The sequence below is a fragment of the Schistocerca gregaria genome, chromosome X, assembly GCF_023897955.1.
Source record: "Schistocerca gregaria isolate iqSchGreg1 chromosome X, iqSchGreg1.2, whole genome shotgun sequence".
Classification (NCBI taxonomy): Eukaryota; Metazoa; Arthropoda; class Insecta; order Orthoptera; family Acrididae; genus Schistocerca; species Schistocerca gregaria.
In genome coordinates this window covers 550,736,459-550,808,547 of record NC_064931.1, presented here as the reverse complement: position 1 = coordinate 550,808,547, position 72,089 = coordinate 550,736,459, and positions in this window count along the sequence as shown.

Genomic DNA, 72,089 nt, shown 5'->3' with positions numbered 1-72,089 from the left:
CATTCTCATTTACATACTGTGTTGCATTCGCCACTTCTTCTTTCAATGATATCCGTTCGTATTGTAATGGATTCTTTCCTCTGTATCAGTCAGTCTTTGCCTTATGGTACCATTAAGTTTATCGAAAAACCATGCGCCTTAGCTTATTCAGGTGCCCAGTCCTTTATCTGCTATCATTTACTGTTACTTTAGTTGTAAACTACAGTTCGTAACCAATAAATTATCGTCGGTCTGCGTCTGCACCGGGAAATTTCTCACAGTTTAAAATCTGGTTCCGAAAACTCTGTTCCAAATATGTATAATTCTTTCATGATTCTTGAGCAATGTGTAGGTGATGATTACATTATGGTCTGTGCAGAATTCTATCAGGTGGCTTCTGCTATCATTCATTCCGAAAAGCCTATATTTTCTTACTATTTTCTCTTCCTATGCCTGCTACCGTATTCTTGTCTCTCATCACATTTTAATTTTTTGTCTCGTTTAACTATATGAGTGATCTCTTTTATCGTAGATTGTTTGAATTTGTTCATCACCGGCGGTGTAGTAGATAGGCATATAAACTTGTATCACTGTGGTGTGAGTGTTAGCGTTATGTCTATCTTGGCAATGATAATGATAATGTTAATGGCAGTTTAGATATGGAGCTGAGTGTTGTCATACTACTTCGTCGGTAGTTTCAATAGCTAACACGCACATAGTGGTTAGAATACATGATCTTAACATAGCAAATATTCAGGATCGAGTGTCAGACATTTTTAATTATAAATAAATGCCTACCATATAATATCATTATAATAAACTGCGTTTAGGTACTGCAATTTGCAATACTAAAAGCTGTTATGAAAGTAACAATAAGCTTCTGTTCTGAGGCGATCGGTTTTCTAAATGAGATAGTGAACAATCATGGGCAGTAGTCATGAAATCTGTTTATGGTGAAATAAGAAAACATGAGTTACGAAATATGAGAAAGAGTACACCGTAAAGAAAATAGAGATTGGTATGTCTTCACCCCACTTCGTCTTTCCTTCATGTAGGTTGACGGTACAGCTAATCAAACGCAGAGACGTTTCGGCGGGTACCAACCCATACCTCAGTAGCGGTCCCTCCTTGGCTACCGCTAGCGTCTGCCGCTTCCATATGGGAACGCCAATTCTGCGAGCCGCCGCGTCACCGCGGAAAACTCTTGACGCTGCCGTTGCAGCGCGCCGGTGAGAAAGCGGCTTAAATTGTCGATATCTAAGATGAGCGACGGCTCTCTACTTGCTATCGTTACAGGTCGTGTTGACGTCTTATGTTTACAACTGCTGCAACCTTCAAAGAACGAACAGCTGTAGCACTATAATAACGCGGTGAACTCATGTGTGACTGAAATATAAATAGCGTAATGTGTGTGTTTCAACATATACAACTCTTTGCTCTATGCTTTCACATAACCTTGTCACCTCTGTGAGTAATTTACCGTATCTGCTGATTATCTGCTAGCAAACATGCCCAAAGTTGCATCAACGTGGTGACAAAGTTCTCCTTTTTGCTTTCTCTGCACCTCACTCTCCACTGAGGTCTAAGCTTTACGGCGTTAAGGGCGATGTTAAACATCTTTTGCTGTCACTGAGGGTATGAAGAAACTACTAAACTAGTACTGTACACGATGACCTCTGGAAATGAAAGCAAAGAGGTTCTCTATGAAAAGAAATGGCACTCCTCACTATCGATCCTGGTGATCGGGCCGTATGGCTGGCCACAGTCAAGTTGGTATCCCACCGGTATCCAGTGCGCCTCCTGAAACGTCTTCGCTTGCCACCGCGGCTGAACACGAAGCGGGACGCATTACTCAAAACAATTCTACTTCAGTCATTGAATTTCCAGGCTCTCAGGAGGGCATTCAACAACTCTAACAATTAATGCCAAGCAGAATACTAATTTGCAGAAGGGTCGGATGTGGACAAGCGCGTTATTAACTTGCTCAGTTTGGGACGTTCTTACTCCGAATAAATCATGCAATTTTTCTGAAATTGTAGCGTTTTTTTGTCTGTCATGTACATCACATCCACAGATTTACGCCCCATTTGGACCATTTGGATAATCCCTTCGTGGTGCGTCGCTTTGGTTTTTTTGTTGTTTTTTTTTTGTTTGTTTTAGTGTGTATGTTAATTTGCTTGGATCATTGACTTAAGTTCTGTTTAAATGGGTGTAACAGATAATTACTTTGTGGTTCTGAGACTGGCTGTGTGTGTTATGCCCAAAAGCCATTAAAAAAAACACCTTAACACCGAAAATTTATATCGACTTCTAAAGATATCTAGAGCTGAGCAATTGCGTCTGGGATGACTAAAACTGGAAACATGGAAACATACGAAACTCGGCTTAAGCAACGTATAGGTTACCAAGAAATTAGCAGGCTTATAGCCGGCCTCGGTAGCCAAGCGGTTCTAGGCGCTTCAGTCCGAAACCGCGCGACTGATACGGTTGCAGGTTCAAATCATGCCTCGGGCATGGATGTGTGTCATGACCTTAGGTTAGTTAGGTTTACGTAGTTCTAGGTCTAGGGGACTGATGACCTCAGATGTTAAGTCCCATAGTGCTTAGAGCCATTTGAACCATTGAAGGCTTATAATGCTTTAGACTTAAGATTGTCTCAGAGTTCCATTCGTAGTGATGTAACAGTGATATCCCTAGTACCTGTGTTGGAGCTATTTCCAATGGCATAGCAACTTCTGGTGGCTGTGTCGTTCGGTCACTGACAAATGACTGTGAGTGTGGGTTTGTTTACATAAGGGTTAAGGACGAATAAGTCTCTGTAAGTTTTAAAACGTTTCGTTACACTGATAGCATCTGGTGGCTGTGTCGTTCGGTCACTGACAAATGACTGTGAGTGTGGGTTTGTTTACATAAGGGTTAAGGACGAATAAGTCTCTGTAAGTTTTAAAACGTTTCGTTACACTGATAGGAAGAAAGGATTTGCAACATTTAGCGTGACTGAGTTTCAGTTCACGTGAACTGATATTTCACGGAATGGTTTCTTATTTACGTTTTGGAAGAGTGAAGTGTTATTACAACAATTGTGTTAATTTAATAATGCAAACCATACATGATAATAAATGTAAATTTTGTGTTATTCATTTAATATCAAGGTTAGGAGATTAGCATTTAAATATAGCCTAAATAATTTGGTTTTAGTGGTCTTTTAAATGCGTTAAAAGTAAGGATAATCCTCCAGAAGACAGATCCTTTGTAGAAGAAAGCACATTAAGAGCGGAAATGTGATTTCATAAACGAATACTGCGTATGAGAGAAGCCATGGAAGTAGCTGAAGACACTAGGGGTCTGACGCTACAAAATTTTAAGGACTGTTTCTGAGAGAACAAATGAAATTTATTAACAGCTGGATGTCTCAATCTTGGTTCCCAGGGTGATTAAGATATGAAAGAACAGAACAAACTACGGGATGGGTGATCCTGAAGAGTAATACCGAGGGACGGTCTTCATCCAATTTTTAGATCGTATAGACCGATGGCTGTGGCCGAGCGATTCTAGGCGCTTCGCCCGCATCTCGTGGTCGTGCGGTAGCGTTCTGGCTTCCCACGCCCGGGTTCCCGGGTTCGATTCCCGGCGGGGTCAGGGATTTTCTCTGCCTCGTGATGGCTGGGTGTTGTGTGATGTCCTTAGGTTACTTAGGTTTAAGTAGTTCTAAGTTCTAAGGGACTGATGACCATAGATGTTAAGTCCTATAGTGCTTAGAGCCATTTGCACCATTTTTTTAGATCGTATAACAGAGTTAAAGTTTGCAGAACGTAAGGAAGTGCTATTTCGATTTTCTTCACTTTCCCTGATTTCAACCAGTGAAGTACTTTTAAACAGCGAATAATGATAAGAGCTGACGGCCTTAATTGAATTTTGCACCGAAGATATTGGATGTGGAGTTGAAGATGTTCTTGCTAAAATACATTTACGGAGAAGGAAATTTATGAAAGAGGGTGCCAGAACTTCATTTGCCGTGGAAGCACTACAATCATGCAACGAAGGCATGTATCCAAATAGACCAACCGTATGAAGACATTGATCGCACTTCCCAAACTACAGCCACAACAGAGGGCATTTTCTACTCTGAACAGAATTGGGACCTAGCTGTGATATACAACAGGTCTGCGAAGTTCTTAAGTTTATTAGATCACATCACGTCATATAACAATTATTAAATTATCATTTGTTAATATTTACAAGTTCTAAAAATAAATAGAGTATTCTACTGTATCAGTTGAATTAAGTTGGTAGTTGTGCTTCACCCTTTCTAGGAAGACTAAATCAACTACCCTCTTGTCCATTCATCGTTCATTATCTATTACGCCATTGGAGGTTATAGACAACCTCGCCAAGAGAAAGAAGAATCTGGATATGTCATTATAAGGAAGATACTTATTATTTGCTGTCCCTTTCTTTTACTTTTAATGATTTGAAGCTTCGATTTATTTATTTATTCATTTGTAGAATAATGTACTTGGCGTGGATGTCGTCAATACTTCGCCCAGTGCCTCTTATATTTAGTTCTAAGACTTCCAGAAACACTAATTTTCAGGCTGACTAACGATTTGTCTCTTTACGCTAATGCGTGTCAAGTGTTGTGGAGATTTTCGTTACAGATAAACTATGCTGAGAAATACAGCATTTGAAATGGCCCGTCGAATAACATGCAGTTTATAGAGAACAAATACATTCGATTTATGGTACAGATGTCTCTGAGAACTATGGAACTTAACATCTGAGGTCATCTGTCCCCTAGACTTAGAACTACTTAAACCTAACTAACCTAAGGACATCACACACATCCATGCCCAAGACAGGATTCGAGCCTGCGTCCGTAGCAGCAGCGCGGTTCCGTACTGAAGCGCCTAGAACCACTCGGCCACAGAGGCCGGCACTCGCGATTTATGTCAGCACCAGAAGCGTCGGAATTTTTATAGTGCAGTGTTTTATTTCCATTCATTTGTATCGGTAACGGCTAAATTCGGCTACGTAACCGAGCCGTTCTGAACAATCGCCGAACGGCTGCGGCGTTCCCTGCTCGCGCCGCCGAAGTGCACACGCCCGCTGCAGCTGCCGCGGCAACGCGACTTTCCGAACGTGGTCTTCCTTGCCGAGCGATTAGCAAGAAAATATCGTTTGTCATCTCGCCGGCTGTTCCAGGGTTGTGTTTGCCACGTGCCAACAAGATCTGCCGCCGGCATATTACCTTCATCTACATCTACATGGATACTCTGCAAATCACATTTGAGTGCCTGGCAGAGGGTTCATCGAATCACCTTCACAATTCTCTATTATTCCAGTCACGTAGAGCGTGGAAAGAACGAACACCTTTATCTTTCCGTACGAGCTCTGATTTCCCTTATTTTATCGTGGTGATCGTTTCTCCGTATGTAGGTCTGTGTCAACGAAATATTTTCGCATTCGGAGGAGAATGTTGGTGATTGGAATTTTCGTGACAAGATTCCGTCGCAACGAGAAACGACTTTCTTTTAAAGATGTCCAGCCCAAATCCAGTATCATTTGTATGACACGCTCTACCATATTTCCCGATAATACAAAACGTGCTACCTTTCTTTGAACTTTTTCGATGTACACCATCAGTCGTATCTGGTAAGGATCCCACACCTCGTAGTGTAGGCAGCCTCCTTAGTCGATCTGTTACTTTTTCTAAGTGTCCTGCCAGTAAAACGCAGTCTTTGGTTAGCCTTTCCCACAACATTTTCTATGTGTTCCTTCCAATTTAAGTTGTTCGTAATTGTAATACCTATGTATTTAGTTGAATTTACGGCTTTTAGATTAGACTGATTTATCGTGTAACCGAAGTTTAACGAATTCCTTTTAGCAATCATGTGGATGACCTTACACTTTTCGTTATTTAGGATCAATCGCCAATTTTCGCACCATTCAGATATCTTTTCTAAATCGTTTTGCAATTTGTTCTGATATTCTGATAACTGTATTAGTAGATAAACGACAGCGTCATCTGCGAACAACCTAACTCGGCTGTTCAGATAGGGTCACAAATTGTTTGTACAGATAAGGAACAGCAAAGGGCCTATAACACTACCTTGGGGAATGCCAGACATCACTTCTGTTTTACTCGATGACTTTCCGTCAGTTAATAGGAACTCTGACCTCTCTGACAATAAATCATAAATCCAGATACATAACTGAGACGATATTCCATAAGCACGCAATTACGCTACAAGCCGCTTGTGTGGTACAGTGTACAAAGCCCTCCGGAAATCCAGAAATACGGAATAGATCTGAAATTCCTTGTCAGTAGCACTCAACACTTCATGTGAGTAAAGAGCTAGTTGTATTGGGTTGATGTCTGGTAAGTTTGACTTGCATGGTATGGAACTCAAATGTATTGAACGTTTGGCTCGCTAGGAACTTGTTAGATGTAAGAACCACGTGGTTACGGACATCCTATAAGCTTCGCTATCGACATGTTTAAAGGAGACTTTCTCCATTATTTGTACAACTGTTTTCAACTGGTAGTAAAGCATCCATGTTGCCATTTCAGTGGCAGTAGTTATCTTTTTTTTCTTTTTTTCTTATAAGTGCGTCTGTGATCTTTGGTAGCCATCCATATTGCTAATGTGTTGAGTGCTCAGTATTTTGGGTAGTCCTATTTTCACTTTACTGTGTTTCATAAAATCTCTAACCTAAGGACAGCACACACATCCATGCCCGAGGCAGGATTCGAACCTGCGACCGTAACGGTCGCGCGGTTCCAGACTGTAGCGCCTAGAACCGCTCGGCCACTCCGGCCGGCTCATTTTGTTGGTCCATGTGTTATGTGGGAAGGCATAATGTTGCACGGACCAAAGATGTTACGACAGTGTACTTCTTCACCATGCGCGTCTTTTCAGAGATTCATTTGGTCCTGACTTCCTTTTACATGGGTGACCATTCGCAACCGCTCCGAACAGCGCATATGGAGGAGTTCTTGGAACAAGAGGATATTCGGCTAATAGACTTAACTCCGATTGAACACGTATGGGATGCGTTAGGGAGACGTACTGTAGCACACCCACAAGCTCCAACGGCCATCCAGCTCTTGTCAACCTCGATAGTAGGGGAATGAAACGCCTTTCTACAAAAATTCATTACCAACCTTGTGGATTGCATGGGGGAACTTAGCAGAGCAACCATTGCAGTCCGTAGTGATGACACAGCCAATTAAGAACCGTGTCTCGCCTTTTGTAATGTCCAAGTAATCAGCATAAGTCACGGCGACTTCATTATTACAGTGTGTCGTAGCAACTTTTGATTTACTTTTGAAGGAGTTCGAGCGGATTCTGCAACACACTATATATTTAACCCCTTTATTAAAATTCAAAGAATCCAAAAGTTTAACTTGGAAGCAATGCGTTTCTACAGGAATGTCACTATGTATTTGTTACTGTTGCTGAACAGTATAAGTGTTACGACTTGACACAATACAGAATGATAGTCACATCTCAATGTACAAAATACTCAGTTCTGTTAGGTCGCAGCCGGATCTGAGCTAAGAGGACGCTGTCATCGTAGGCGGGGATTACAGAGTGGGCTGAACGGCCCTGCGCTCTGACGTAAGCAAGCTCAGGCAGATGCAGCCTAAGGAAACTCTTGGTGGCGTGTCTACATCGACGTCTCACTTTTTATTGTTGCGTTTGGCAGCGACTGTCTCTAGCTTCTGGTGCCGTTGTGAGATACCAGCTGTAGCCTGAGACCTCAGTCTTCGAACGTCACCACATTCCTGCTCCCAAGCCTCCACCACACCGTCGTCGTGGATTGGTGGGTCACGTGAAGATTGTGTGTGTGTGTGGGGGGGGGGGGGGGTACGCTTGAATGCGGATACAAATGAGGAAATTGGGAACGTGGCGACGGCCAATGGGTTCTCCCTGTCCAGACCGTGGAATCCACCCCGCGAGTGATCGGGATCGCCAGCTGAAAAACCGACCAAAGGTTGCACGCTTGCACCCAAGGATGCAGACACAATGGGCGTACATACAGCAGGTAGAACTCCAGGGCGGCGGCGGCGTCTATCCATCGGCACAGGTCTGGACGGCGCCAAACGTGACGTGCGGAGAGGCGGACACCAGCAGCGTGCTGGAACTGTGAGCAAACATTTGGAAGCGAAATACTTGACATAAAAGCCCAGCATCTATCCCGGTGACGCCGATGCAGTCAAGAGGAACCTTGAACGACAAAAAACGAACGAAGCAAAACTTATTTGATGATACCGTGCTCCCAGAGCTGTTTCTTGCCAAAAACTTTAAAGAAATCTTTTTCCTGCAGCTAAAAGAGTGTCTGACCTGGCGGAACGAACTGTTTCCTTGGCGGCCGTAAAAGATACAACAGGATACGGTGACGACGATCGTCTAATAATTCTACCGGTAACTTCCTGTCATGTGGCAAGGAGCAGTAGGAGGAAAGAAAAATCTTTAAGGCTCCCACGTTTGGGAGGAACGGAGTTTCTCCATGAGGCTTTTCAAAACTCGAACGAACCATCAGCTTCACCGTTAGACTGATTGTGAACAGGAGCCGTACTTACATAGTGTATGCTGGTGTCAGCACAAAACTGCTGAAAATGGGTTGACGTGAATTGTGGTCCACTGTACAAGACAAGGACCTCAGGAAGACCTTGGAGACAAACAAATAGAGAACATAGCCGATATAGTAGTACAGTAGTTATAGACGACTTCGGGATTACGAAATAAAATTTACTGTATGCCTCTAACACTAACAACCATCGTATATTATAGAATGGAACTGTGAACTGTAGTATATGCAATGCCAGGGTCCAGAGAGACGTGGCCACTGAGAGAAGCGTTGCGGATTGACTCTCTGCTCAAATATTACAACGAGACGCCACTAGCTGAATCTGAGTCGGGTGTATTGCTTTGTGCGGACTATGTCCTAATGCCTTTAATGCCACAAAGACTTTCCATATCAGGGCATGAGGAATCATAATGAGTGCGCCATATTTCTCTGCACGCAGCAGCAGAACACCTGACCGCGCAGATACCGCGTGATCGAGGGGAAAATAGCGCCGCGCCGCTGGGTGTGGAATAACTTTCTAACTACGTAGCCATCCATGGTGCACATATTGCAAAACTACCTTAAGAACTGGGTCGGGAGCAGCTGAGCCAGGAATACACCGAAAATGTAAAGGAAAATTTAGAAGAATTCGATAACATTATGAAAGGTGGCTATACTGAGTTGGCAGACATACTAAGGTTTACACCAATTATCGAGCTCTGGAATTTCTTATGTCAACAAAATTAACACATGGAAGATTGTCACGATGGGCGCTGTATCTACAGGAATTTGGTTTTAGTATTATTTACATACAGGGTTCTTCAAATATTATTGCTGATGCTTTATCACGTGCGCCTATGGGTTTAACACAAAGTGCTGAGGAGGACTGCAAAGAAAACAATTATTGTTTGATGTATATTCAAGGTGTTGCGTATGAAAATTTTATTTCGTCTTCGCTCCAGGACATCGCTAAGGAGGAAAACAAGGATCCAATCTGGAAGGACATTAAGGAGAAGTGGAGGAGAAAGGAAAGCGTAGTGATTAGACAGTATTATTTAGTTCGCAATAATATTCTTTTTAAACGTAAATCGCTTGACAACTCTGTTTGGTTAGTTTGCATTCCTGATGAGTGGGTTAATAAATTTATTTGGTATACACATTACAGTTATGCACACTTTGGTCCCAGAAAATGCTTTCATAAATTACGAGAAAATTGCTACTTCAATAATATGGGAAAACGTATCCGATCTGTTCTTGCCAAATGCAAATTATGTCAAAACGCTAAGCAGCCAACTATTTCTCACAGAGCACCGTTGTTTCCTATCATTCCAGCGAAATTAAAGGAGATGGCTGCAGTCGATTTGTTCGGTCCAGTGGTTCGTTCTACTAATGGTTTTGTGTACATTTTGCTAGTAGTGGAATTGACATCAAAATATGTGTGTTTTTACACCTTTACACAAAGCAACAGCTCGTTCAGTATCTAATGCTTTCATCAAACATTTTCTTTAAGAAGTGGGTCATGTTGTTAAGGTTATATCAGATAATGGATCACAGTTTCGCTCTAAAATTTGGCTTCGTAATCTACGTCGTCGTAAGATTAAACCAATTTTCATTTCACTTTTTCACCCTCAATCTAACGCTTCAGAGAGGTGGATGAAGGAAAACAATAAATTGTGTCGTCTTTATTGTCATCAGAATCACAGAACGTGGGATCAGTATCTTCAAATTTTTCTAAACATTCTGAATGAACTCTGACACTAACAAATCGCATTTCTGAAATCTTTCCTTTTCCGCCTACACGGGAACTGCGGCATTCTGAAGTTGTCAACCAGGTTCTACAAAATATTGCATCTGCGGCTGCTAGAAGAGAGAAATCAGCTAAACGTCCTGGTCGTTTAAAAACCTTGACAGTTGGTCAAAAGATGTGATTAAGTCTCATCGTTTGTCTCACAAAGGAAAATGTTTGTGTCGCAAATTTTTTTTGCTTTATAACGGTCCATATAGAGTTCGCAAAGTTATTCTTGATAACTCTGTCGAAGTAGGAACTCTTAAATCTCGGCGCTCCAAGGGAATACATCATATATCGAACGTTAAAATTGTTGTGGAATGACACACTTTTGAGAGGCTAACAGTTACATGTAAACACGCAGAGAATAGAAGGATACCGCGCCGTGTTCTGGCGGCGGCACATACTCAAAGCAACAGTCAAGTCTGCGCACAAGGCAGTCGTTGACCGCAATCAATTACTTCCTACGTCACGCGTACCTACAGCTGATCGAGCGCTCAGTGCAAATGCACTGACAGCCGTAAACAAATGCACAGTCTAATTTCTCCGATTAAATTCAGTATAAGGCTATAGTGACTTCATAAATTATGTTATTAACGTTCAGTTTTTTTCCGGATACAGTTGTATGAAATATTTAAGAACTCAGGTAAATTTTGTGTGTGTCCGAGTTAAGAGGACTTGCTATCGAGAAAATTTCAGGAAGAATGTAATTTCGAAGAAGAAACTAATAAACTAAAAAGGTAACTATTAATTGAGTTTATTTTTCAGGTAACATATTTCCACTTAGGTACGTACTTTAGACATAATTTGCTGCTCGCGATTACGTGATTTATACTTTGTGTTAACTGATTTTGACAATGATTGGTTAATGAACAGGGTTGTTACTTATGTATATTATGCATCGCTTTGCTGCTGTGCTTCTTCACTGATGACAAATTTTTTTATTATGTGCCTGCTGTGATTATTTATTTAAATTATAATTCTCACCTGATTAGTTGTGCTGATATGGTTATGTATGTAAGTTATACTTTGTGATTTATCTGCTTGCGCCTTCATGTTTACTTATTAAGATTACATATGAACATTTATTTGCTTATGCTGATATGATGCTAATGACCTGTTTATTATGTAAGATATATATTTGCTGCTCTGCGTATGTATTGCATATTTACACATTTTTGTTTTGTTGTCGTAACTACTCTGTAATTTGGTATATAGAAATGCTGATATACGGTGTACGAACATGGAGTTTAGGTCACACTATGGTATTAATTATAGATTGTTCGCTTGGCAGAGCCTCGTTATAGGGATTGTGCTACATCCACTTGTTAACATTCTGTTCTCTACTGGTATATTTACTCGCTATTGCATATTTTACTTACGCTCAGTGCTTTATATTTTAAGACAAGAAAATGAACTGCTATACTTCTAGGAACGGCATTGGTACACGAAACTTCATTGAAGTCACATGAGCTGGAGGTTTTATGGAAGCTGTATATATTTATGCTAATAGGAAGGAAGCTAACGACATGACATACGAACACTAGGCTTAGACCATTGACAGTTATTACACTGCATTCTTCGTGAGCAATTGAAATAGCAAGTGACACTTAGACAAGAAATAATTCATATGTTTGCTTCTGTTTGCCATGATTCTTGAAGTGGTGTACACACTGTCAAATATTACGATCATTCACACTCCGTGCTCGTACTTACTTACTGAAAGTTATTCAAACTAAAGGCTGTTAAAGGTCATGTATGCATTTCTTTTATTTAATGATGGACAAGGTAACCAAAATGTATTTTATAATTGATAATGAGTAGAAGATTTGGGTCAGGTGGATTACACAGAGGTTGTGTGTGGACACTGTGTCTTCGGATTGTATGGGATGATCAATTGAAGTTTGCACTAGGATTTTATCTGTACATGTTCGAGAGACTGACTAGCGGAAAAAGTTATTATGGAAGTGAAATGATATTGATGATAAGGTTTATATGTATCGACGTATTGAAGAGGTATTATTGAGGTATTGAGATTGTGTGAAGTGGATGATTGTTGGAGGTTTGGTGGACAAGAGAAAAGGTAAATGATATTAATGATAAGGTTTATATGTATCAACATAAGAGGTATTATTGAAGTATTAAGATTATGTGATGCTGATGATTATTGGAGTTTTGGTGGATAAGAGGTAAAGTAAGTGAGGAGCATATTTTTTTGTTGGTTTATATGGAACAAGGAGGATGAAGATGGCAGAGTAGAACACTCAAATGGAAGGAAGATTGTCTACACACACACTTTGTTAAATCAATAAGCAGTATATACTTTTCTTTTTTTTTTTTGGAGAGAGGAAGTAATTGCATATCTTGGCAGACTGACAGTTGTTCAGCAACCGTACATTTTGATTTGGCTTGGCAAACATTGGTCTTGATATGATGACTATGACGTTGACTAACTATTATTGACTGTTATACGCTGTTACCACTATTACTTGATACACATGTTGAACATCAAATTTTGACAGAATTGCATTTAAACAGTTAACAGTATTCAATTACACAGTAGTACTTAATGTGGATGAAAGATGAGTGACTGTGTTTTGTGTGTTTTCCTTTCCTAATCCCTAATAATTGGTACCGACCTATTTCCTAAATATTATTTTACTTGTTTGTTGTGGCTTGCACTGACACCCATAAATATTATAGGTTTACTGATATTTGTGTATTTGTAATAGTTAATATGACAATTATCTGATATCATTTGTGTGTTTATTATAATTTGTATGTTTAGTGTAAGAGCACTGATAATAATTTTGTAAAAGCAATTGTGTGTGCATGCAAACTGTTGTTCGTGCTTACACGTATCAACATTGGTGGGTGCCACTTGGAAATGTTTAATTTCTGCTGATGAACTCTGATGAACTGTTTAATTAGTGATTGTGAATATTATGGTCTGTTACCTGCTCTCGTTCAACATTGATGGGTGCCACTTGAAAATGTTTAATTACTGCTGATGAACTCTGATGTACTGCTTAATTAGTGATAGTGAATATTATGGTCTGTTACCTACACCTGTTCAACATTGCTGGGTGCCACTGATGGAACTGCTTCTACTGAAATGATGTCACTTGTTTCTGTCTGCACCTGTTCAACATTGCTGGGTGCCACTGATGGACCTGCTGCTACTGAGATAATGTCACTTGTTGGCGTCTGCGCCTGATCGCCATTGCTGGGTACCTCTGTTGGAGCTGTTTAAATACTGCCGATGTAATGTTATGAGACTGCTATTTGCAGCTGTTGACCATTGCTGGGTGCTACTGTTGGAACTGTGAACTACTCTGAGGAGTACTACCTGTTTATTAAACTATTGAAAAGATTTTATGTGAATATTTGTATAAACTGATTTTTTGTGTATTTACTGTTTATGAAATGTTACGAGACTCTTACCTGCACCTTTTCGTCGTTGCTGACGCTATTGATTGTTTTGTTTAACCACATTGTTTAACAAATGATACTTGGGTAAACTATTATGTAAAACCACATGTATGCAAGCATTTGTATTCCTTACTTTATTTTATATATTAGGTTTTTGAAGGGTCAGTGCAAAGCCAAAATTGCTTTAGTTGTGTGATATTTACTTATTAATATTATCTTTTATTTTTGTCTATATTTTTTTGGACGAATTTGGTGGTATTTTCACCAACAATGCTGGAAAAAATACCATCAAATTCTAGCCCGTGGAAGAGTGGCATATGAAAAGTGGCTACATTGAGTCACAGCGCCAGAGATTGTGTCAAAAAGTATTATTCCGCCGCCTCCACTGGAGCAGTAGTTGTTCAGAGAATGTCGAGGGCAGTAGTAGTTCAGAGGTTGCCGTGGGAAGTGCTTGTTGAGAGGATGTTGAGAGCAGTACTAGTTGAGAGCATGTCGTGTGCAGCTGTTCTCTTGGGCGAGACAGCAGATGCTGTTCGGTTGGTGTAACGTATAGATCGAAGATGTTGCAATGATCACAGTGTATTTTTCGTCAATATATATGGAGGTAACAAAAAGTTTTTTATTTCAGATTTCCTAAATAACGATGTCTCTTGGTCACAGGTTCAGTCAACAAAGTATCTGGCTCGTGTTCATGTATTATACTTGTAATACTGGTTTCTATGTGCAACTATAGTATTTCTGGTTTTTCAATTAGCTCATTGTAAATTGTGTTTAAAATTTCTTGTCGTATTGAGGAAGAACCGTGCCAGATACATGTACGTTGAGTCACACTACTACACACAGAACTGTTACACTTGTGCTTTGTTGTTTCGTAGCTTTTATAGTTGCTGGGGACATAATTAATCAATTGTGTTAACGGAAATTTCCTTTTATTCTTTATTGTTATTTTATGCAGTCAGATTGCGTACTAATACTACTCAGGGCCAACCGGTTACCAGACTTCGTATCCGGACACACAGTTACTAAAATTATATTTTCATTTTATAATTAAGCCCCCATGCAATAATTCCTCAGGCAAATGAAATTCCTTGTGTGTACCCACCGGTACTGGAGGCAACAAATCAGCGTTTAATGTTGTGTAGTGAGCCTGTAGAAAAACTTGTGTTTGTAATTACACAACAGAGCCCAACGTTGCAATTATTGTTTGAGTTGCCACAAGCTTGAAAGGATTAAACAAAGCCATTAAAAGTGCATAACCTGTGATCATACAGAACTTCTGACTGTACAGATGTTTGTGGAATTTGATACAGCACTCATAATGGTAACCACGTGTTTTTGAAGTTCATTGTAATTTCACTGTTCTCTGTTGAGAGTTTTTGAGGCAATTGCGATAGGCCTATCAGATGAAGCAGTTCTACAGGACAGCACAGCTCCAGTCCTGCAAGAAGATGCATCCACAACTAAGACATCAACCTTAGCTGGATCAAAATGAATTAGTTTACGACGACTTAACAATTACTCCTTTAAACTCTGAAATACGTCCTGACATTCTTGGAAGCAGACAAAGGGAACATCTCACTGGCGCAGCCTGTTCAGCGGAGCAGCAGTTTGTGCACTATTTACAGTGAACTTAATATAATAGGTTAATTTGCCCGTGAGAGCCTGTAGCTCCTTGATCTGCTGGGCAACGACAAATCTTTAATCGTTGACAAGTGGGAATGAGCAGGATGACTACTGTGCATTTATAACATATCTTAAATATTCAAGTTCTTCATGGAAGAAGGAGCACTTTTTCTTGTTCAACTTTAAGCCAGCTGCAGGAAACACGTTAAACAACACACAAAAAATGGTTCAAATGGCTGTGAGCACTATGGCACTTAATATCTGAGGTCATCAGTCCCCTAGAACTTAGAACTACTTAAACCTAACTAACCTAAGGACATCACACACATCTATGCCCGAGGCTGGATTCGAACCTGCGACCGTAGCAGTCACGCGGTTCCGGACTGCAGCGACTAGAACTGCGCGGCCACCGCAGTCGGCTTTGTTTGTGGGAAGAGACCAAACTGCGAGGTCATCGGTCTCGTCGGATCAGGGAAGGACAAGGAAGAAAGTCGGCCGTGCCCTTTCAGAGGATTTTGGTAGATTTTGGAAGTAGGAAACTCACCAGAAAAAAAATTGACACTTCTAGAGAAATCATTACGCTCACCGTTTAATACCGTGTAATTGCACCACTAGACTTGATAGCTGCCTGGATTCGGCTAGGAAGTGAGTCCACAACGTTCTGCAGGTATGTCACATGCAGATTAAACCCACTCGCTGAGTATTTGATCGCGCAAGTCCAAATTCGGATGTTGATGCCCGCACTTTGCCAGCTGCTCCACCATACCCCACAGATTTTCTATTGTGTTCAAGTCAGGTGATTTTGCAAATCCAGTTGAGAGGTAATAGGTTTGGGGACTGTTCAGAAAACCAGTCACATATTGTTTCAGCCTAAGGAACTTTGCCGTTATCGTCTAAAAAAAATAGGGGTGGGCAGTGGTCTCTTGCGCGGTGACCGACTCAAAATGTTCATTGCATGCAGTTCCTGTCGTAATTATCTGTCGCTATGAGGTTAGGATCGACATTCATTCACTGCCTGCAGCAATTTCAGTAGGGCTTGGAATCGAGTTTGATTCACAAGCTGTGAAACGTGTCCCTGGTCCCTCTCGGTGAGTATCTTTTCCCGACCGCAGTTCTGACGTCGTGGTTGGTGGCTACCTGCGTTACACCACTGCTCATAAACACGTTGAAAAGTCCATCGAGGAACATCAAGAAATGCAGCAACTTCACACAGCACAGCCAAACACGATTGTCCCTTCTTGCACTCTGTGACGTCCTTAGTTTTGCCCATGTTTGTATACAATGTCTCGCTGATAGCTACTGTCTAATGCTCATGTAGAGGCAGTGACTCGATCGCAGCACCATCTGTAAAGGCTTAACCATTCATCTGTGAGTTCGCACTGAGATGATTAATTTTTTGTCTGGTGAGCTTATGACTTAATCAGCAGAAGCTTGCTTTCGTACGTATTTGTGAATGATTCTTGTTGTTGTTCGTTCAGACCGTTTTTCCAGTATGAACCAAACGAAGCATTTATGAAAAGCGAAGATCATGTGTAGTAACTCCGCAGATCCATTACCTGAAAATAACAATAATCTGCAGACACATATTGAAGCAGATTTACTGCTGGTAATTGAAATAGCAACAATAACAGGCTAGAAAATAACAATGTTTTATGTATTGGGCATTTACAGTATAGTCATAGGAATATTACATTATTAAAAATGTAAGTTATTTGAAGGGGCGTACAACGGAGCTAAATCTAGTACACGGAACTGCCAGCGCTGGCAACAATAGGGACTATGACCCATCTAGTGATAGATTCTGCCTGAACCTGGATGACGTTAACTGGCACGACATACTATATTGTTTCCACTCTACGCCATAGTTCATCAGTCGTAGTGGATGACGAGTGGTGGCGTACGGGTCTCTCGGCAATCTATAACCCGACGTTATCAGTGTGTGAGAGATACGGAGAGCGTGCTGACCAAGGCAACAGTCGAACAGCAACTGTATCGAGCTACGGCAGAACGGAACAGTACAGGCAGTATGGTGGTCTTGTCGTGTATCCCATACAATATCCGACGACGAATACAATCTGGAAACAGTCTTTCTCCCTGGAACCGCCACACAACGACATTTACCATCGCGATCCTGCAGATCAAACCAGAACTCGTCTGAAAATGCAATATGGTGCTATTACTGTATTCAAAGTCGTTATTGTGTGGGCTACAGGATCACAGTCTGCGCGCCTGCCTCTGGTGTCTTGTACAGGGAAGCTGTAACAACGATAACGGTATTGACAGTCTCTGGTGCTCCAGACGTGGCATTGGCTGTGTGGGTACATGTTTTACTGCAAATAAGCCTATTTCCTGACTGAAGGTACATAATGTGCCGGCGTGAATCTGTCCTGCAGCCAGATGTCTGTCCTATAAGGTGCTAGTCTCATGGAGCTTTTGACATCCTGCACAGCTTTGAGTATGGCTTTCCTAAGCCCACGAAATCCACATTCGCAAGATTGACCTAGACCCCAAGCGATACGAACAGCAGTATCGTTGAACTGCACATTAAGACAAGGCACAAAACTTCCAATGGCACATTAGATCGTCAAAATCCAGAGATGGTTGAGGGCCCTGCCCATGTCATTCCAAATTTTTTCAATTGCGGAGAGGTCCTGCGATCTTGATGGCTGTGACAAGCGTTAAGACAAGGAGCAGAAGTTCTCGCTGTGTGTGGGCGGGCATTATCTTACTCAAATGTAAGCCCAGGATAGGTTGCCATGGAGGGCAACAAAACAAGGCGCAGAAGATCGTCGATGTAACGCTGTGATGTAAGGGTGCCCCGATGACAGCCCAAGGGCTCCCGCTATGAAAAGAAATATCATCCCGGACCATCGTTCCTGTCTGTTGGGCCGTATGGCGAGCGACAACCAGGTTGATATCTCTTCGGTGTCTGGGGCGTCTCCAGGCACGACTCCCGGACTGCGCTACCAACCTGACTGATGCCTACCACACGGGCCGACAACCAGGAGTAATGATGTGAGATGCCATTTCATTTTATAACAGAACACCTTTGGTTGTCATCTACGGCATACTTGCATCACAACGGTATGTCGACGATATTCTACGCCCCGGTTGTTGTCGTTAGTGACAAGCCATCCTATCCTTACATTTCAGCAACATAATGCCCTCACGCAAAAGGCAAGAGTTTCTATTGTTTGTCTTCGTGCTTGCAGAATCATACCTTGGCCAGCAAGGTTACCGCATATCTCCCAGTTGAAAATGACTGAAGCATTATACGCAGTGTTCTCCAACTGACTTGTGATTTTGAAGATCGAACGTGTCAGTCGGACAGACTTTGGGACGATACCCCCCAAGAGGACCTCCAGCAACTCTCAGTCAGTACCAGGGCCAACACGTTATTATTTCCTCTATTAGTGACGCTCTTTCTCTTGAATAAATTATCCAATTGTAATCATTTGTTTGTCTTTACACGTACATTACATCTACGGATTTCCATCTCATTCGGATTATTCCTTCGTGGTGCAAGTTCTTTTTTTCCCTAGAGTATACATTGCAATTTCGACAGATGACGATCCTGCTGCTGTCTTATATTCTCACAAGTGACAGACATTCAAATCTGATCTCTGAATGAGAGACACTCTTCGTAATCTTTCCTTATATACAAAATGTAGATGATGTTATTTCTACACACTTGGCGCGGTTGTGCTGAAATGCTAATCGTTTACATATCCAGTCATGTAGTACACCAGTCATGTAGTACATACTGTTGCATGTCATCAACATGCTGTTTCAATTTTAATGGCCAGCAATTAACTATACGAAAGAATTGTGCGCTGCAGAGACAACAGTTCACGACCTTAATGAATCACTTTGTCTAAATGTTGACAAACTACCAGCATAGCGTGATATGGTTTTATTACATAGCCATCTGTATCAAAAGTATGAATCGTAAGTCGCCAGTACTCCTGAAATTATTAAAAACAGCAGAACTGCTCTGCAGTACAACAGACACGGTGATTAATGAAGATGACGCAACGCAGTTTAGTACATTCTAGAATTCACTGGGGTTTCCACAACTCAGGCTTATACGTCAGAAATATTGCTGGGATTCTGCAGTGGCACTAGGAAGCAGCTGAAAACTCTACGTCGCAATACGGCCGAGGCTACTAGTTTAACTGGATCTGCTCATTGACTGTATTGTTCCCTGGTAACGACGCTTTTGAAGTCAGTAGACTACATTTCTCCTTCATACGGTGGTTGGACCTGACGATAAAAAAGGTGCACAGACAAATATTCCGATTCGCTGAAATTGACTTGAACATGAAGTATCTGTCTCAAGGTTCATTTTATGTGTCGTGTTCGCGTGCAGACTCATGCGGAGCCTGGCTGTTCTGATGGCATTCTCTAAACCTGTAAAGAACATTGTTTACAAACAAGGATTGTAAGAGCGTAAAATATAGTGTTATACATACCTTACCTATAACAATAAAGTACTAATATGCGTCAGCCTGCATGTCTGTTTTAATCCGATCCGTATATCTTACTACTGTTGGTCAGTAGACTAAAATGCATATGAAGACGGGGAGGTGGAGACGTAGAACGTTTAATAGCGAGGTGTTTAACAAATGTGTATCTGAAATTCCGTAATTTTTACACTCGCGATTCGTATATGTTTCTGCACAAACACATGATCCTTTCTCCGCTGCTCATTTGTAATAACCAGCCAGTATTAAACCAACAGTCAGTACCCACAAAGAAGAGGTGGTATGCACAGGGTCTCAACTAACTTTCATGGGAATCACGAGCTAGAATGAAATAAAATATTTCATTCTTATTACTGCACAATGTCAGGAAGTATAATGAACTCAGATAATTTATGCAGCGTAACTGTACAGAGCGATATCCACACATGTCAAAGACGCAATGGACATATGCATGGCCTCTGAATCAGCGGATACCGCATGCGGTTGGAGTGGCGTGCTTATATCACAAAATCCGTGATGTGTTTGTTTGCTTACTGAGACGAATTAAAGGCTTGTGGACCTTTCGACGCAACAACAAACATGCAAATATGTAGTCAACTCCACAGCGAGATCTGTTAATTCAATACCCACACCGAGCTTCATTTTCCTTTTTTATCTGGTTCAACGACATTTGTGTTTGTGGTTTTCAGTTATTTCCTCTCTCCCGAAATATGTAAATCGCATCAAATGGTACACGTTCCGAATGTTAAACATTTATAACGAAGATCTGCAATGCATAAATATGAGGTTTCAATTTTCGTGTTTGAAATGTCACACTGTGACCGCCTCTGTTAAATTAGCGTCACGAGCTCGACAGGAGAAGATATCGATAATCGAACTTTTCTATAATTAGCCTCGCACTTGTTCTCTGTGGAAACTTTGTAAGTTCAGAAAGGGTTCCGACAATGTATCACATTACCGCGGCAATAAAAATTGTCTGTAATCACAACAACACAACAATGTCGAATTGAATTTTTGATGTAGAGGGCGATATAGATCTAGAATTATTGGCTACTTTCTCTGCCAGCAGCAGACATGGTAATTAATAACCATCCATATTTTATATATCATTTTCTTAACCCGTATAGTTCTTGTGATCTAACGATGCTGATTCTGGAAGCGTTAGTTCAGACGGTAAATAATCGACAATAATAGACCTTCTCGTTGAATACTGTACCACAGGACGTAATTTCTCATCTTGTTCAAAATTAGAGGAATTGCGTTCGTATTACTAAACAACTGTCATTACCCTCAATAGTTGAATATTTGCATAATATATTGTAGTACAACTCTCGAATATATTTCATCGCACTAAAAACTGGAATTTGCCGTTTTTATGTCCCAGTACAGCCATCACATTTCATATTTTTTAAAAACAATGTTAGCTCTGTATTGTACCAGCAGTAGTGAGATATAATTAAAGTCTGCACTCTAACTGATTTTGCTGCTCGAAAAATCATTGTAGGCCATACTACAGATATTAAGAACTGGCATTCGCTAGGTCCATAACATTACAACCTTGCCATATGTCAATGTGACACAACGACTTGTTTGCACTTGAGACTCAAAGAAAAAATTTCTAGTTATGTCACTGACAGATATATTATGAAGCGTTTATGAGGTTTGTATCCTCGGCTGAGAGCCTCCCTTGGTATTTATCAGGATTACGGCAGGCATTGGGTCAATGAGGTACAGAAATACGCGAACTACGAGTTATTAGCCACCACCACTTTATTTCTATAAAGACATATATAATAACATGCTCACCTCGCCTCGCCGACCCGTCGTAACTGTGTCTGACGTCCTACCACGAACAAATTTGGATTTGTCAGTACTCCATTGTGACTGGAAAAGACATGATTCCGCGTCGGAACAACGCTAGTTGGAAACTGTTCTGCCCGTGCAGGCGGCCAGAAACTACATTGTGTGTGAGGCGCTCTGCGACCGGCGTGTACTGACACCGTAGTTCGTCAGCACTCCACCATAGCGCAGCTCTCACTCGTACCCGCACGTGGCGGCTGCGTGCAAGCCTGTGACCCTTACACCACACCCACAAAGAAGATGCACTACCGAATGTGGCTCAAGACGACCATCTGGGCGTCACGAATCTGTTTCGCCAGTTGTTGCATCAGAAGGTATTGCCAAATTTATCACATTTGCAGACACGGTAACGAATGGTACTGCCGAGCGGACTCCCAGAGTCAACTTCGTACATGATATACGCTGTAAACACAAGACACATTAATAAAAATGAGAAGAACACAATAGTGAATATGAAGTGTGGACTAACATTACATGAAGATTCAGAAGACTTAATCCTATTTGCTGCTTGAATGAAATTCAGCTCATTGTTAGTAGTCATTATACACTATGTGATCAAAAGTATCCGGACACCACCATAAAATTTGTTTTTCATATTAGGCGCATTGTGCTGCCACCTACTGCCAGGTACTCCATCAGTAGTCATTAGACATCGTGAGAGAGCAGATTGGGGCGCTCCTCGGAATTCACGGACTTGGAACGTGGTCAGGTGATTGGGTGTCACTTGTGTCATACGACTGTACGCTAGATTTTCACACTGCTAAACATCCCTATGTCCACTATTTCCGATGTAGTAGTTAAGTGGAAACTTGAAGGGACACGTCCAGCATAAAAGCGTACAGGCCGACCTCGTCTGTAGACTGACAGAGACCGCCGACATTTCAAGAGGGTCGTAATGTGTAATAGGCAGACATCTATCCAGACCATCAGACAGGGATTCCAAACTGCATCAGGATCCACTGCAAGAACTATGACAGTTGGCCGGGAGATAAGAAAACTTGGAGTTCATGGTCGAGCGGCTGCTCATAAGACTCACATCCCGCCGGTAAATGCCAAACGAAGTCTCGCTTGGTCTAAGGAGCTTAAACATTGGCCAATTTAACAGTGGTAAAACGTTGTATGCAGTGACGCATCACCGTACACAATGTGTCGATCCGACGGCAGGAAGTGGGTATGGCGAATGCCAGGTGAATTTCATCTGCCAGAGTGTGTACTGCCAACAGTAAAATTCGAAGGCGTTGGTGTTATGGTGTGGCCATGTTCTTTTTAGGAGGCTTGCACCCCTTGTTGTTTAGCGTGGCACTATCACAGCACAAGCCTACATTGATGTTTTAAGCACCTTCGTGCTTCCCACTGTTGAAGAGCAATTCGGGGATGGCGATTGCATCTTTGACACGATCGAGCACCTGTTCATAATGCACGGCCTGTGGCGGAGTGGCTACACGACAATAATATCTCTGTAATGGACTGGCCTGCACAGAACATTGACCTAAATCCTTTAGAACATATCGGGTATGTTTTGGAACGTCGGCTTCGTGCTAGGCCTCACCAACCGACATCGATACCTCAAGGCTAATGGTGAGCCAACACCGTATTGAATTCCATCATTACCGAAGGAGGGCGCCTCGCACTTGTAAGTCATTTTCAGTCAGATGTCCGGATACTTTTGATCACATAGTGTAATTTCTTGTTTATCCATAACTAAATCATTATCCTTGGATAACTGGACAGAGAATTATTTGCATAAGACAGTATGTATGATACGTTATAATAAACTGGTAACGTTTTTGTTAATCGGAGATTTCTAGCTGCATGAAAAGTAGTTGGAAATACAGAAGGCGTATCAAACAGATGACATGATAAATCAGAATGGGTGGCTTTTAAAATTAATCCAGTACCGTTTAATTTGAATGTGGAAGGTTGATCCGGCGTACCAGAAGTTGTACACCTAAATGTGACATCGAGAGTCGAATTCAAAGAGTAAATTATACCTTCAGAATAGTGTTTGAGAAATGGCTGATACAAATGAATTAACTTCCTTTGGCAGTCATCTATCGAACGATTATTCATAAACAGTTCTTTCTCACAGCTATACACTTTACCTCTAAAACTACTGCCAATTCTGGGCAAATTAATTTATGACTACGTTTACATATATGCAGATGAAGCCCATAGCTTCGATCCTTGTTGTTCTTGTGGTCTTCAGTCCTGAGACTGGTTTGATGCAGCTCTCCATGCTACTCTATCTTGTGCAAGCTTCTTCATCTCCCAGTACCTACTGCAACCTACATCCTTCTGAATCTGCTTAGTGTAGTCATCTCTTGGTCTCCCTCTACGATTTTTACCCTCCACGCTGCCCTCTAATACTAAATTGATGATCCCTTGATGCCTCAGAACATGTCCTACCAACCGATCCCTTCTTCTGGTCAAGTTGTGCCACAAACTTCTCCTCTCCCCAATCCTATTCAATACTTCCTCATTAGTTATGTGATCTACCCATCTAATCTTCAGCATTCTTCTGTAGCACCACATTTCGAAAGCTTCTATTCTCTTCTTGTCCAAACTAGTTATCGTCCATGTTTCACTTCCATACATGGCTACACTCCATACAAATACTGTCAGAAATGACTTCCTGACACTTAAATCTATACTCGATGTTAACAAATTTCTCTCCTTCAGAAACGATTTCCTTGCCATTTCCAGTCTACATTTTATATCCTCTCTACTTCGCCCATCATCAGTTATTTTGCTTCCCAAATAGCAAAACTCCTTTACTACTTTAAGTGTCTCATTTCCTAATCTAATTCCCTCAGCATCACCGGACTTAATTCGACTACATTCAATTATCCTCGTTTTGCTTTTGTTGATGTTCATCTTATATCCTCCTTTCAAGACACTATCCATTCCGTTCAACTGCTCTTCCAAGTCCGTTGCTGTCTCTGACAGAATTACAATGTCATCGGCGAACCTCAACATTTTTATTTCTTCTCCATGGATTTTAATACCTACTCCGAATTTTTCTTTTGTTTCCTTCACTGCTTGCTCAATATACAGGTTGAATAACATCGGGGAGAGACTACAACCCCGTCTCACTCCCTTCCCAATCACTGCTTTCCTTTCATGTCCGTCGACTCTTATGACTGACATCTGGTTTCTGTACAAAATGTAGATAGCCTTTCGCTCCCTGTATTTTACCCTGCTACCTCCAGAATTTGAAAGAGAGTATTCCAATCAACATTGTCAAAAGCTTTCTCTAAGTCTACAAATGCTAGAAACGTAGGTTTGCCCTTCCTTAATCTAGCTTCTAAGATACGTCGTAGGGACAGTATTGCCTAACGTGTTCCAACATTTCTACGGAATCCAAACTGATCTTCCCCGAGGTCGGCTTCTACTAGTTTTTCCATTCGTCTGTAAAGAATTCGCGTTAGTATTTTGCAGCTGTGACTTATTAAACTGATAGTTCGGTAATTTTCACATCTGTCAACACCTGCTTTCTTTGGAACTGGAATTATTATATTCTTCTTGAAGTCTGAGGGTATTTCGCCTGTCTCATACCTTCGATCCTTATTGATCAGTAAACAGTCCTTTAGCTGATACATAACATAGACGCCCGCTGGTTGCCCCATGACAGGGTAAGTATAAATTTTATACATTTCAAAGTTATGTCTTGATGTAGCAATGGGTATTGAAACAATAACAGCTAACTCATCTTCAATCATTAAAGAGTGTGTTGTATTTAACTTGTAATTCCTAAAAGCGGAGTGTTTAAATCTAGATGAGCACTCACAGCATTTAATCCTTCGAATAACTCGTGGATGGTTGCATTCATCTCACCACGAATCATGTTGAAATGTGTATGAAATAGATTTACAATTTGTTCAGTAAAAACTGGGTGTTTAGTAACGGTTATCTGCATATTCCTTAATACAATTATTTGATTAGGCAGGTTAATTGAATTCGTACTAGACTGTTGTCCAAGGGCTACAATTTTGTCTTTATCGTCCAACAGATCTCGGCTTGTTAAAGTGCTAAACACAGTACGAAGGACACTTCCTCCAAAATCAAACCAGGCATGTTTGCGACTAACTAAAGTTTTGTGTGGCAAAATATTTAAGAAACAGTTAATCCCTTTTTCATAATTAGCAAATGTAGCCTCTACCTGCATTTTGGTGGTAATCCAATTCTTGTACCAAGGCGTTCCCATTTTCAAAACTGTGACATTATCTTTGACTGAACGAATCAGATAAATTTGCTTCTTAACAGAAGTTAATAGTTGTTGAACCTCACTCAAATTGTATTTAAGTACAAGCTTAGCATTATTTGTTGTCACTACCACGTCTGAACGTGGCTCAAATAAACACCTGTTTTCCGTGGTACTGCTACCATAGCAATAATGGAATTCATTGTCATAGTACAAATTAGAATTACGGTAGACGTGGTTAATTATTACTAAACACATGAGTTAAACAATGAATATAATACAAATGTCTCTCTTGTGGTAAAATGTGGAATAAGATTTAATTACACTTCCGCACTTTATGTATTTGCACAACACGTTCGTATATACACATGCCTGAGAAATAAACACACGTTTTACAGTCACTGACACTACCAACATCTTCGAAGATTGTAGTGGTGTCTCTTACTGGACTGCTCGGTGTACAGCGACGCCTCGGTCTCGAAGTCTGGACTGCGACCTCGCGCTGCTCGTGTCCTGAATTTGGGAACAGCTGGTCGGCCCCTAGGTGGGTCGTTCCGCGATGCTACAGGAAGGCTACTCAAATGGCTCTGAGCACTATTGGACTTAACACCTGAGCCCATCAGTCCCATAGCACTTAGAACTACTTAAACCTAACTAACCTAAGGACATCACACACATCCAAGCCCGAGGCTGGATTACAACCTGCGACCGTATTGGTCGCGCGGTTCCAGACTGAAGCGCCTAGAACCGCTAGGCCACTGTGGCCGGCAAGGCTACTCAGAAATAGCTTTACTCGATTGACAAGAACGACAATCGAACGAAAAGGTAGTTGGAGCTTAAGACTGACTGGCGACAATGCCTCCAAGATCGGATACAGTCCTTTTCAAAACTTATTAAACTTTTTCACCCGATTCTTCTTTAACACTATGTTGCTCAGGCAGTCAAGGTCTCCGACTTGGTACTGTGATGGAACTGCTAGGCGATCGTGTTATTTCTCTTGCTGCAGAGAAGACTGATGATTCCACCATTTCACTCCCTTCCATGCCTCCTTTAGTTTATGCGACAATTCGTTTACGTGTTCATTGCTGATTTCAGCTGTCGATCGATCAAAGTCCAATGGTGAATGCATCCTACTTCCATATACAGTTTCGTACGGCCTTACGACAGTTGACGTGTGCATTTTTGCAAGCACTCACGATGTACGGAAGACACACATTCCAACTGTCGTGATTGCTGCTTACGTAGTGACTAACCATCTTAATGATTGTTCTGTGAACTCGCTCAACGCCACCATTTCTTTCTGGGTGTGCTGGTGTAGTTCTTAGTTCAGTTATTTGCGTTAGCTTACAAGCCTATTTAAGCAATTCGCTCATGAAATTTGATCCTTGATCACTGATTTTACTTAATGGTGATCCAAACTTAAGAATCCACATTTCACAAAAACCTTAGCCATAGTCTTGGTACTCTGATAAGGTACAGGTATCATGAGAAGATATCTGGAGAAATGATCTAACATGGCCAGTATGTATTTACTCCCACCTTTAATCTTAGCCAACAGTTCAATGACATCAAGTCCAACTCTATCGAATGGTTCACTAGTCTCTCGCAGTTCTTGTAATGGTATCTTAGTTTTTCCCGAATTATTCCGTCTGTCGCCGGAATCACATTGTGAAACAAACTCAGAAACGTCAGCTTTAAGTCTTGACCACCAATATATCTCAGCTATTTTCATGTTTGTTGCTTTCTTACTGCAGTATCTAGAAAACAAAGACTCATGTTGTTTGTCGTGATTCGCTCTCTCATGCTTTCCGGAATAACTAGACGGTTTCCTTTACTAGTTCAAATGGCTCTGAGCACTATGGGACTTAACATCTGAGGTCATCAGTCCCCTAGAACTTAGCAGTACTTACACCTAACTAACCTAAGGACATCACACACATACATGCCAGAGGCAGGATTCGAACCTGCGACCGTAGCGGTCGCGCGGTTCCAGACTAGCGCCTAGAACCTCTCGGCCACTCCGGCCGGCCCTATACTAGTGATCTTGTACAACAATCCATCTATTTCGACAAAGCGTTGGTCATTTTTTCATATTTTTCTTTGTGTATCCTCCTCCTGAACTACTTTTAACTCTTCCTTGCGATTTTTTGTAACACGAACACGTACTTTTCAGCTCATCGTGTCAGCACTTACGTTTAGTAGATGAATAACTTTAAACTGAAACTCACTGTGTTTCAAAGCCCACCTTATTAGTCTGGAACTTGGGTCCTTCAAGATATTTAAGCATGACACCGTCTGTAATCACTGTGAATTCTCTTCCTCTCAAAAAACACCTGTTACTTGGTACACCAAAAATCAAAGCACAAAACTCCTTTTCTGTTGTAGTATAATTACATTTTGCTTCGTTTAAGCGTCTGGAGCAAATGATATTGGGTGTTCATGGCCATCAGTTTCTTGAGACAAAATAGCAACAACAGCAAAATCTGAAGCATCCGTTGAAAGAATGAAGGGCTTGCTGAAAACTGGATAGGCTGACGCTGGAGCTGTCGTTAGGGGAGTTTTAAGTTCTTCCATTACCTTCGTACTTTCTGTTGACCAATAGAATGTAGTTCTCTTTTACAGTAGCTGTATCATTGGACGTGCTATATTTGCATAACCGGCTATGGAACTCCTATAGAAATTTGCTAATCTCAATAATAATTGTAATTCCTTTAAATTCTGTGGCTTCGAAAAATTCTTGACAGCTACAATTAGTTTTGGGTCAGGACAGACGCCTATACTAGCTGTAACAAGTCCAGTGTAATTTACTTGGTTTTGTGTAAAGTGACATTTGTTTATTGACTAGGATAGGTTTGCTCTTATACGATCGACAATTGCTTCAAGTCCCTCAATATGCTGCTTCATGTCATCACGGAAATTTATTATGTCGTCGAGGTCTACAAGAGCTTGTGTTGGTGAGAGCCCTCGTAAAACAGAATATATCAGGCGTTGAAAGTTGGCTGGCACAAGTATTTATATACTCCTGTAGTTGTAACGAAGTTTTCAGATGGCTCTGAGCACTATGGGATTTAACATCTGAGGTCATCAGTCCCCTAGAACTTAGGACTACTTAAACCTAACTAACCTAAGGACATCACAGACATCCATGCCCGAGGCAGAATTCGAACCTGCGACCGTAGCGGTCACGCGCTTCCAGACTGAAGCACCTAGAACCGAACGGCCACAGTGGCCTGCAACGAAGTTTTCGCTCCATGATCTGGCTGCACTATCAGCTGATGATATCGGCTTATTAGATCACAAACCGAAAAAATTCGACATCTGCTTAAGTAATCCAGGGTTTCTACCAGGTTGGGTAAGGGATAAATGACTGGTGTGGTTACAGCATTCAGAGCACGATAATCCAACGGAACTATGGTTCTCCGGAAACAGATTTCTTCTTAACAGTGACAACCGGTGAACACCATGGTGGATCTGCAGGTTCTCTTGGTTCTATAATTCCGGCTGTCAGTTGTTCTTTAACCATGTCTTCTAGCAGCTCTCTCTGACTGAAAGGTAATTCTGTAAGGTCTCTGGTTGGTGCTGCATTTCCAGTATATACATGGTGCTGAACCAGATGAGTGCCAGGTAAATTTGCACGTTCTCAGAAAAGATCTGCAACTCTAATAAAACAGGCGCTAAAACTTCTGCTCTTCAATTGTGCCAAATCTTGCTTTTTATTTCGTTGTTTTTCCTGTTACCTGGGGAACTTGCTGATCAGTCTGTACATCGAATCGGAGGGTTTGAACTGATGCATCGGGTGGGTTGATCGGTCCCACGACGTCAGTGTTGGTATTCCTCTAATACGATCTGAAGAATGATTTCCTATGTCGTAGTTTCTACTGCCTAGTCTGATCCTTCTATCTGCGACAAATATCTTTCCCCCGTTAGCGGACAAGAAATCAAATCTAAGTACACCGTCGTAGCGCGTTTCTTTATTTGTAACTACTTGCATCCTTGCTGTGTATTTTTCTTGGTTTAAAAATAATTCTGCGTCAACGTCTCATTGGTTACGTAAATTTTATCCCGCGCATCTTTAGCTGTGCCGATCTTAACTTATCCCTTTCGTCAATCCAACGTCACATTAGTGAGGTCTGCGCTCCTATGTCAGTAAGTAGCTTGATCTGTCGTCCAAGATATACAGCACCTATCACAAAGTCATTGTCGATCCGATTTTCGGGGAAGCTAACAGGAATCACTCTCTCACGCAGGAGGCGGACGATGTGGTGGCCAGTATGTCCCCGCACTCATTTAACGATCTGCCAAACTGTCTGTTGCTTGCATTTTCTTTTTTGCGGCAATATCTCGATATATGTCCCTGTATCCCACGGTCGTAACAAGGTCCTTTTCTTTACACTCCTTACGTTCGTGACCAGGCTTGTTATCTGTAACATTGTGCGTTGGTATTGAATACGTGATGCTTTTATTTTCGTATATCATTTGGCCGTCTTAAAGCTTCCACGAAGCTAACAGCTGCTTCTACTGCTTTCTGAACAGCCTTACATGGCGACAATCTAACTCCTTTTCTTACTTCCTCACCATACAACCCGTGAATGAATCAGTCTAAAGCTTTCTCATCCGCTTCGAACACCTGAATACGATTCTCATTGCAGTCTTCGAGCAGCTCGTACGTTTGAGCGTTAATGTTTCGAGTTCTGTCAGCAAACTGCTCAGTAGATTCGTCCTGTCGCATCCGCAGACTATGAAGTTGCTCTCTGTGAATCTGATAGCATTTTTGCGTTTGAATCTCTGAACAACTGTCGCTTTGAATTCATTGCAATGTTTTGATTTCACACAAGTGGGCTCTTCGCTGGTGAAATCTTGTGCTGCTACCTCAATTCTTAATGTAGCAACTATTAATTTATCTGAATCAGTCTTCGAACCTAACGAGTTTACGGAAGAATACTTTTACGCCTTCCTAGGGTTTACCACTAAACGCTGGTACTGGTGGCAATAATGAGAAATTCCTTATCATGCCAGCACTGGAAGAACTATCGTCTGACAAGTCATGTGAAAGGCTGCGCTCAATTCTGTCTGCTTTTAACCATTGAATCTCTTTCCGCAAATCGTGTATAACGGTTGGGAGATCGTCCGCGTCATCCGGTTAGATACTGCCATAATGACTTACGTATACCAGCAAAATAACTTATTACAGCATAAGTTTTACGGATCCATCACTGCCTCTTGTACTTTAGCCAAATTCCAGTAAACTAACCTGAATTCCAGCGTTGGATGACCCGTGTTGTTGGACGACGTTCCACGCTGCTGCTGCTGATGATGATTTGCCATGGAGATTTGCCAGGAACTCGTAAATTCTCTGAAGTTCACATATCGCTGTACCTCCTCAGGACTGCAGCATTTCTATTATTGATCCCACTTCTGACACCACATCTATAAGGCGCTTATGAGGTTTGTATCCTCGGCTGAGGGTCTCCACTTGTATTTGCCAGGATTATTGAGGACTTTGGGTCCATGAGGTACAGAAATACGCGAACTACAAGATATTAGCCGTCACCACTTTATTTCTATGAAAACATTTATAACAACATGCTAGCTCTGCCGACTCATCATAACTGTGTCTGACGTCCTACCACGAACGAATTCGGATTTGTCAGTACTCCACTGTGACTTGGAAAAGGTATAATTCTGCGTCAGAATCACGCAAGTTGAAACCCTTCTGCCTGTGCAGGCGCTAGCGACGCTCTGCGACTACTGTGTGTATTAGGCGCTCTGCGGGCGGCGTATACTGACACCACAGTTAGCATTCCACGACAACGCCAGCTCTCACTCGTACCCGCACGTGGCGGCTGCGTCCTAGCCTGTGATCCTTAACAATATCATCTATGACACATGATCCACAGAACTTGCCAAACCTACGTATTTAGATTAAGTGAAAAAAGAAAAACGATTAATGCTACTTTCGTTTAGTTGCTTCGAGTGTACAACTCTATGACTCTATTATATACTGCCAGTACAGGAAATGAACTGCGGTGTCCTGTCCGCCTCACCAACTAACATCCTGTCCAACTCATAGGCTAACCTAACGCACCGTCCAAAAGATGAACAATACTCGTAGGGTACGAGCTGTCTTATCATCTATGACATCTATGACACATGATCCACGGAACTTGCCAAACCTACGTATTTAGATTAAGTGAAAAAAGAAAAACGATTAATGCTACTTTCGTTTAGTTGCTTCGAGTGTACAACTCTATGACTCTATTATATACTGCCAGTACAGGAAATGAACTGAAGTGTCCTGTCCGCCTCACCAACTAACATCCTGTCCAACTCATAGGCTAACCTAACGCACCGTCCAAAAGATGAACAATACTCGTAGGGTACGAGCTGTGTTATCCTGACGACACGTCTCACTGACTCACTTAGAGTACAGTACAAGAGAGGCACTGTCCGCGTCACCGATTGAACTGATGTATAGCCTACTAGAGGAACTTTGGTGTCCTATATGAGTAAGTCGCCTAACGTTCAACGCCAGGGATAAACTGTAGGTCCGTTCCAAGTCATGAACTCACGTTATGTGCAGTCCATGAGGTGGGCTACAGTCTCCTTCCCTACAAAACTAATACAGTTCTTATCTCGCAGCTACACGGGGTTTAAACGATAAATGTTTACAGCGCTCCACAATGGGGTTGGGTGTGTCGAAGCGAACAGTTTCATATAGGGCACCTGAGGTTTATCGCCCAGGAAACATCTTCAAATTGAGTGTGTAAATAATTGATTGATTCGCCTATCTGAGAGAAGGATCCACTATCTTCACTGTGGATGCGCAAATACGCCCGACCTCCTGTGGTAATCTCAGAGTAGCGACCATGGAAGAAATGGGCAGCGACTGCAGACAGTTAGCGCTCGAGTGGAATGTGGATCGGTCATGAGGCGTCCGCGCAGGTGCGCTGCAGCACTGATCTGGATGCCACAGTGATTAAGGCACAGGCCTCCTAAACGAGAGATTACAGGTTCGAATACCGGTCCTCTACACAATTTCACTCGTTGCAACTTATTTCAAATAATGTCCCGGTGCAGATGACGGCAATGATTCCCTCCCTTTCCTTTCTTCCCCTCCTCCTCCAGTTTACATAAAACTTCGAGTAGGACTACAAAAACCGCCCAAGTAACAGCGTGTGCGCGCTGCACGATATTTTCAATATCCTCTCACTCTCTTACGTCTCCCACTTAGTGAGCTTTTTGACTAAAGTTATTAATTTAAACTTTCCCGAGAGAATAATGGAAGGAAACATACTTTTGTAAACATATGCAGAAACAAATTTTGTATACAATTTAATCCTAATTTAATCCTTCCAAGCACAATAGTTTCGTAGTAACAAGGCCAGACAAACAAAACTATTTAACTTTTAAATTTATGGTGTTAAAATTCACAATATTTTGGGATAAAATTTACACAAAGGACAATTTTACATTTTGTAAGCGGAAAAACGAGAGGTTATTAATATTCAAAGGCGATTTGAAGCAAAATCTCACAGGGCCGGCATGCACAGTAGCTTATGTAGGTTTCGGAGGCCAGTTTGAGGCTGCCTCCAGTGTTGATAGATCACAAATGTCCTACATGAAGTTGTTCGTCTACCTATACCACTGTGGTACTTTGCAAACTGTTATCGTTTAGACCCTTTAGCTACCGTTTCGTTTATCGCCGTTCACTTTGAACGGTTTTGCTCTTGGACTGGCAATGTGTTTAATCCTTCAGATAATCGCTTAATTTTAGTTTATTACGCGTTAGCGTGAAATCTGCAGGTGGAAAGAGTAAGCTTTGAAGTGTGTTGTCGATTTCTGCCGTCCAGGTTGACATCTACATCTACATCTACATGACTACTCTGCAATTCACATTTAAGTGCTTGGCAGAGGGTTCATCGAACCACAATCATACTATCTCTCTACTATTCCACTCCCGAACAGCGAGCGGGAAAAACGAACACCTAAACCTTTCTGTTCGAGCTCTGATTTCTCTTATTTTATTTTGATGATCATTCCTACCTATGTAGGTTGGGCTCAACAAAATATTTTCGCATTCGGAAGAGAAAGTTGGTGACTGAAATTTCGTAAAAAGGTCTCGCCGCGACGAAAAACGTCTATGCTGTAATGACTTCCATCCCAACTCGTGTATCATATCTGCCACACTCTCTCCCCTATAACGCGATAATACAAAACGAGCTGCCCTTCTTTGCACCCTCTCGATGTCCTCCGTCAATCCCACCTGGTAAGGATCCCACACCGCGCAGCAATATTCTAACAGAGGACGAACGAGTGTAGTGTAAGCTGTCTCTTTAGTGGACTTGTTGCATCTTCTAAGTGTCCTGCCAATGAAACGCAACCTTTGGCTCGCCTTCCCGACAATATTATCTATGTGGTCCTTCCAACTGAAGTTGTTAGTAATTTTAACACCCAGGTACTTAGTTGAATTGACAGCCTTGAGAATTGTACTATTTATCGAGTAATCGAATTCCAACGGATTTCTTTTGGAACTCATGTGGATCATCTCACACTTTTCGTTATTTAGCGTCAACTGCCACCTGACACACCATACAGCAATCTTTTCTAAATCGCTTTGCAGCTGATACTGGTCTTCGGATGACCTTACTAGACGGTAAATTACAGCATCATCTGCGAACAACCTAAGAGAACTGCTCAGATTGTCACCCAGGTCATTTATATAGATCAGGAACAGTAGAGGTCCCAGGACGCTTCCCTGGGGAACACCTGATATCACTTCAGTTTTACTCGATGATTTGCCGTCTATTACTACGAACTGCGACCTTCCTGACAGGAAATCACGAATCCAGTCGCACAACTGAGACGATACCCCATAGCTCCGCAGCTTGATTAGAAGTCGCTTGTGAGGAACGGTGTCAAAAGCTTTCCGGAAATCTAGAAATACGGAATCAACTTGAGATCCCCTGTCGATAGCGGCCATTACTTCGTGCGAATAAAGAGCTAGCTGCGTTGCACAAGAGCGATGTTTTCTGAAGCCATGCTGATTACGTGTCAATAGATCGTTCCCTTCGAGGTGATTCATAATGTTTGAATACAGTATATGCTCCAAAACCCTACTGCAAACCGACGTCAATGATATAGGTCTGTAGTTAAATGGATTACTCCTACTACCCTTCTTGAACACTGGTGCGACCTGCGCAATTTTCCAATCTGTAGGTACAGATCTATCGGTGAGCGAGCGGTTGTATATGAGTGCTAAGTAGGGAGCTATAGTATCAGCGTAATCTGAAAGGAACCTAATCGGTATACAATCTGGACCTGAAGACTTGCCCGTATCAAGCGATTTGAGTTGCTTCGCAACCCCTAAGGTATCTACTTCTAAGAAACTCATGCTAGCAGATGTTCGTGTTTCAAATTCTGGAATATTCCATTCGTCTTCCCTGGTGAAGGAATTTCGGAAAACTGCGTTCAATAACTCCGCTTTAGCGGCGCAGTCGTCGATAACAGTACCATCGGCACTGCGCAGCGAAGGTATTGACTGCGTCTTGCCGCTTGTGTACTTTACATACGACCAGAATTTCTTCGGATTTTCTACCAAATTTCGAGACAATGTTTCGTTGTGGAACCTATTAAAGGCATCTCGCATCGAAGTACGTGCCAAATTTCGCGCGTAAATGATCTATTGTACACAGATGCGGACACCTTCATCGTTTTCTTTGCAGTTTTCTCTGTTTGTGTCACCTGAAACGGTGTAATAACGAACTGCCAACAGTCATGTGTCTCAGATGGTTCAAATGGCTCTGAGCACTATGGGACTTAACATCTGTGGTCATCAGTCCCCTAGAACTAAGAACTACTTAAACCTAACTAACCTAAGGACATCACACACATCCATGCCCGAGGCAGGATTCGAACCTGCGACCGTAGCAGTCGCGCGGTTCCGGACTGAGCGCCTGAACAGCTAGACCACCGCGGCCGGCCCATGTGTCTCAGATAGGCTCCAACCTTAGTCATGTGTCTATGAGAGCTGCGAAACTGTTCGGAAGCGTGTACCTTGCGGGGCTCCAGTAACTCCTAACTTTGCATTTCGTGGAAGTTGCCAACTAAACTTGCTGAGCATGCCTCATGATGCAATCAAAACCTTATATCTTCTAGAATGTGTCCTGTAATTTTTCAAACCACACAGTTTTTCTAATCAAATAACTTGTGAAGGTGGGGATAGCTACTGGTATACAGTTGTTGCTCTGACCTCTCAGCTGGGTAACGTTGCCTGCGAAGGCCAGCTTCCGAGTTGGACTTCCCGCAGCAAGGGAATAAAGTTTTAATGAGCAACAAAGTATCTTTTTTTTTTTTTTTTTGGAGGGGTGTTTGCATATGTTGATGTATAAAATACGGGCTCAAGTTGAGTAGTAGAGAGGAAGAGAAGACGCCTTTGATGTACTTTTTCAGAGTGTCCAGATGATCTCCATAAGCATCTGCCTCCTGCGCTGTCCCGGAAATTGTGAATAATATACATGTCATGTTGTCAGAATGAGAGTCACACCTCTGATTTATTAGCAGAATGAAGAAATCAAAATCAGATTTGAAAGCCTTCTTTCTGGTCACCGCTTCTTCTGCACACGAGTAGTTTACAATAGTTTACGACTTACGCTCTTATGTAGCAGTCACATGCTGATGCTATCGAAAATTTCTTTGTTCCAGTTTTTTCCAAATTTCAGATTTTGTGTACTATATATGTCGTGATTAGTTCCATGAGCGAATAGTTTTGTGTCATTCGAAAGCAATCATGGTTTCTTTTATGGTGATGATCATGGTTTTAGGACACTTAACAGACTTCTTTACTTTTGTGACAAGCTGTATGTTTAATTTTAATTTAGATAAAATAAATAAAGTGCAATGCTTCGGTCAAAACCTGCTATGGGTAGAAATGTATAAAATTCTGTCCTCACCAGTTTCAACAGTAGCTTATTTTGCGAGACAAAGTTTGCACCTTCCTATTACGGTTTACAATATTGTATTATAACATTGCTTAACGAGAGGACCGTGCTTGCACGTCATCGCCATTTCGTCCACAGTGGATATAAATAATATGATTCTACGTGAGTAAAAATGGTCCAAATGGCTCTGAGCACTATGGGACTTATCATGTATGGGCATCAGTCCCCTAGAACTACTTAAAACTAACTAACCTAATGACATCACACAACACCCCGTCATCACAAGGCAAAGAAAATCCCTGACCCCGCCGGGAATCGAACCCGGGAACCCAGGCGCGGGAAGCGAGAACGCTACCGCACGGCCACGAGCTGCGGACTCTACGTAAGTATGCTTCGCTAGAATTATTTATAAACATTTCCTGTAATTTTGTTTATTTAACGCTACCATACATGTCCTACACACGAAAAAGCCTGAACAGAAATGAAAGTGATATAAGGGGGGCTCCTGATTGCCAAGCATTTAGGTACAATGGTATTTTGACGCGGGTCGGGTGAGACATGACTCATATACAGGGTGTTTCAAAAATGACTGGTATATTTGAAACGGCAATAAAAACTAAACGAGCAGCGATAGAAATACACCGTTTGTTGCAATATGCTTGGGACAACAGTACATTTTCAGGCGGACAAACTTTCGAAATTACAGTAGTTCCAATTTTCAACAACAGATGGCGCTGCAAGTGATGTGAAAGATATAGAAGACAACGCAGTCTGTGGGTGCGCCATTCTGTACGTCGTCTTTCTGCTGTAAGCGTGTGCTGTTCACAACGTGCAAGTGTGCTGTGGACAACATGGTTTATTCCTTAGAACAGAGGATTTTTCTGGTGTTGGAATTCCACCGCCTAGAACACAGTGTTGTTGCAACAAGACGAAGTTTTCAACGGAGGTTTAATGTAACCAAAGGACCGAAAAACGATACAATAAAGGATCTGTTTGAAAAATTTCAACGGACTGGGAACATGACAGATGAACGCGCTGGAAAGGTAGGGCGACCGTGTACGGCAACCACAGAGGGCAACGCGCAGCTAGTGCAGCAGGTGATCGAACAGCGGCCTCGGGTTTCCGTTCGCCGTGTTGCAGCCGCGGTCCAAATGACGCCAACGTGCATGTATCGTCTCATGCGCCAGAGTTTACACCTCTATCCATACAAAATTCAAACGCGGCAACTCCTCAGCGCCGCTACCATTGCTGCACGAGAGACATTCGCTAACGATATAGTGCACAGGACTGATGACGGCGATATGTATGTGGGCAGCATTTGGTTTACTGACGAAGCTTATTTTTACCTGGGTGGCTTCGTCAATAAACAGAACTGGCGCATATGGGGAACCGAAAAGCTCCATGTTGCAGTCCCATCGTCCCTGCATCCTCAAAAAGTACTGGTCTGGGCCGCCATTTCTTCCAAAGGAATCATTGGCCCATTTTTCAGATCTGAAACGATTACTGCATCACGCTATCTGGACATTCTTCGTGAATTTGTGGAGGTACAAACTGCCTTAGATGACACTGTGAACACCTCGTGGTATATGCAAGATGGTGCCCGGCCACATCGCACGGCCGACGTCTTTAATTTCCTGAATGAATATTTCGATGATCGTGTGATTGCTTTGGGCTATCCGAAACATACAGGAGGCGGCGTGGATTGGCTTCCTTATTCGCCAGACATGAACCCCTGTGACTTCTTTCTGTGGGGACACTTGAAATACCAGGTGTACCGCCAGAATCCAGAAACAATTGAACGGCTGAAGCAGTACATTTCATCTGCATGTGAAGCCATTCCGCCAGACACGTTGTCAAAGGTTTCGGGTAATTTCATTCAGAGACTACGCCATATTATTGCTACGCATGGTGGATATGTGGAAAATATCGTACTATAGTGTTTCCTAGACCGCAGCACCATCTTTTGTTGACAATTGTAACTACTGTAATTTTGAAAGTTTGTCTGCCTGAAAATGTACTGTTGTTCCAAGCATATTGCAACAAACGGTGTATTTCTATCGCTGCTCGTTTAGTTTGTATTGCCGTTTCAAATATACCGGTCATTTCTGAAACACCCTGTATGTGACCGTGGTTTACCGGTGGAGGATGGGGCAGCAGAAACAGTACAGGAAGATAATGGTAGGGTCGTCGAGTCAAATCCCTATGAGAATTTTTCAATTTTATATTTAGTTGCACTGCAAACAAATCGAAATAATGCTTCCACCGATGATCTGGCGCATCAATATTTTCACTTGTAGTACCAGAAATTTTAACACTACTCGCTTCTTTTCTCAGTATTATGCTGTGTTTTCACAACGTCCTTGAAAAATTTATATTACTCGGTCGAAAGCTAATAAGAGAATGAGCCCCTTAGCTGTAGCGTTGTCCCTCACGGCCGATGGGCCGATTTTACCAGCACCGGTAACCTGTTGTTCGCGTGCAGCAGCCGAGGGTTGCTGAATGGCCAAAATAAAACAAGCGGCATACGAAAGGGTACGCCTTTATTCCTTAATTACAATTCCTTTCAGGATAGTTATTTGTGACGTCCTTATAGACGCAGTAAGTAGAATCCATTCTTTGAAATATATTTGCAATCCAAAATTGTCCTTGGCCTTGCCTTTTCATGTCTTTTATGACAACATTAACAAACATGGTATACTGAACACTACTTGGGTATATTTTCAGTGTAACAAAAGTTTAATCGAAAAAAATAAAAAAAATTACCGGGATGGATTCGACTCCATCACGCTCAAATTACCGTGCTGTACTCTTCCCAACGTGACATCCCCCGCTCGGAAACTACCCTAATATAAATGGCTTTAGCCTCGCCCGAGCCGCTACAAAAATGCTATTTTCTCGAAACGCGATGCCATCTGCAGTTCCCATTTCTGCCACTTTTACTCCAGCATGTACCATAAATTTGAACGAGATCGGTAATGAGGAGTAGACGAAATGTGCTTGCTACACCTATGGAATGGAAAATTATTTTACTGTATCATACAAGAGGAACAACGCAGACAGCTGTATGATAATCTTTAATGGGTCACGACCGGTTTAGCGGCCTATAGACGCACCCTCAGGTGTACCTCTCAACAGAAAATTCTGAATCCATCTGGTCCAGTGACCCTACGTCATAACATTGTAGTCACGAACTCCTACTACTGACAATTCCTAAACGTAGGATTTTGCATTTATTTTGATTTTAAACATGACTGCGTTTCAGCACCTTTGAATGATAGAGATTCAATGGGTTTGGAATAACAGCCAGTCAGTTGTAAATACGGGTTTATTAAGCCTTGACCATGGTTCCGACATTTTTAAAACTGAAAATATTATACCTATTAACATGTATTACGACACTGTGTGGAGGAAAGATATGGTATCGTTACATTAAACCAAATTACAGGAAATGTTCACAAATAATTTCAGGGAAGCATACTTCACGTAGAATCACATTATCTATATCCACTGTAGGAGTTTTTTATTTTATCTGGTACATGTACATGTCACTTTTAATCACCTTTTAAAATAAATGATTTAAAAATAGTAGCTTTCTAGTATAAAACTTTTAAAATATCACATATTTGACATTGGCTCCAACTCCACTTCACATATTTGTGTATATACAGGGTGTTCATTTTAACTGAAGACAATGAAATGTCTCTAAAGCTACACATCAGATAAAAAAAGTTACAATTCCAATTTGTTTGTCTCGGAGGGGGACATTCAATGATACCACACCTCATCTCATGCATGGGGGGAGGGGCAACTTTGAAACCTTCAGTAGGAATCCCCGATTTTTTATTGCAGATTTCAATTATATGGAAAAGTTTACATCTATTTTGTCTGAAGCATTTTCTTCGTTTCTCTATAGATGGCGCTGTAATTGGAGGAACAGAAATGACTATCGTAATTTATGACATGCTGGTCAATGGCCCCTGAATATCAAAGGGACGTCTGACCCGACCTCCATGCTGGGGGGTAGGACAGGCCAGTATTTCATAACTTCTAATAGGAAACCCCATTCGCAACTTTGTATTCCTTCGACATATCGAACAAGGCTACTCGCAAGATAGTCAGTTACAAAAAGGGCCAAGTGGTGCATACACTATCCTTCATAAAAGCGAGGAAGAACCTACAACCAGTTCTGAAGTATATGGAATTAAAGAGACCCTGGAAAATAGGCCGTACCAAACCAACAGTTAGAATATTTGCAAATTATCGAGCACATCATAGTGACAGATTCTGCGAGGAATAATAACACACCAGAACACTGACTGCTCAAGATATTCTTGGTACGCAGAACATAGCGCTGCCTTTTTCATCCCTTGGAAGTTGGATCGAAGAGTTAGGCATAGAGAGGAGGCGTCCTGTCAAAAATACCGCGCCACCGGTGTATACTGTATCCGATGCAATAATTGCCCTACACGACATGTGGGGCAGACTGGCCGTGGCTTCGACGATATGCTTAGAGAACATTTAAATTTGATCACCCCTGGGTCCTCACTGACTACTCATTTACATGAGCAAGGCCTTTTAGCAACCGGCTTGTCCAATAACTCTGTACGACGAGGGCAAGGAGCAGCTGCTCAGTGTGTTAGGAGAGGAGGACATGATGAGCAGCATGATATTTTGTCCCAGCACACATTTAATGGCTAAACTGAGTTTCGACATTGCAGTATTTTATTTAATTGTGTTTGTCTTGCAAGGACTTAATTCCAGTAGCCCAGTGCTCCACGTACCTTTTTGGTCTTCTCCACATGTTGTATTTACATTGGAATCTTGTTCATGATGTCGGCCTAGCTACAGTCATAAAGATCAGAGGGTGGGCTTGATATATGTCATGTTTTATGCTGCTGTTGCTAATGTTTACTGCTTGGTTGTAACGAGGCGCGAAGGGACGGGGCGACGGGGAGGAATGCGAGGGGCGACAAGCTTTCCTGGTTGCGTACAAGTACACCGGACGAGGTTAACCTATTGCTCGTCCCACTTTACGGTGGCACCCTCACGCCCGCCGTGACGCATGCGCTATACTCTAAGTACCAATCATTTGCTGAGAGCTCCATGTGAGTGGTGGGTTGTTACTATTACCAGGGCTGTCACTATGACGTGCTGGATAATTTGTAAATATTCAGACTCTTGGTTTGTTACGGGCTATTGTCCAGGATCTCTGTATTCCATATATTTCATTACTAATTCTATGATTTTCTACACTTTTATGGAGCATGATGTACGCAATATTCGGCCCCTTTTATAACTGGCTATCTGTGTTTGGTGCGGAACGTAGTTTTATCAGTGATTGGCCGTTCATCCTTCCTCCATCAATGTCTTTAACTGCTTAAAGTATTGTATGTTTAGTGATTGTCATTATTAGGGTTTTGTGATTCTGACGTTATGACATGGGTCAGCTGGACCTTGTGGATTTTTATTTAGATTTTTTCTGTTTAAATATACATCTGAAGATGTGGCTATAGGCCACGAACCCAGTCGTGTCCCATTAAAGATTATCATACAGCTGTAGGCGTTGTCCTGTTTTCATCTGTTTACCCCAGCTGCGGGTGACCGGAGCACAAAATAACTGTATTACACCCTATTAAGCCTGTCACATGTTGTAATATCTGTACTGCTGCTTAGTTCTGAATTCTAGTAAGTCACGTAGGGTGTTCCAGAAACGACGACGCCAGGTCACTTCAAACAGCGCATCGGCTAAGATTGTCGCTCCGTGACACCAAAACCATTGAATTTCGCGCTCGAGTTGTTTAGAAGGCGCATTGAGCTGGACGTGGGCTCTCGTACTCACACCTCACTGAAATGAGTATTCTACCTCCAGAACATCAATTTTGACAATGCCAATACTCTATATCATGTTATATCCACCCCTAGAAATTTGAACCTTAGTAACTCACTAAATACAACTAGTAGAAGTATGATTTAGATTGACTAGTACTCAGTTTACTTGCCGAGTCATAGTCAGATAAATCTCGAGCTTTTGGTGATTGCCTCCACCATCGTTACCTAGTGAAAATGGCGGGGCGACCACTTCTACGCCACGTCCTTCCTGCATCAGACATTGTCGGGCGCCATATCCGCCCATAATCCTACCTTCATGTATCCTCGCTGTCCCACTCTTCCCCACAACTCGTCCTCTTTCTTCAAGGATCCTGTCGCTCATACTACACATTCCTATGGTCTCATGACTGGAATACACTCACATGCCACCACCAACTACAAAGATAGATCAGGAATTTATGAAATGCTGAAAACGTCAGGACTCTTACCAGACATGCAACATACTCAACGCCACACTCCTCATGAAATCTTCCAAGTACTGGGAAGCATTCTGTCGACTCACTAGCAGTAATTACATCCATCATTATCCGCTCCTCCTTAACAACCTTTCCTTACCTGACAACCTGAGCAAAGCTGAACGCTTTGCATCCTACCCCTCTGACATCTTCTCAATTCCTGATAGCTGCCAATTTGATTATTCCCTGTTCCCTACAATCCACCAACTCACAAACACCACTGTCAAACTCCTGGCTCTCGGCTTCCACTACTTATACAACATATCACAAACAGATTTAGATACACAAATATCAGGACACGACATGTAAGAAGAACTTAAAAAAAAAAGACCGTAGCGCTCCGTTGGTCACGACCTCATGACCTGTTGACACCAAAAAGAGTGCCCCCTCTCCATTCTAGTCTCCCCTGAAATCCTTTATAAAGCCTCCTCTCAACTGGTTACTATCGTCAACGGTAGAAAACTTCCAGAGTCCCACTTTCCTCAAGATACACAAAACACGTACTGATACGTTGTGTCACTGCCCCATTAGCCAAAACTCAGTGGTTAGCAAGGTTTGGGAAGCCATCCTTTCCCGAAACACCTACCAACATTTGAACCAACAACGCCTTTTACCTGTCAACCAGTGTGGTCTCCGTCCCAACTTCTTTGCTGACGGATTCCCATACCGTAGTCATCTCCTATTCCACCATCTCAGCACCTCTAAATCCATTAATTTTCTCTCCTGTGGCGTAAAGAAAGTATATGACCATGTATGGTTTTCTGGTCTCGTATTCAAATTACACATATGCACATCCATTTAACTATGTCCACCTTATTGCATTTTTCCAATTTATTCGCCCATCATTTATGACTATTAACAATAATATTGTCCACACCTTCCATCCCACTGCATTTGTGCCCAAAGGCTCCATCCTCTATTCTCTCATTTATCTACTATCCACTGCCAATATGCACAAACTACTTCCTCCAGTCCACCTCCTTCAGGATTCTGATTACACTGCTTTCGTTTACCTTCTAGTGCTACCAATGGCTTCGTAAGAACAACTTCTCCAAAACTCAGGAAATAATCATAGGATGAACTACTTGCACCTTTCGTCTCCACGACTTTTACTTAACCATTCATGAACGTCATGTCCAGTTAACTAACACAGAAAATTACCTTGGGCTAATCCTCGAGGGGAAGTAACTTGGAAACCTTATACCTAACCATACAATACAAAGCCCGCTGACTATCATAACTAAAACAACTGATTGACCGAACTTCCGAATTACGTATGTCCGCAATCCCTCGGACCTACAAAACCTTGATCCAACCTATCCTCTCCAATGCTAATGTTGCATGGATATCTGCCCACCAAAGTTCTATAATTCACTCCAAATCATAGAACGTTATTCACTCTGCCTTAGTTTCCACAGTTGGCTTCCTTCCCACACGTGGATCCTTTGCCATCTCATCAGATTCCCGTCCCTCCTCGTCCACATCGAACAGCTACGCATATTCTGCACTATTCTCCATCGAGATTTCAACAACCTTATTCTATCCCCTCTGATCACCTATCCCAGTATGCTGCTGTGCTTTTATAAACACATCTCATCGCCCCTCCACCTACACACACGCCATATCTTATCCCAGCGCAACTTCTACAGACTCCATCTCCTACATGATAGGATCTTCCCTGATTTTTATCCGTCCTACCAACTACAACTCTTCCCCAGCTATCCAAATTCACATCATGGCTCCTGTCTCCTTTTCCATCACTCCAAATCTCTTTCCCCCTGATGTGCTATCAGCTCTACCAACACATCAAAGTCCTTAGCTTATTTTTTTTCCTTCTTCATTTCAACACCTACCTTCATCACTACAGTTTCCTACCTAACTGTCAGTTCGGGGCAGCTTTGGCATTGACCCTCCTATTTTTCTGCGCACGTCCCTTAACCCTGTAGAAAATATTCTCTCCTCAAGAAATCCTTTCCTCCCGGTAAAGGTCCTTCAGATGTTAAGGCCAAGTGTGGTGCTTTTTCTTACGAGAATGTCATCTATCTGCAATGTGCCTGTAAGATGTATATATTTTTGTATTTTGTCATTCAGTGTTTTGTCTTTAATTAAAAAAGAAGACAACAGTCTTCATGTTTTTATGCAAACGCCAACAAAATTCATCTTCTTTACCATTAAACCCATCTGTAAAATTTCACCTTTAATAATATCTGTGTTTCATCTTTGTTACTTTTTTAAAAATAAAGGTCTTGGTTGAAGAGCGGAATGTTGTTTCGCTGACAGCCCACCTCCCGCATATATGCGGCGAGGTGGATGAAATAAAAAAGAAAAGAAGCCAATCCTGATTTTCTGAAATTCCTGTACTTAAGGCGACGCTGACGCTCAAAACAGCGATTGGCAATAGTCGGCGTAGATTGTACCACGTAACTCTAACTGCTGCCACACTTGCGAGGAATATTGTGAATCCCTGGTACTCTCAGGCCAAAATTATCATTAACAGATCGCAACATTTCGTTAATTTCCTAGGTGGCTGGAAGATGGGTCGATATTTATGCCTGTTTAACACTCTACCGATCTTACTTGATGTTGCACCGCAAAATGGAAGCTGGTCCCGATTTGAATTGCATCACGTTCCTTTTTCCTCGACAGCGTTGACATAATATGAGGCTCAGAATACTCATTCTTCCTGGACACTGTCGTCAGATTGCTATTCTCGGAGGCTAGGTGCCCCTTGTCTAAAATTGGTCTCGCTCTGTGTAATAGGGTGTTCAGCATAGCCCTTTTCTGAGCTGGGCCTTGAAAAAGCTATACCGTTGAGGTGCAGGCCCGTATGCCTCTGGTTTCGATAAACAGAATGGCAGAATCGGTCACCTGCTTTCCTTTCGACCAAAACTTCTAATAAAGACAACTTCACGTATGTCTCCATCTCTCCGTAAATCTTATGTTAGATTGGATATTGTTCATACGGTCGATGAACTGCTGCAGCACGTCACTACCATACGGACAAATTAAAAAGTATCATCACCATATCTGAAGAAGCAGGAAGGACAGTAGGGGGGAACTGTTAAACACAAGTATTTCGAAATCCTCCATGAAAAACTAGCTATGGCTGGTGGCTGTGGCGTATTCATGGCTGTTCAATCAGTTATTTAATAACAGTTTCCATAGTACAAAAATAATTGTTCGTCAAGATTAATTGAAATAATTTTAATTTTTTACGGGAGAAATTAGCAGCAAATAGTTTTAATTTGACTTCCACTGATACCTTCATAAAAAGGAAGGATACATCGAGGCTAACCATGATTTCACTTGGGCCTATTCTAATCTGTTTTATGATATCAACAAACATTTGTGATCTCCTAATGTGGTATCTACAGTGGCAGAATATAGGTGCCAATAATTTAATTAAGTACGTTTATCACCTGATTGCAGGAGAGCCGATAGCATTACCGCCTGATGTGAGTGATGGAATTGCAAGGAACGCTTGTTAGCGAGCTCAAACATAATCTATGGAAGTAAAGTGCACCACCTCAGTACACGCTGCTTCCTTGATCTCATTCATCATTACGTAATCCAGCCAGTCAAAAGCCGTCCTCTGGACATAAAAGTGGGAGCCTCGCGAGTTTCATGTCGGTCATACTTATCCTCTGACAATGATGATGATAGCAATTATCCAAATATTGGCATTTTATCCCAGTTTGTCGCGGCAAGTGAACTGAGAACTTTTCCACTAAGGACTCCGTCGCGAATGTCTTCGTAGCCAGATTTGAACACAGCTGGTTTTAATACATCAAATTTATGACAAATGCAAGTTATGTACAAGGCGATTATAATTGAAGTTATACTTTCAAACCGCTGTAAAAATAACGCCACTGGTCAGAATGACGTCAAATTGCAACGGAATACTATCGGATAAGGGGGGAACCGAATGGCAGAAGAAAAATAAGTAGTTAAAACATGTAGCAATAGATGGCGCTGTCAGCATCATAATTTAAGAGTGGTCGACTATAAATGATAAATGAATCATACAACAATGCCTAAGGTGTACGTTTGACGTTAAACAAACTGTACTACTGACTGCGCATGGGTGTACGTGGGTGATACTGTTAGCTACGTACGCCCATCCGCCACGGCAAGGCCATATCACACTAGATGGGACAAATCGGTTTTTAATTGTCCTGAGGCATGAAAAGCATCACTCACATCGGTTTTTAATTGTCCTGCAGGCTTTCAAATAGAATGACGTGGTGTGGTATGCCTCAACTACGTACTCTATCACTCAGAGTTGAAATATTAAAAGTTTTGGCAGGTTTCGTTGTGTAGGGGCTGGGATACATAGTTGCCGCATTACACGTCAAATACTGCTGAGTCTACAGTATACAATAAGAATATACACACGAATCGAATGATCGAAGGTTCCTATCACTCGGCAATTGCGAATTTTGAATGACATTTATAAACGAAAGATTGCAATTAAATAAAATCTGCAAGTGCTATTTTGAACGACTAAATGATGAGTACCATAGTAGACGTGCCTATAAAAATGCCGTTTATTACTACAAAACACTTATTGGTGTCGATGGTTCAGCAATTAAATAAAGTATAAGTTGAATAACAAGGAAAAATAGATTCCTACTTCACGTAATTAGCAATGAACAACGATATAGCTCGCGAGGTATTCACTTTTAAACTCCTACTACGTCTTCACTGCACAAACCACGTAAATCTCACATGTACAGAAGTCGACACTACAAAATGTCACCACACGCAAACTGCTCCAATCTCCAAGTCTTTTCTCGACTGTGCGCCGTACTGTCCAGGACTCTTTCCTGAAACGACGCTCCTCCACCACGTCCATACAGTCTCTCCACGTGTCCTTTTTGGAACGATCGCTGCGATTGGCTAGAGTGCTCTCGCCCTGTCTCCAGGCCAACGCACACTCACAAACATAAGGAAACACATTCGAAATACAGGATTTACATTTAAATAACTTGAAATTAAATAAAATATTCCTATCGCTGGACCATAAACACGCTCTAACACACATTATTAAACACATAAACAAATTAAATAAACATATATCAAAGGAATAGAACAGAACGTAGGCCAGTAGCCTAATGTCTCAGTGCTTTCTAAAACAAAGTAAATATTTGACCAATTTCTTCATAAATAGTATATATCGGATATAAACAAAGACATAGATGAATAAATATATTTATAAGCATGCTGCTACCGTTTTCTTCGTGTAACTGTGGAGTACTTATGGCCTGATGCGACCGATAGTAATCGGCCACTTTGACCTCCAATAACGCATGTACTATTCAAGTTACATGCCTGTAATTTATACCAAATTATGTTTACATTAATAGTCATCTAAAGGCATGTCGATCGGCGAAATCGGATGACCCGTTTAGATTTTGGAAATTCGTTGCTGGGTGATACTTGTGTAATTTATTGTCAGATACTAAATTTTAAACTAATAAAGATTTGGCTGGATCGTCTCAGCGGATGGCCCTACAGTAACAGTTTTTAAGCTTATTTTCTTCGCAAAGAATTGTGGTACCATGCTGATGCGTAATTTTTGCGATTTTATTAACTGTATGGAAGAAGAAATGATTTCGAAAAACTTGCACTTTTATTGGCCGTGTTTTTTAACTATCTCAAGTTTTATTTTATGAAAATACTTTTTAAAGAAAGAAATTTCTGACATTTTTTTACGAATTAAAAAGAAATCTACCACCCTCTGGACCCTAGAACTCCAAAAAAGAAAATCTTGTTGACGTAATTAAGATTGCACAGAAATGCGCTTGATGGAGCTTAACATTGGATCCTTGTATTTTCAAGAAAAAAAACTAGGATACGTTTAATTGATTTTTATTACTAGTAATTGAGTAATAAAGTGAAGCATGCAATTGCAGAGTGTTTCAGGTGATGTGGGCGGCGGCGTGGGGGGAACCAGTGGGCACTCGCTCTAATAACTTACTTGCATAGTCTGCAAAATAGACCCCCATATAGAGTCGGGGAAAGGGGACTTACAGTTTAACGTGGAATTCGATCAGATTGTCACTCCTGCTGACTTTACACGGTTGAGAGGATAAAGCTCGATTAAAGGCATACTGAAAATTTCCGTGATCCGAATCGGGATTCTATCCAGCGGCCTTTCGGTTTTTGTGCGCGCTGTTCACCACTATGCCACCATTTCTTTTTGCTAAGCCCAACAGGTCAGTGGAGTGGGCCTTGGGTGCGGAGGGGGGGGGGGGGGGGGGACGTCTAGAGCACCGTTTTATGCATAAGGCTAGGTGAGAAATGCAATGTAGTAGAAATGGTTCAAATGGCTCTGAGCACTATGGGACTTATATTCTGTGGTCATCAGTCCCCTAGAACTTAGAACTACTTAAACCTAACTAACCTAAGGACGTCACACAAATTCATGCCTGAGGCAGGATTCGAACCTCCGACCGTAGCGGTCACGCGGTTCCACACTGAAGCGCCTAGAACCGCACGGCCACACCGGCCCGCCAATGTTGTAGGTCTACGGCCACAAGTGACATAGTACAACCTTTCTGTGACGGCCTTATCTTAAATTTGTTGAAATTATTACCTGAAAACAATAAAATATGAGAACTTTGTAAATTAAATTTCAGTCTTCCTTTTTCATAAAACTCGATCAACAGTGGTGAAAGTAGGCAAAAGTATCCACAGAGTTGCAGAAAACGGTTTTTCTTAAATAAGTGAAAAACTGTAGTTCCGAGCGAGAAATGTAAAGGAGAAAGTTGTAGGCTTTATAATAAGCTATCGAATTCTTTTTATAAGTATTGATTACTTCCTTAAGTTTCAAACTATATCGAAAATACCGTTAAAAATAAGATTCACTATAAGGAGTTAACATTCACGTTCCCATACTTACAATTTACTATAAGTATAGTCCGCGGTAAGTCAAAAAGCGCTTGTTTGAAAAATTAAAGAATATTAATTGTTTTTCGTGGTATATGGTAGCTGTGGAAATAAAAGCTCTCTTGATAACTGGCTAGATATTTCCAGCGGATGGCCTTTCTTCGCAAAGAGTTGTGTTACCATGTTGTTAAAAAGTTTTTACGGTTTTATTAATTCTAAGGATGCAAAAAATGATTTGGAAAAACTTCCATTATTGTTTGGCGTGTTTTTTAACTATCTCAATTTTTATTTTATGAAAATAACTTTTAGAGGAAAAAACTACTGCTATTTTTTCAGTACTAAAAAAAGTACCTGTAATACACTCTCTCTGTTTCAATATGGTTCCAAAGAAAACGTTTTCTTAAATGAAGATTTTACTCTGCATTTTTTTAGCAACGCTAACTCTCTAACGCAATCTTCAGTGCGAATTTGTACCCCTTGTTCCATTGCCAAAAAGTTAGATTTGTTACTCTCCACGTGGATATTGTAGATCTTACATAATTTTTAAGCAGTTTCTGTTTAGAGAAGCTTGTATCACAACTGGCGTTACTTACGGCAGCTGCAAGGAATATTTTCAGTGTTATGACTATATTAGATAGCCTTCCTTCAACTTTGGACTCAAAATAAACTTTAATAAATCCGGTGGGCCGGAAAAAATAAGCTAATTTTTATATTCTGCTGTAGCCGTGACAGCTCGTAGGTGCACGCATTCAAACTCTTCTGTCAGTATATTGAGAACCTTGCTCGAGATTGCATTCCTTATCATCAATGCGCAGTATCACTTCAGGCTTTAAAGAAGGCGCAGTTTTCGGCCAAATTCTGTAGCTGCTGGAACCTGTCTGAAATTTCGGCAGTTTCTCTTTCTAACGAAGAAAATATTTTTCGTTTTAAACTGTCTTTATGGGACAAACCGCAACCTTTCCTTCCGTCGCCAGAAATACGCTTCCCCCAAGTTCATCTTGGAGGTTCAATAGAAATGCCAAGTTTTACATCAAGCTTTTAGCATAAATTAAAACCTTGTCTACGAATTCCATTCGCTTCTCTTTCAACACCACTTGTAAGGCGCTTATTTTCTGAACAGGGAACACACAAAGGAAAATGATTGCATCCCAACAAGTTTATGCGTCCTTTCGTGTGTTCAAGGTTTCGTCTATTTCTGTTAGCTTCTCTTTCTCGTTAATCATTAGTTTTCTACTGGTTTTATGCTGCCCGCCACGAATGTCTCTACTGCGCCAAACTGCTCAGGGCAACACTTGCATCCTGCGTCCTCAATTTTTTGCTGGATTTACTTCGATCTCTGTCTTCCTCTACAGTTTTTGCCCTTCTCTAGCGTTGTCAAAAGTTCCTTCTTATCATTTTGTGACATGTTTACTGGGTCGCCTCTTGCGCTCCACTGTGTGCTCTGAATCCTCTTAAGAAACTTAGGCGGAAGGCAATTAGTCTATTACTATAGGACTTATTAACTGAAAAATTTAATCTATAATAAATGTCCTCGAGACTAGAGATTTAAAGGAGCTAATATGAAACCGTTCCTGAGTCTAGAACACAATTAGACATCCGTCGTGATATGGGCAACAGCAGGTATATTTCTTTTCCAACTCTGATTTTCGAGTGTGCGTAGTTAGGTAATGACTTAAATACAAAGACTTCAGGAGTGAATGTTATCAAGGTGTTGCTGATCATGATTTTGACGAACCTAAACTTCTGCGTCAGAGTAAAACATCAACACGTCTCGATAAAGATAATAAACAATAGATCGAATTCAAAACGTTTCAAGAATTTTTCATGAAATCATATTCTGAAGTTTTCAACTAGTTGACTGTGTCACTCACGAGTGGATTCGACAATCATAAAGATTGTTTTCTTTAAACTGTTGGAGAAATTACTCCTGGACATCCTACAGGCTTCGATAAAATTTTAAAAATTTACAAAAATCATTTTCATTGGCAGAAACTGATAAGCGATGGAGATATATTTTTCCAACTTTTAAAGAGACAAAATGAGCAAGAAAAGAACCTGTGGGAAGGCGTAGAGTTCTTAAAAAAAACGTAAACTAACAAGAAAACTAATGCCTAAGATCTGCGCACTTTGATCACTTGCTTATTATAATTCCGCTCATCGTGTTCGAATCTTATTTCAGATCAACAATGTTGCAATGTCCATTCAACCATATTTTTATTTTACGTATTTACTGCGATATTACTGATAAAGTAAATTTAGATGTTTTGTGAATCGCAGTGTGCGACGTGTTGTGCTTCAAAGTGACTGCAAGAAGGGTTTTTCTTCATAAGCTTTAAAGATGTTATTTTTCCACTAATGTCATCCCAATTGTAAGGCAAAATAGCCTTCGGTGTTAGCTCTTTCTAGACCTTGTTTGCGGGCTTCATGCATTCGATTACAGCAGACTCGTCTTCTACTTAGTAATTACATGAAAGCCCTTGAATAAACTACATTTGACACACAACAGTCAACCTTTAGAAATGACTGTATTAATGAGTAGCTTGAGCTTTCAGTAATATCGCGTCTGACCGTTAGAAATGGATTCAGGTCACTGGATACCAAATCATACGACAGAAACAATGGGTTAAAGTAGCCCACTGTTGCCTGTTATTTTGACAAGTTCTGAAATCAACGTGTTTCTATTGTTTAGTTAAACATATTAAAATGAGTACGGATAAAGTTGTAAAATGTTTGAAATATGAAATAAAAATCACTTAGCAACAATGGTATCCTATGATGGTACCTGTAGAAACGAACGTTTTTGTTTCATTTTATTTATTTATCCTAATCTGATTAGAACCATCACGCCTTATCTTTCATCGTACCAGGGTTTCACACCTACAGTACCGTTTCCATCATAGTTTCCTAAAAAATTACAATTTTAATATGACAAACAGTATCAAAATGAATGGAGCGTCTGAAGTGGTAGCGTGAGTAAATAATACTGATTGTGATCTAATAAATTTATTACTCGCAGTACTTGTGCGACTGCAGCTGCTGCCACGAATAGTGTTAAGAGTAATAATAATAATAATAATAATAATAATAATAATGACAATAATAACAACAATCATAGTGGCAGATATAAAAAGAATTTATATGTGTACAAAATAGATGTCTTCTAATAGAACGAGTTCGGGGGAAAAGAGATTTAAGACTGCACCAGCTAAGAATACCGGGGGAAGAGAAAGATTTGGTACGAAAGTTGGATGGACCAGGGTAACGAGAGCGTACAGGGACAATGGTAATCCTTATTGTTAGTTGAGCAGATACGGCATTAACTCACTTCTGAACCTGGAGATGTTATTCGGTTTTCTAATATAATGCGTGAGGTTATTCCAGAGTAAGGTTCCTGCTACTAAGAAGGGACTTCGAGGAAGTGAATAAACGGTGAAGTGGGACAGAAAGAATTTTGCTACGATGGGAAGGGGTGTTTCTGGCATGTTGTTCAGATAAGAGCTTTAAGTGCCAGGAGAGATTCATAACTTGTTCGTTGATAAGACAGGAGAGAAGACAGAGGGTATGAAAATTTCTGCGCTTGTGTGCCCACAGACAGGATAGCTGTGCATATGATGGTACAATATGGTCAAAGAGTCGAACATCTATAACAAACAAAGTCATTCATAACCACTTACAAACACCGTGAGCCTTCGGGGAAGGTGTTGCAGGATAAAATCACTGTAAAATAAGGGGAAGCGTAAGTGTTGAGGTGTAAACGAAACAGTACTTTTTGACTGTTATAAATGACCCAGAATGAAGCTTCTGGGGACTACTATATGAAGTAACTAATCTATCCATACTAAAGACACTGCTGGTATCTGTAGGAAAACCAGGGTCCTAACACTTCGATCAGTAACTGTTGCCTCTGACAAGAGACCGAAACTTATTTTCTCTCTGAGTTGAAGGTAACACTGAAGGCTCAAGTAACCCTAGTTTACGGTACAATTGTTTGGGTTAAATCTTAGATCTCAATTTTGAACCATTTTCATTTCTCAATTGCCTTCACAGTCTGCGTAAGTACATATGTAGCCCCGATGACAATGCATTAACTGATGTAATGAGCATGCAGACGGGATTATCCAGTTTGGCCGCTACCGGCCGCCCACCCATTCGTAGCGCCCAGGGTCGGCCATGCATCCCCGGCATCCCCCCCCCCCCCCCCCCCACCCCCTGGTGAAAACTGAACACGAACAACATCAACGCACCGTGGTGGCCGTTCAATCTGTCGCAGAGAACTGCAACTCTAATGACTTTCATACTCGCTGATGGTGAGTACGGCTACGAAGTTACATTGAAATCTTACCATATCATTTGGTTGCTTCATATTTTTGACAGGCAGCGTATATTTCTCTTGTAATTAAACTTGACTGTGGCCTTGAGTGCCACCATATTACAAGAACACTGTAAGATAGATAGAAGAAGCGAGTCAAGAAGCTTTTGTTGAAGTATCTCTGTGTAAGTCGCTTCATTGACTTTCAGAGTCAATTCCTACTGTTAAATTATTTAACAACATCGCTTATGCGTTCCTGCTCCAATAACTTAAAACTAGAGCGATAGTCATCATCCGGGTGCTATATCTGGTAGCCACAGTGACATTTCAACAATGTAATGCTCTTCTGAATTACGTTTCATACTAAATTGTTCTTCATATAAACTATAAAGAGTGGGATTTTCGCCCGCATCTCGTGGTCGTGTGGTATCGTTCTCGCTTCCCGCGCCCGGGTTCCCAGGTTCGATTCCCGGCGGGGTCAGGGATTTACTCTGCCTCGTGATGGCTGGGTGTTGTGTGTTGTCCTTAGGTTAGTTAGGTTTAAGTAGTTCTAAGTTCTAGGGGACTGATGACCATAGATGTTAAGTCCCATAGTGCTCAGAGCCATTTGAACCAAGTGCGATTTTCACAGAATGGATTTGTAGTCAGGAGCTCATATTTACGGACGAGGAACAGACTGCGTGTGTGTGATTTCATAAGGGTCCTAACTTTAAGATCATCGGTCCCACGAACAGACTAATAATACAGTGTATTTTTTGTGCAAAAAATACATCTGTATAACTGGAACAACGTCTATTGAGTTTAACAAACGGAAAGTAGTGTAAAATAGAATATCAGTCCGAGTTTCCACAGCAAAACATGTTTGTGCAATTCACCCTGTGTGGTTGCTAGGTACGATTTCGTTAAATTTGCTTGCAATGTGCTTGTGTGTATTACAGCTTCATAGTCATTTAGTGTGTGACAATCTAAGCAGTAGGTCTGTAAGGTGTCAGGCAAATCCAACACCTTTCATGAAAACCCTGACATGATAAGCAAATCCAGTAGTATATCACATAGCTCCAAATAAAAAGTGACATTAAATTAACCAAAGTAATACGAGTAACGAGTGAGCAAATGGAATACCACAGACTAACACAAGAATGCCTAAAAGCATGTCGTACCTCCCACCGTGAGACAGACGCAGTTCCGAGGGGAGAAACGAGAACAGAAGCCGAGAGCAGAACCGTGTTAAGCTAGAAGGCCCTACGATAAGGGACGGACAGGACACCCACATCGCCAGCTAACCACTAGGGCCACACAACCCACAAGTTTTAGCGTGAGACTTTTTCACGTCTCTGTTACGTCAAGGACCATCCCCCAGCCCATGTTAAAAGCTAGAGCCCTCCAGAAAAACAGTATAGATCTTACGATAACACAAAAAGGGCCACTACCATCCGCAAGTTTTAGCGTGAGACTTTTTCGCGTCTCTCTTACGTCACGTCAAGGAGCATTCCCCCCCCCCCAGCCCATGTTAAAAACTAGAACCTCCTGAAGAACAGTATAGATCTTACGATAACGCTAAAAGGACCACACCAGATGCAGGTTTTAGCGTGAGACTTTTTCGCGTCTCTGCTACATTGCAAACTTTAAAAACATTCCCCATCACGAAAAGTATAACGTTTCTCATTGGATAGACATCATTTTTGTAGGCGGAGCTTAAGGTTAACGTTGAGACCCTGATTGGTTAGATGAAAACACAGCCAGATATTTTTTTATCAAACCAACTTCGGTAAATGGTAGTAAGGAGAAGTTAGGAGAGGGAGTTACTTCCGAGACGGCGAGGTGAGCGGAGCTGCGCTGGCCGCCGCCCCTGACGAACACCAACAAGGTAACGAACGCACGCGAGGCCGCATAACAGCGCATAAAGTTCCACTCAGAACTGCAGAAGACTCATCTGTTACACCCCTTTTTTGCGTAATACTAGTGTCGATCGTAAATTAAAGCTCATGGTGTTCACATTTGCCACTTGAAGTAAAAATCTGAAACGCGATGACTTCTCTGTTATGTAATTATTGAGAAGACACATCATCCACTGTAATTTACGACTAGTTATATAAGTAATTAAAAATAATTGAGGGTCACTGTAGACCATTTTGATAGTTTTCTTTTTCGTGAAACTTAATTTAAACCTAGATTATAGATGTGATATGGCATAGGTCATCCTTCGATCCATTGTAGAACTTGGAAACCCATTCAGGGAATATTCGTTCACATTTTTGTTGAACGCAGTATTAAAACACTTCCATTTATCAATAATGCAATTTATAAACAATGTTTTGTGAGTAGAATAAAATTTTCAATGGTAAACGTAACTGCTTTTTCGACGTTATTTTACCAGATAACTAAAAATAGGAAAGCCTTCAACCCCTTCCACCAAGTTTAGTTAGTATTAAGATTCTTTTACAGGGAGTGCAGTGGAGCTGACGCTGAGATCATTTAGTATTTGGTTATATCATTGCTAGTCTCACTGAAATCTTCTGAATTCTACATGTCATGTGTGGTCTGGCGTCTCCTTACCAGCAAGAGGTCCCAGGTTCAAACTAGTCAATTCCCTAAAAAAACACGCTCAGAGCGTCGTTGCGCGAAAGTGGTAGGGAGACACGATATAGAACAATCAGATACCACCATGAATGTTAAGAAAATGGCGACCCTTCCAGGATGGTAAAATACCATGATTGAAGGTCGACCACATGCCTAACTAGGTTAGAAAGATACCTGCTGAATAATTTTCGTAGAAAATTTTTTTTAAAGAGTTATACATAGTCGAAAACAGTAGCTGCAGCGATATATAGTAAAAGTATTCAAGAATGACATTCTAGCAGAAACAATAGCACAATTAAGTTATGAATTTTAATATTGTTAGAATTAAGTTTCCTCTCCAATGCAAGCGCATAGGTGGCGGATACATCGTTGACAAGTTGGTTCTGACCCAACAAGTGAGTGAATGGATTGTCAAGTCGTGTGAACAAAAAGTTTATGAAACGCGTGAGATCGTATGAGCGCATGTTGAAGCGAAGTAGGGTGCGTGAATTGATTTTAAAACAGAAAATAAGGGATTCGGAAAGATTAGCAATGGCAGATCGAGACCTTGACCTAATTGAGGTAGAGACCCAGCATGAAAATGGACAGAGAATAGAGGACAGTACAACAAACGATGCAGTATCGCGAGAAATAGGACAGATAACTCACCATAACGAGGATAATGTACGCTAAGGCACAGAAAACCTAGGTCAGCATACGACAGACGATGGTTGGTTGGTTTGTGGGGGTTAAAGGGACCAGACTACTTAGGTCATCGGTCCCTTGTTCCACGACCATAACAATACACGAAGAAAAGTCCAACAAGCAATAAACACATAACGGAGACGACAAGGGACGACACAGTACAAGAAAGACATAGACGAAGACCAGAGAAAAGAGATTAAAAGACACACAGAGTGCGACGGTCATTGGCCGACCATGAAAATAAAACTGGAAAGGCCAACAACCAAGGGACACATTAAAACACCACAAACTAAAACCCCAGGCCAAAAGCCACAGTCGACACTAAAAAAAATAAAAAGGGACTCTCATATTGAATGATAAAAACCCCCTGCTCGAATAAAACGGAGAACTAAGTCAGCCATTGTAGAGTCATCGGTTAAAAGAGCAGGGAGTGTATCATGCAGCGCGAACGTCTGCCTGAGGGCAGTTAAAAGTGGGCAGTCTAGCAAGACGTGTACCACGGTCAGGGCCAATCCGCAGCGACAGAGAGGCGGGTCGTCACGGCACAAGAGATACGCGTGCGTGAGCCGGGTATGTCCTATGCGGAGCCGGCAGAGGACGACAGCGTCCTTGCGAGACCCCCGCATGGAGGAGCGCCACACACTGGTTGTCTCCTTGACTGCCCGAAGTTTGTTGGGAGAGGGCAGGGTGCGCCACTCATCACGCCAAGCAGCAAGGACCTTCTGCCGCAATACGGATCGGACGTCACTCTCTAAAAGACCGATCTCCATGGCCGGGGAACTGACCGCCTGTTTCGCCAGTTCGTCAACCCGCTCGTTACCCGGGATGCCGACGTGACCCGGGGACCAAACAAAGGTGACAGAGCGGCCGCAACGGACGAGAGTATGGAGGGACTCCTGGATGGCCATCACCAGACGGGAACGAGGGAAACACTGGTCAAGAGCTCGTAAACCGCTCAGGGAGTCACTACAGATGACAAAGGACTCACCTGAGCGGGAGCGGAGAAACTCTAGGGCACGACAGAAGGCAACCAACTCGGCAGTGTATACACTGGAGCCAGCTGCCAATGACCGTTGCTCACAATAATCCCATAGAGTGAGAGCGTAACCAGTGTGACCAGAGACCACCGAACCGTCGGTGTAGGCCACCGCCGCGTTCGGAAACTCGGCCAGGATGGAAAGAAAGCGGCGGCGGAGGGCCTCCGGAGGCACTGAGACCTTCGGACCCTGTGCCAAGTCGAGCCGAAGGCACGGTCGGGGCACACTCCACGGGGGCAGACGGAGATTGGCCCGGAAAACAGGCGGCAGAGGAAAAAGGTCAAGGCCACGGAGAAGGACCCGGAGGCGAACCGCAATGGGACATCCTGACCGGGGCCGCCTGTCTGGAACATGGACGATCGAGCGCGGGAACAGGAGACGGTAGTTTGGATGCCCTGGCATGCTATAAACGTGCGCGGCATAGGCGGCCAGAAGGCGGTCACGCCGGAACCGCAATGGAGGGACACCAGCCTCCACAAGTATGCTGTCGACGGGGCTTGTCCGGAACGCTCCCGTGGCGAGGCGGATCCCGCAGTGGTGTATGGGATCCAGCAATCGCAATGCTGAAGGCGAGGCAGAACCGTACGCCACACACCCATAATCAAGGCGGGACTGGATCAGCGCTTGATATAGGTGGAGGAGGGTGGACCGGTCGGCACCCCACCTGGTGTGGCTTAAGCAACGGAGAGCGTTTAAGTGCCGCCAGCATGTTTGCTTCAGCTGCCTAATATGGGGCAGCCAAGTCAACCGGGTATCGAACACCAGTCCCAAGAACCGATGCGTCGCGACCACAGCAAGAGGTTCACCGTCAAGGTAAAGGCGCGGCTCAAGGTGAACCGTGCGACGCCGGCAGAAATGCATAACGCAGGTCTTCGCGGCCGAAAACTGGAAGCCGTGCGCTACAGCCCATGACTGCGCCTTGCGGATGGCACCTTGCAGCTGCCGTTCAGCAGCGGCGATGCCACTGGAGCTGTAATATAGGCAGAAGTCGTCCGCATATAAAGAAGCCGCGACGGACGACCCCACCGCCTCAACGAGCCCATTGATGGCAATTAAAAACAGGGACACACTGAGGACAGACCCCTGTGGGACCCCGTTCTCCTGGACCCGGGAGGAACTATGCAACGCAGCTACTTGCACGCGGAAGGAACGAGACGACAGAAAATTCTGAATAAAAATCGGGAGCGGGCCCCTAAGGCCCCACCCATGAAGTGTGGCCAGGATGTGATGGCGCCAAGTCGTATCGTATGCCTTCCGCATGTCGAAGAAGACGGCAACCAGATGTTGGCGGCGAGCAAAGGCTGTACGGATGGCAGACTCCAGGGAGACCAGATTATCGACGGCAGAGCGGCCTTTACGGAACCCACCCTGAGACGGAGCCAGAAGGCCCCGAGACTCGAGGAGCCAACTCAACCTCCGGCTCACCATACGTTCCAGCAACTTGCAAGGAACGTTGGTGAGGCTTATGGGACGATAGCTGTCCACCTCCAGCGGGTTCTTGCCAGGTTTCAATACGGGGAGGACTACGCTTTCCCGCCATTGAGACGGGAAAACACCCTCGACCCAGACGCGATTGAAAAGATCTAGGAGGCGTCGCTGGCAAGGCACTGAGAGGTGTTTCAGCATCTGGCTGTGAATGCGGTCTGGTCCAGGAGCCGTATCAGGGCAAGCAGAAAGTGCGCTCTGGAATTCCCATTCGCTGAAAGGAGCATTGTACGACTCCGCGTGGCGCGTGTGAAAGGAAAGCCTCCGACTTTCCAACCGCTCTTTCCGGGAGCGGAAGGCCAACGGGTAGTTCGTTGACGCGGAACACTGAGCAAAATGCTCTGCTAACCGGTCCGCAATCTTGTCGGAGTCGGTGCACACTGCTCCATTCAGCGAAAGCCCAGGGACAGAGACAGGTGGCCGATAGCCTTGGAGTCGCCGAATCTTGGCCCAAACCTGCGATGCAGAGGTGCGGACGCCAATGGTGGAAACATAACGTTCCCAGCACTCCTGCTTCCGTTGGCGAATAAGGCGTCGGGCTCGGGCGCGGAACTGTTTAAAAGCAATGAGGGTCTCCAACGACGGGTGCCGCTTATGGCGCTGAAGAGCCCGCCGGCGATCTCGAATCGCCTCTGCGATCTCGGGCGACCACCACGGCACAGTCCTCCGCCGAGGTGACCCGGATGTACAGGGAATCGCAGATGCCGCCGCAGAAACGATGCTGGTGGTGACCGACTGAACCACCGCATCAATCGGATCAGTGGAAGGAGGTGCGATCACTGCGACAGATGTAAATAAGTCCCAATCAGCCTTATTCAGACCCCATCTGGAGGGGCGTTCAGAAGAGTGACGCTGTGGCAGTGACAGAAAGATGGGGAAATGGTCACTACCACATAAGTCGTCATGGACCCTCCAGTGGATGGATGGTGAAAGTCCGGGGCTGCAAATAGAAAGGTCAATGGCCGAAAACGAGCCATGGACCGCACTAAAGTGGGTCGCCTCTCCCGTGTTTAAAAGGCAGAGGTCAAGCTGTGACAGAAGAGTCTCGACATCTCTGCCCCGGCCAGTAATCGCGGCGCTACCCCACAAGGGGTTATGGGCGTTAAAGTCGCCCAGCAACACAAAGGGAGGCGGCAGTTGTCCTATCAATGCAGCCAACACATGACGAGAGACATCACCATCCGGCGGAAGGTACAAACTGCAGACAGTAATAGGCTGAGGCGTCCACATCCTTACAGCGACAGCCTCTAAGGGTGTATGAAGAGGCACACACTCGCTGTAGATAGAGTTAAGGACGTAGACGCAGACTCCACCAGACACCCTCTCATAAGCTGCCCGGTTCTTATAATAACCCCGATACCCTCGTAGGGCAGGGGTCCGCATTGCCGGAAACCACGTTTCCTGGAGGGCAATGCAGAAGAAAGGGTGACTGCTGACGAGTTGGCGGAGCTCAGCAAGGTGGTGGAAAAAACCGCTGCAGTTCCACTGGAGAATCACTTTGTCCATGGGCGAAATAGGCGTGAAGGGACCGAGGAGGCAGATCACGTCACTGGGTCACCTGCTGTCACCGATCGAGGACCAGTACAATCGGCGTCCTTGGCGTCTGAGGGTATGGCGAGATCCAGGTCCTCAGCGGACGCCAGGATCTCCACCCCATCCTCAGACGCAGAGCCTGTATGGAGCGGTGGGGTGGATGCCACCGCGCGTTCCTTGGCCTTAGAGGCCTTCTTCTTCGTCTTCTCTCTCTGCTCCTTGGGCTTTACTGGCTGGGAGGGCTCCACTGAGTCAGTCTCCGGGACGGAGGAGGAGCGGGAAGCCCTGCGACCAGCCGCTGGCCTGCTTTTCAGCCATTGGCTGACGTCACCCTTCCCAGAGGTGGAAACCTGGGAAGGGAGGGACCCGAGGGATCCCTTGCGAGAGAGAGTCGCCGAAGAAGTCGGACGCTTCTCCGGCTTAGAGTTGGGGACTTGTGTCCCCGATGGTTGGGGGGTCGTTGCTCCTGAGGTAGGTGGTGCAGGAGCAACAGATGGGGAAGTGCCCCCCACCATCAAGGGGGCAGGTGTAGTATTCCGGCTCAGAGTGTTCAGTGGAATCGGTGCAGCAGATGACAAAACTACTGTTTTGGCAGCGGTGGCATAGGAGCTGGTCAGAGCCACAGGATGTAGCCTCTCGTATTTCCGCTTAGCCTCAGTATAGGTCATGCGGTCCAGGGCCTTATATTCCATGATCCTTCGTTCTTTCAGTAGAACCTTGCAGTCTGGCGAGCAAGGGGAATGGTGTTCGCCGCAGTTCACACAGATGGGAGGCGGCGCACATGCAGTATTAGGATGTGAAGGGCGTCCACAATCTCTGCATGTCATGCTGGAAGTACACCGAGATGACATGTGGCCGAACTTCCAGCATTTGAAACACCTCATCGGGGGAGGGATATAGGGCTTCACATCACATCGGTAGACCATCACCTTGACCTTTTCGGGTAGGACGTCACCCTCGAAGGCCAAGATGAAGGCACCGGTGGCTACCTGATTATCCCTCGGACCCCGATGGACGCGCCGGACGAAGTGAACACCCCGCCGTTCTAAATTGGCGCGTAGCTCGTCGTCTGACTGCAAGAGTAGGTCCCTATGGAATATAATGCCCTGGACCATGTTGAGACTCTTATGGGGTGTGATCGTGACGGAAACATCCCCCAACTTGTCACAAGCGAGTAACCGCCGTGACTGTGCAGAGGATGCCGTTTTGATCAATACTGCCCCAGAGCGCATTTTGGACAAGCCCTCCACCTCCCCAAACTTGTCCTCCAAGTGCTCGACAAAAAACTGAGGCTTGGTCGCCATAAACGATTCCCCATCGACTCGTGTACAGACTAAATAGCGAGGTGAATAAGGTTCACTGCCAACCGTAGCCTTTCGTTCCTCCCATGGTGTGGCCAGGGAGGGGAACGATTGTGGATCATATGCCTGAGCGTTGTATTGAGGACGAGAACGCTTAGAGACTGCTGGCGGCTGGCCGCCAGCAAGAGATGATGTACCACGCTTCATCGCGGGTCATCCGCCCTGATGCCACCTACTCCGACCAAGGGCCCTCCCCACGGGCGCCACCCAGCCTCAGCAACGACCACCTGGCGGGATGGCCATTGCCGGGAGTCCCGATGCCCCAAGGAGACAGGCATCTACTCCTTGGCATACGCGGGGAGTTAACGGCGCTGGCATCAGTAGAGCGATCCCTGTGTTGTCAGGGGGCTACAACCGACAGGGTACATGGCGGCCCCACCACAACGGACTGGCTACCGTGCTGGATTTCAGGTGAAATGTAGTCCATGATCGTCATTGGCGCATAAAGTGACACAGCAGAGCAGACTGCAAAAACCGCACCCAAGAACAAAGCCACGCCCTAGAGATGGTGAGTGGGCGGGACAGCTATGCGACGACGACCAACCAAGCTAGAGATGGTAATGAGCGATGGACACATCGCACCTTGTAAGGCGCCCTTCCCCAATCAGCTCGCTCTTCGGAAGAATTTAAAAGATGGAGGTCAAACCCGGTAGGGGACCATCACATAAGGCCGAAACGTTTGAGACTCCTTTTAGTCGCCTCTTACGACAGGCAGGAATACCGTGGGCCTATTCTTACCCCCGAACCCACAGGGGGGATACGACAGACGAGCAGGAAAGTAGTGAGACAGTCGATGAGGATTGTAACTTGCGTCTTGGACACGTAGAACCCATAGTACAAGTAATCAGAGCTCCCTCACCACAGAGTACAAGGAATGTGAGCAGAAACGTATCACAGCAGAGGTCAATGCAATCGGTTGCGAACCAACACTTGGGCGATAACACAGAGCGTTGGACGTCGGAAGAAAACGCAATAGGACCCACCAATCTGGCAGAATTATTACAACACATTACGGAAATCATGACAAGGCAAAATAAAGACATAGCGAACCAAATTCAAATTCAGAATGTAGAAACCACGAGACAAATGCGTGAGATTAAAGAACAAAACAAAAAAATTCATTTACACCGAAGTCATATTGAAGACGAGGCAAAAGAATCTCGAGAAGTGATAGGAAACTTAATAATAGGTCACAATCAATTGAGAACAGACATTGACAAGGTACAAGCGGACGTACAAACATTGCGTAATGACATTCAGGACAAGATCAAAACATTACGTAACAACACCCAGGGAGAAGGCAAGAAACTAAAGAAACAAATAGATGTAATTACTAGACAAGCAGCAGGTACAGGGCGTGAAATGGTTGAAAACAGTGTGTTACACAAATGTATCACAAAAGCAGCGCTGAAAAGATATGATAACCGCATAGTCATAATAGAAGCGCAAACAAAGCGACAATTTCAGAAATTGCGAACATAGTTGTTGTAAACCATTGAAGAGCGTAGTCAACAGGATCGAACAAGCACAGAATCTGCAACCTCATCCGTATCTGTAACAGCACCGGAAAAACATACAATTAACGAAGATATTACGCATTTGCCATTCCAATCACAGGCGGAAAGTAACATACGTGAGATCAGACAGCCTGCACGGCAACAAACACGTTTAGAAATTCTTGATGAACAAACGTCATCACAAACACATGCGGAACCACAAATGTATGTTTCAAGACAGTATGGATCGTGCAGTGAAGCAGCAAGGTTAGCCACACAAGATACCCAACCAATACGTGACAATGGAATGCCAGGTCGCGAAGAGTACAGAGCAATGCATTCAGCTACACGTTCACAACCGATGGAAGAAAATTATTGCGTACCACTACAACGATACTACGCAAGGGTAGGCGAAAGTTACAGTGGAGAATATCCAATGGATCTAACACAACCGGAAAGAACGACGGGAGAAATGATCAGAAACAAAAGTGGCGAAGAATCGCGAATTTCATATGGAACTATGACTAAGTACGACAACGATCATTTCCTCACAGTCAGAAAATTTAAACACTTTCGCGAAGGAAACTCATTACATCCACGAACTTTCATTGATCAATTCCGAGTAGGATTACCAGAACACTGGACGCTAGCACACAAATTAGATTTTATATGTGCACACATGTCAGGAACAGTCGCAGAAACCATGCAGAATGTTGCAGTGACATGCCGATCGTACGAAGATTTCAGAGAGAAGCTTCTCTCACGATATTGGTCCAGCGAAGCACAGAACAGAGTGAAGTACGAATTATTGCAGAACCCATATTTTGAAAATTGAGAAGAGAATAGCCCCGTGAAAATTTTTCGAATTAATGGCAAAGAAAAATCAATGCTTAGATGTACCATACAGTCGCGGAGAGTTGATTAAATTATGCGCGATGAAGCTACCATTGAAATACCAGCAATCATTAGTAGGTCGAGGAGGCAATGACGTCGAAGCATTTAAAGGTATTCTAAGGGAACTAGAGTTCATAATTTCGGAAGATGACGCAAGAAAAAGACGAAGCGCACTTGAAAACGAAAGCAAAAAGCAGTCGAATCCACAAGACACAGTACGAAGAAAGAATCATTACGAACCACGTGATAACTTCGCACTAAGAAACGACAATAGATTTCAACAAGGAACCGGTTATGGATTTAGAAGAGAATATGGCAATAACTATAATTCACCCAGGAACGGCGACAACTATTACAGAGGGAATAACGACAACTGGAACAGGTACTGGACAACCAATAGACCGACAAATTATCAACAAAGAAACCACTATCAACAAGCTGAACAAGAAAAGCGAATACAGATAGAGGAGATGGAGGTAAGACCACCAAACCCCGATAAACGTTCGAGTTGACAGCTAAGCGCCCATGCCAAAGAGAATGACGCACCGACCCAGGACAATTGCAGCACCTTGAACAGAGAAATAAAAATCTTATCACGAGAAGAAGGAAGAAACAAATCCGCAGGGACCAGATGAAAATGAAGATAAGAAAATAACAATATCGTGTTGAGACGAAATTAATTGCGAGAATACTGACGAGGAAGATAAATTACCAGAGGCATGCACAACGAATGTAGGAGGAAAGGACGAAGTAATGAGTATTGCAGTGATATTTGAGATGGAAACCAGGGAAAGCGAATTCAATGAGGATAGTGCGCAGTCGACAGAAGTTGAAAATAAGTTACAAGTGGGCACACAACCCAACGTATGTAATGAAGGAAGTTATGAAACGATAATTAGAGCATTTAGATGCGATTATGTGGAAGTAGCGACGAAGAAGGAGAAGATAGACGAGGATGAAGGAAAAGTACAGGAGGTAGAAGAAAGCGAAAATGAAGGAAGAAATATAAAAGAGGAAATAAAAGAGAGAGAAGTAGCAGTCGAAGCTTATCCAACAGAAAGTTCGAATTCACAAGGGAAATTCCTAAAAAGACTCATGTATGATTCAGTGGAGGATTCGTTGATGCAAGAAGAAGAAGAACAGAACCAACCCTTTCAAATTCAACCAATTGTGAAGGCCATGGTAAAGCATATACCAGTCAATATTGTAATTGACAGCGGAAGTGAACTCACTGCGATCTCAGAAAATTTATTCATGCAGTGTAATGCCAATGAGGAATTGCCAGTTCTGAAAACACGTAAGATCAAAGTAAGAGGTCCTATTAGAAACAATGCTGCGGAAGTTACGAGACAAACAAGGTTAACTCTTTCGTGCCAAGGTCAAAAGATCGAAGCCAACTTCGTGATTATACCTAAACTAACTGTAGATTTGATTATAGGTGCAGATTTTTTAAATGAGATACGAGCAATAATAGATATGGGGAAAGGTAGCGTAACATTCGGGAATGTCACACTTCTCTTTGAGCAAAAGCTAAAATTAGAAGAAATACCAGTTATAAACAAACAATTAAGAATGACGCGAGATAAAGAGGATGAAGAATTAGAATGGTATGCACAAAAGAAGGAATCGCCTCAATTCATATTAGAAGTCCATAAAGAAATCGACGAAAAATTGCAAGAAGTTCAAGGTATTTCGGAACACAGTAAAAGAGAATTAAAGGGTACCTTACGAGATAAAGCAGAGGTATTTTTACCTAAGACTGGCAGTATTAAACACTTTCAGTACAAGTTTGAAGTAAAACAGCACAAACCATTTAGAGTGCCACCCTATACATTCCCATTAAGCTACAGGAATAAAGTATTCCAGGAGATATCTAAAATGTTAGATGACGATATTATTGAACCAGCTACCTCCACATATAACAGCCCGCTCCATATTGTATAAAAACGAGATGGGAGCATCAGGTTAGTGCTTGATTCCAGACAGATCAACACAATTATAATCACTGAGACAGATCGCCCAGAAAAATTAGAGGAACTGATACAAAACTTCCACGGTGCTAAGATATTTTCATCAATTGATTTACGGAGTAGTTTCTGGCAAATAGAATTGGCCCAGAATGTAGAAAATTTACAGCATTTATCGTATTCGGTAGATGTACCCAGTTTAAACGATTGCCATTTGGTTTAAACATATCATCAGCAGCGTTTATTAGGGGATTTAATACTATACTCAGTCCTGAAATTTTACAAAAAATTACTTGTTATGTTGACGATGTGATTATAGCAGAACCCTCTTGGCAACATCACAACGACACATTAAATCAGTTTTTACAGATCATGAAAGAGCATCGGGTCACAGTAAATATAACAAAATCCAAATTTGGAAGGCGAGAGGTCAAATTTCTAGGACACACAATTTCCGAGAAAGGGGTAATCCGACCCAGAAAAACTAACGGCAATCAAAGAATTCTGTACTCTATACAATAAGAAAACTCTCAGAGGATTTCTAGATCTCACCGGATTCTATAAAAAATTTATTTGAATCTACTCTCTCGCAACACCACGCCTATGTGCATTGACTGGAAAAAACACGCCATGGGTATGGGGTCAACAAGCCAATGAGAATTTTTAAAAGTGATAAACGCACTAACAACAGCACCGATTTTAGCACATCCTGATCTAACACAAAATTTTTGTATGGCCACTGATAGCGCGAAAACAGGTTTAGGAGTTGTGTTATTCCAAGGATACGAACAGGCAGGGCTAATATCATATAGAACAATTGCCTTTGCCAGTCGGGTACTCACAAAAAGCGAGAAAAACTATTCAGTCTCGGAGCTAGAAGCATTGGCCATTGTATGGGGCTTCCAACGTTTTCGATACTTCCTATTCGGAAGGAAAACAAAAGTATATACTGACCACAATGCATTAGAATTTCTGTTATCCGCCAAACTAACTCATGGGAGGTTAGCCAGATGGATGCTAATATTACAAGAATTTGACTTCACTATTACACACATACCACGACCAGGGAATGTATTAGCAGATGCTTTATCACCATGTCCACAGGGTGCATCCAATAACATAGGTTTGGAAGCAGCAGAAGACCAGTTTACAATGTACTATATGATAAAGTACCTTTCGAAAACTACATTACGACAGCATTGAAAAACATAGGCAAAGAACAGGACAAGGATCCCGAAATACTTTTAATCAAATACAAGTGCAGAAGTAAGGATTTTCCAGACATTCGACAGCACTATCTCGTAAAATACAATGTTTTATTTTTTAGACGAAATGCTGCAACGAATGAATGGTTAATTTATATCCCATATGAACTAATTAATATGTGCATATAGTATACACATTTAAGTAATGGCCACTTTGGACCAAAGAAATGCTTTTTAAAAATAAAACAAAGAAGCCATTTTCCTAATATGGAAAGACGAATTAGAACAGTATTAGTCAAATGCAAAAAATGTATGAGGGCTAAACACGTCATTTACCAGACCAAACCACCTATGTTTCCAATAATCCCTAAAACATTAAAACAAATAGCTGCAACAGATTTGATGGGGCCCCTCCCACGCACAAAAAATGGATATATTTTCATATCTGTCGTTTTGGAACTTACTTCTAAATATGTTACCTTGACACCATTAAAACGGGCAACAGGTCTTACTATAAGTAAAACATTTAGACAAGATTTTCTCAGACAAGTAGGTCGAGTGGAACGAATAATTTCTGATAATGGCCCACAATACAAATCAGTGCAATGGCAGAACACGTTAAAACAACACAAAATAAGACCCATCTACATATCTAAGTACAAACCTAGCGTAAATCCAGCAGAACGATCTATGAAGGACATAGGCACTTTATGCCGATTATATGCAGGCAAAAGACACAACACTTGGGATATGCACCTTAAACATTTTCAAGAAGTAATAAATGAAATGCCACATAGCACTACACTACTACCTCCAGTTACTGTACTTACAAATATTGAACCCCCAAACATAACCAGAGAAAATGTTAGATTTCCTATTGTACCTCGTAGACAGCACAAACAAGTCATAGCAACGGTACTCTCCAACGTCAGAAAGGCAGCCATTAAAAGAAAAGAAAGAGGAGATAGAACAGCAATTAAAAGAACATTCTCAGTAGGCCAGAAAGTATTTATAAAAACACACCATCTCTGCAGCAAACAGAAACACAAAATACATAAGTTTTACGCTGCATACAAAGGACCTGTCATAATTAGCCGAATTGCTCATGATAATGCTGTGGAACAAATGAACTCAAAAACAGGCAAAACCATAGGACTTTACCATGTGAGCCATACCAAAAAGTTTGAAGATTAATTTTATTACTGGTAAATAATCAGCACAATATTTTAAGATTATGTTGCGGATAAGATCGTCAGGAGAAAGAAGAATGAAGAGAGAGGAAGGTGGGATAAAGAAAGTAGTTTCAATAATAACACCAATAGTAGCATACATTAAGGTGAAGGGATAAAGTGTAGATAGTCTAACAGCTTGAAATACTAAAATGCTATACACCACGACACTACACAAAAATGAAAAACGAATTTGAGGATTCTTGAGTAGACGTTAAGACTCCAAATATCTTAGAATTGTAACATGGAATGGGCGCCGAAATTTGTAAAGCTTTTTAGGAAGGCGCAAAACAATGTACGTACTAGACATATGTTAGATGATTATAAGTAAAACTTTTGTAAGAACCATTGTAAAAACTCCAGCAAGGAAGAGATGCAACGACCCACAAGTTGCAATGCGAGATGTATCAAGAAAGAAAAGGACGGAATTAGCAAGACACGATTCCTACAAAGCAGGAGCGCGCGAGAGAAGGGAAGGCCCTTGTAGCTGAAATGGGCTGCTGTATATCTGCCAAGCGGAACCGCATAGTGCCGGTGCCCTGCAGAGACGCGACGGGACACCGAACGTCAGAACGGACAGGTGCACGGACAGACAAGTAGACACCCGACTTTCGCCACTCGTAAACCCCGGGGCGCCCCCGACTCAGCGGAGCGAGCAAAAAACGGCCCGACGAGAAGACCGCTTGGGCAAGCCACTGCTGGCAAAAAATATGTGTAAAAGTCGAACTACTGCTATTAAACAGTACGCTGATGCACGAAACTGAAGAAGAACTTCCACAAAGTAAAAATGACTTGCCCAAACAATTTATCAAACTGTTACTAGGAGGAGAACTTCAAAGCGACTAGTTATCAATAAATATTTCCATATCCTGCCCACAGAAGAACCAAGAAGCAAGTAAGAAGCAGAGAAAAAGCAGGAAGAACAGAAGTTGAAGATTCGCAAGATTGAGAACAAGAAAGAAGATGGGTGAAGAATAGACGACATACCTTCCCAAATCCCTATCCTATTGTAAACTAGTCGTCTGCGAAGTATTACAACGAAAAACGACCGCTTTCAGCGACACCTAACGATGAATTTCACGCATACAAAGCAAGTAAACCACGAGATTCTGCACTCTCAGCTCCATTCCATTATGGGACCTCCACAACAGCAACACACACTTGCAAAGCCAACAAAGAACGACGAACGAAGCTGTAGATCAAATACTTGCCCACATCCATCTCGCTCAAGTCCATCACCTTCATGCAAAAACATTCGCCAATCTCATGCTTGAACATTCATAGGATTGTGTGAATGTGTGAAATCAAATTATGTGTTGTAGGAATTGTGCAAAAGAAACGTGTGAAAAACTAAATAAGTTAAGCACACCAGACAGCTAATAAACTACAAAATAACAGTCATTGACTATGGACTTAAGTAAAAAATAGACTGTCGATAAAAATAAGTCGTTAGTTCTGAAATGGACAGTACATAAAGAAAAAAGTTCTTGTTGGATGTTTTCCCTTTTTTTCTAACATTTGTACCATTTGTTAGGATAATATCTCAGTACTTGTTTACATATATTTCTTTGTCAAAGCAACTCTTGGAAATAATTCTTATTTGTTAGTGTAACAATGTTGAAATGAGTGTCTAGAAACAAAAACATTTTACTTGTACATGATATTTAGAAAATGTGTTAAGAATAGATTTTACTTAATTACTACATTTATAAAAACAATATTTCTAAGAAAATCGATGTGAAAGACTCCTCACTTTCGATAACAAACTTCTTAAAAAACAAACTTCACATTTAAATAAGGAAAGAAAATAATTAAAATTTAATAATAGCATAAAAATATTCTTCTCTTGTCATTTTTAATTATAATATGGAAGAATATAAAAATATAAATTAGGAATACAAACTAGCATAGAACAGAATAATGTGGCTAAAGAGTATGCAACAAAATTTATACAAATTAGAAAATTTTTGACTGACTTAGACAACGATTCAATCATTGCCTAAATTCAGTGCAAAAATTAAGTTAGGAGGTTGATGATATGTAAGGTGTCAGGCAAATCCAACACCTTCCATGAAAACTCTGACATGATAGGCAAATCCAGTAGTATGTCACATAGCTCTGAATATATCGTGACATTAAATTAACCAAAGTAATACAAGTAACGAGTGAGCAAATGGAATACCACAGACTAACACAAA